The 72,089-nt window shown below is 36.0% G+C and overlaps 3 protein-coding genes across 3 annotated transcripts; 2 read left to right on the top strand and 1 right to left on the bottom strand.

Annotated features, from left to right (window-relative positions):
• Positions 1-5,439: 5,439 nt before the first annotated feature.
• On the top strand, positions 5,440-28,199 carry LOC131152218 (uncharacterized). Its single transcript, XM_058103951.1, has 8 exons — positions 5,440-5,595; positions 5,731-5,828; positions 11,942-12,147; positions 25,104-25,244; positions 26,473-26,581; positions 26,712-26,773; positions 27,332-27,435; positions 27,829-28,199. Exons 3-8 carry the CDS (start codon positions 12,055-12,057, stop codon positions 27,935-27,937), a joined length of 618 nt encoding a protein of 205 aa, XP_057959934.1. The 5' UTR covers positions 5,440-5,595; positions 5,731-5,828; positions 11,942-12,054; the 3' UTR covers positions 27,938-28,199.
• Positions 28,200-29,829: 1,630 nt separating this feature from the next.
• Positions 29,830-30,267, top strand: LOC131152217 (uncharacterized). Its single transcript, XM_058103950.1, has one exon. The coding sequence runs from the start codon at positions 29,897-29,899 to the stop codon at positions 30,164-30,166; it is 270 nt and encodes an 89-aa protein (XP_057959933.1). The 5' UTR covers positions 29,830-29,896; the 3' UTR covers positions 30,167-30,267.
• A 2,039-nt stretch (positions 30,268-32,306) lies between these two features.
• Positions 32,307-43,172, bottom strand: LOC131152216 (transmembrane 9 superfamily member 9-like). Its single transcript, XM_058103949.1, has 7 exons — positions 42,923-43,172; positions 37,884-38,048; positions 37,691-37,800; positions 37,479-37,590; positions 37,272-37,384; positions 37,029-37,179; positions 32,307-33,718 (listed from the first exon to the last, which is right to left on the bottom strand). The coding sequence occupies exons 1-7, from the start codon at positions 43,037-43,039 to the stop codon at positions 32,561-32,563; spliced, it is 1,926 nt and encodes a 641-aa protein (XP_057959932.1). The 5' UTR covers positions 43,040-43,172; the 3' UTR covers positions 32,307-32,560.
• Between the last annotated feature and the right edge of the window lie 28,917 nt (positions 43,173-72,089).

Below are 72,089 nucleotides of genomic sequence, written 5' to 3'. Positions count from 1 at the left end.
AAGCAATAATATTGCAATTATTTTGTAGGATAATTCACATTAATCACAATTTTGCTCACTTGCAATTGATGAAATTAAGCCATGAAGAGAAAAAAAAATGTATTTAAATCTAGTTCTTAAGAAATCACTATGTTTTCCCTTTATTAGCTGTGTTCTTAAGGTTTGAATTGGTTATAAAATGTTTGGAACTTGTGTAATCTTGAAACATAGTTTAATACTTAAATTGTCACTATATTTTATTTCCCAAAACACAATTTACTATTTGATTTTTCTAAGCCCAAATAGTAGGGGCTCTTGTAGCATTTCAGGAACTTGAGGGGCTCTTGCAGCATTTCAGGAACTTAAGGGCCCTTTGCAACATTTCAAGAAATTGGAGATGCAACCCCACGTCCACCACCACCCCCACACCCCCCACCACCCACCCCACCCCCCACCCCCCCCGGGGCGGGGCGCCGCGGGGGCGCATGAGCCAATCTGTTGGGGAAATTTGCAGCTGGAGGAGGAATTTGAGGGGAGGCAATGTGCAATCCGTTGGAGGGAGATTCGGCTGGGAGAAGGGAAGAAAAGGGAGAACATAGCAGCAATTTCAATTGGATTGGGCTGTGCCGAGCTCCAGCGCCCCCTTCTTCCTTCATTCTTCCAATTTTGCTTTTAATTTCTGGGTTGGATTTCACACGGCCAGCACACAGTAGCACCTCACGGCCAGCAGCAGCACCACACAGCAGCACGCAACACCTCACGGCCAGCAGTAACACCACACGGCAGCACACAACACCTCATGGCAGCACAAAGCAGCACCTCACGGCCAGCAGCAGCAGGACGCAGGAACAGGAGCACGCAGCAGCAGCAGCTCACGACCACACAACAGGAATTCCTCACAGCCACAGTAGAAAATTCATCAGCAACCCAAATTTTATTTTCTTGCATCTTGTCTTCTCGAATTTTGGTTTTTAATTTGGGTTCAGAATTAAGAACATGACTGGATCCGAACCCAATCTGTGCTTCATTTGATTTTGCAACTCTTAAATTGTTAATTTAATTTTCTACAATTTGTTTTTTAATTGTCCTTAGATTATGCTTGTGGGCTGAATTTTATTTTAAGCGTAGTATGTTTAATTTTCTGCATTTGTTTTTGTGTAATTTGCTGATTTGATAGTGTTTATGGGCTGTTTTACAACTCAGAACCTAGTTCAATTTCAAGGTGAACACAAGGTATTTGAAAAAATGCCCCTTAGAACATAAACATTATACTTTGTCATTTATTATTGGAAATATGTGGATTAAATGATGTTGATGATTATGGTTTAACTCTTTAAGCAAAGATAACCATAATTCATTCAACACACGTCCTCAAATTCTTCAATTTTAGAGGTAAGAGTAATGTTAGTATCAAGAGCATTAGAGCATAAATCCTAACTTGCTACGTAATTGTGTTCCGCTTTTGATTTGGGTTTAGAAACATGTTGTATTTAAAATTATTTTAGTTCATTGAGTACATATTTTATTAATCTCATACAAAAGAAGAACGAACTATCTTTGGGTTATGCCTAAAAACCTTGTTTCACTGTAAATAACATTTTAATTAATCGTAGTGCTTAATTCTACTACATTTTTTCTAGTAGTTAAATTTGGAATTTAAACAAACTATTTCCTGTGAAAATGACTTAGGCACTTCCCTATTACTGCTTGGTGACACTCTTTTACTTAGGAGTTATTCTTTGAGGTTTTTAGAGAGAGAGTCACCGACCTAATGCCTTATAAATAAAGGAGTTGTCTGTAGCATTTTAGAGCTTCCGTCATCCCCCGAGTGACAATTCCACATTCCGTAGATAGGTTTATGAGCTCCAAAAAAGCGAGCCAGCTGATGGAAGTGTGGTAACCCCGAGGCAAATGTTTGCCAGTTTCTTTCGCACTAGACCTCCATCATAAGTTAAAAAAGCATTTGAACCGAACTTTTGATCCTAAGAAAAAGGGAATATGTGACTCTTCTAGCTAACATTAAAGTAACCCAAAAAGAAGAGCTGGGTGTCCTGGATTCCCCACCCAATTCCATCAACATGTTGCTGCTTGCGGACAATTGAGAGGAATCCCTAGTTTGTTGTTTTTGTTTTCTTTTCACTAGTACATAAAAAGAAAAGAAAAAGGATGTTAATGGCTTGGAGCTCCATATCTCTAAGGAGAAGGAGGTGGCGCAAAAGCTAGTACTTGTAATCCAACCATGTCAATACCACCAAGAAAAGAAGAGCAGCCAATCCTTAAAGAGGAATTTAGAATTGCTCTTTAACAACCAATTAAAAAATCATACGCCTTTTAAGTGATGGTGTAGATTTAGATGGTTAGGAGGTTGATTAGTTGTGAATGAACTTATTTTGTCACCTTCCATGAAAAGTGTAAGGATAGAGATAATAAGAATTATAGAAATTGTAGAAGGGGGGAGAGGAGGGAGGTGAAAAGATTCATATTAGAAGAGGTAAGGAGAGATATAGAGGAAAAAAGACTAAGGGGAGAAGAAAGTGAGAGATGAAAAGATAAGATGGACAAAAGACACTCGTATTTATATCCTTTTAAGTAAAACATGCATTAATTCTACGGTTACAAGTATAAATTCAAAATATTAAATCCTAATAGCAGAGAGCGTTTCTAAAACACTCAAAACCAAATCATGAATTGGGATCATCATAAAATTAAATATCCAATTTATTATAGTTGATATGTTTGTCCAATGTTTATTTGCCTTGTCGCCTGAAGACTTGGGCGACTATCATCGCCTAATGTCTGCTAGGCTCTATCGTCTAAGTGGCTACTTATAACTTTTGTGTCACCTAGGTGATAAATGATTCCCATTTCTTAGGTGATCTTTGTCTAGCCTGCAATGTTTGTCTTATGCATTTTCAACGCAATTCTCCACTTAGCCACTTGAATGACTAGGTAACACATGATATCATCTTGTCCAGAAAACCTCTTTTTAAAGGTAACTATGTTGATTGGCAATGATCATCACATTTCAAAGAGGTGTACATAGATGGCATAATCACATTCAAATAGAAAAATGGTATATGACAAGCATTACTAGATTATTTAATAATTACTCTTGGATAAAATGTTGGAGTTTTCCAAGTCTAATTGATTCACATCTCATTCCTTGTAGAGTCGCTTGCATGCCTCATTTCTGGGGCCTTTTTAGCCTTTCAAAATGAATTTTATGGAAGATTAGAAACTTGGTAAATCATCTTTATTTTTGTATTGGTGTCTGTTGAGATAATGTATGAGCATATTTTGAGAAGAGCTGCAGATTATCATAACAGACGCTAACTCATGATGCTCATAAGCATGTGGGAAGGCTCCAACTCGAGCTCCACTCGGTCACCCTCATTAACGATGCCTGTGCAATTCACTAAGTAGTCACAATACTCTTAACTTGCCCCAGTGGCATGTGTGACATTGTCAGCTATCCTAACAACATGTCTAGAGCTCCTTCCTATCAAGGTGCCTTGATGGTGTGAATAACCCATGGCTCTACAAGATAACATGGTTGTGATTCTAACAAGCTCGCTAACTATAACCAAACCTTACTAATCATATAGGGCTTCTTTCACACTAATCCAAATTATGCGTGTATTTGTAAGCCTATCACCCATCAACTTTACTCAAGTTAATGGGGACTTTTTGGGTTATTAGCAATGCATGATGAACCAATGATTCAAAAAAATTAAAGTTTGTCTTTATTAAAATAATAAATTTACCTTTCACTTAATTTTGATAAGATAAATTAAGAAAATGACACTATTTTTTAAAAAAATAAAAATATAATCAATCAATAATAATAATTAAGAAAAAAAAATACTTAAATAATAATATTGTTACAAAATCTTTGTTATATATATATATATATATATATATATATTTCATGACTAAATATGTCTTTAAAATATAAAATATAGCGGCTCAAAAGGGGGTGGTTTGTTGACTTGCCGCTTACTTTTTGAGTCATGTTGAATATCACATTTAATAATATAGTAATTCAAATAAAATAAGGAAAAGTTAGTGAATTGTCTCAAATAATGGTCAACCAATTAATATAAATTTGGGTTTTATTTATTCATTTAGCATTCATATTTTTACATACGGAAAAACTAATATCTAATTTTATAATTTTAATTTATAAAGAATGAATTTTAAAATTTTAGTTTTATTTTTTTAACACTATATTTGATAAGTTACTTGAATTTAAAAAATATTAAACTATGTTTTATTGTTTTATGATGTGTTTGACCATTACATTTTTGTAGTATTATATATTAGGTTTTTTTAATTTATTTGTATTTTTATTTTCTTTTATATATTTTTAAAATTTGAAATAATAATATAATTTTTTTTGTTATGCATTGTTAATTAGTTGATCCAAAATAATTCGATTGAATAAACCTATTAATTTGAAAATCAATTAGATCTTTGAGTCAATTAGTTTCAAGAGATTGTACTAACCATTTTCTGAATTTAATTCATTAAATATGTATCATTTTAAAATATAATTTATTATGACTAAAATTATTATTATTATTATTACATAAAAACTCCAGCCACCAACAATCCCTTTGGACCCCCTGGTGCGGCAACAAACCTACAAATCAGCGTCCTCTTCCTAGGTCTCGCTGATCAGGTAAAGTCCGGAATGCGGACACGGCTTCCGTGCATCATTTGGATATTCGGCCAACCTGACCCCCGGGACACATCTCCATTACCATTCACGGTCCTCGCTGGCTCACAGAGAACTCTCACCATCCACTGTCCCCGCTGGCTCACAGAATTATTATTATTTTTCTACATATACTTAACGGTTGACTAACAATCAACTAACTAAAGATTTATTTTATCAATAAAATAAAATCCTAGGGTGTTATTTGGTAGTTTTTGAAAACACATGGAGTAGAGTGCTACTTTTAAAATACTCAACGGGTATTGCTTGATTTTATGCATTAAAATGTAGTGTTCAAAAATAAAGTTTGTCAATAAAAAATAAATATAGGTTGATTTTCACAATGACCAAGTTTGTAATTTATTAAAACTGAACTTGATTGTTTCCATATCATTCTTTTTATTTATTATCTAGCACTAGTCATAATTAATTAAAATTTAATTGAATTTTTATTTTTAACCTTTACTCTAGTTTATTCTTCCCTAAATTAAAATTAAAAGCAGATTAGTGAAAATCTTCCATAAATATCATAAAAATTTAGAAAATGTAAAAATATTTTTCATATAAATTCAGATATTATAAAATTTTCATAAAATCAAATTTAAGTTATTAATTTTTATTGATATTACAATAATTTCAAAAATTTTGCTAAAAAAATGCAATATACTTTTTTATTTTAAAAATAGTTTTTTAAAAAATTAATTAAATACGTTTTTAAGTGTAAATACATAATATAATTTCTTGTCTTGATTTCCACATAAAAAAAAAAAAAAAACAGAAACTCCTCTTTCATTTGAGCGCATCCAAGCTTCACAACCCCATCGCGTAGCAGCATCTCTGCTGAAGCCACCATTGAAGCTGCTCCCCCCTTCCAAAGACTACCTGTCTGCTGCGACCAGGTGCTTACCCCTCCCTTCTCTTACGCTCTTCTTCTTCTTCTTCTCTCTCTCTCTCTCTCTCTCTCTCTCAAACTTTAACGTGATTTCTTTTGTTCCCAATTTTTGGTTATGATCTGAATCTTCCTTTGTGCGCAGTGGGAGTCATCTTATACATCAAGCAACGCTCTCTGGCCACTATCTTCCGGATTGTTTTCTTCACGCCCATCTATCTTGATCAAGTTATTCGGCAACAGGTAAATCTCGATCCACACTAATTTTTGTGTTTTGGAATTTGAACGACATCAGTAAATATACCAAATGCACACTAGTTTTGTCTTTTGGGTTGAGATCTAGATCAATGATTGTTTTCGCCTAAATGGCAAAAACTAGATTCATTGTAGTTCAAATGTGACAACTTTCATAATTTCGATAGTACCCTTATAATATTTAAGTATTTCTTTAATTTATGTCTATATCCTTAGCGCTTTCATCTATTGCTAATTTTTTTTTGAAAAAATAGTACAATAATGTTTAGATGACAATGACAATAATACTTGTTTGCTAATATACAGATTTAGATATTTTATCTGATATAACAACAATTGAAGCAAAGAAAATGAAACAACCGCCCTTAGTATGATTACACCAGCTAGATTCTTGGAAACCACTTAATAATATGAGAGTAATGTCAGCACCTTCCATCCACAGACAGTTATATAGACCTCAATACTGCAAAAATGGAAACTTGACGTCCAAACTATCTACCGCATACATTGTTCAGATTAGTTCAAACACTAGAATGAGAATAATTTAAATTCCCTTGTCATAATGTCTTGGAATTTTGTAAGGAACTGTTTTAATTGTGTGTGTGTGTGTTTGTGAGAGAGAGAGAGAGAGAGAGCGAGGATCATAGATATGATAAGAATTGAGAAGACACAAATGTAGCATGTTCAGAAGTTTCGAGAATGAGAGATCAGATAGGAGATGAAAGCATTAGAGATATAGATGAAAATAAAACTAATACTTAGAAAATTATAAGGTCATTGACATTATGAAATTAGGCTAGAGATGAATGGGTTAGATATATATATATGTGTGTGTGTGACTAAAAGAATGGATTTAAATCCCAGTAGCAGGTAGCGTAACGTAATAGTAATGGGTATAATGGGAAGTATGCGTAACGACTGTGAATTTTTTTCAAGCATGCACAACCTTGTGCATATTAGTGTATTTGCATTTTTTAAGCTTTTAACCCTTCTTAGAAAGAGTTTTTAGTGTATTTTGGATCTTTTAGTTCAACTAAGTTGTTTGGTAAGGGCAAAAAGTTTACATTTGTTTTAAACCACCATTGATAGAAAAATTAGGTGTGTGCGTATTTATACTTCTCATTGTTTTTATATGTGATAAATTCTTATGTGCACTATCTTAACTAATAAAACAAAATGCATTATACACTATTAATCTATTAAACACATAAGACATGAATAATACAAAAATATAATAACTAGAAAAGAAAGAAGGTTGGATTTCGAAAAATATAGAACATAAATATAAAATTGCTAATATTATCAAAATAAAATATTTTCCTAACAAGTTAGTATTTTTCAAATTGTTAATTAATGCATCTTTTGTGAGTATTTGAAAAAAATAAAAAATAGTAAATTTTGTATCATTATCATCCTCTTTATAATCTCCCCCCCCCCCCCCCCTTTGCCACATAGTATATTGAAAATGATTTATGAAAATGGGGAAAAACATAAGTGAGAAGAAAAAGTAAAAAATAAAATAATTTTCTTGGCATAATAGTCTTATAATTTTCTCGGCATAATAGTCTTGTAGCGGTGGCTGTAGCGGCCTCAATGTAATGGTCACGGTCCTTAACAGCCGCAACGGCTGTGATTTTTCTTCCCACTAATTTTCTCAGTGTGTAACAGTATCGGGAATCCAAAAAACCATTACATAATGGCGTTACGTAACAAGTGCGGCCGTTATTTAAAACCATGACTAAAAGTAATACTTAAAAGATTATAAGGGTACTGACTACTGTCAATGTTATGAACATTGTTGCATGAGGACTACTAAAAATAGGTTTTTCCTTTTAGGGGTAGTTTAATTCAGGTTGAATTAGATTGAGTCCACTTTGCATGGTGAGTGTAGAAAAGGGACCTATTGTACCTAAACAAAGTTGTTGCTGCCAAAATCTGCAGGACCAAGGTACAGTAGATCCTCAAAAAAAAAGAAAGAGAGAGAGAGAGAGCTTGGGAAGACTTGAGTGGAGAGTGAGGGATCAATTGACTTCTCTCGCACAACTTCACTAGTACTCTTCTCAAACTGAAGGGTTGATGTATGTCTAGGAGAATTTTGCTGCATATGCTCCCCAATCTGAGTGGCAACCTGTACTGCATCCCTAACTGTAATGAGACGACCTGTTTCTAGCTTGGAGGCAATAATTGCCCTCAACACTTTCCTGTACAAAGCTAGCATCACGTCCTCTTTCCATTCTTTGTCAGCTCAAGTATTCAAATGATAGAACCTATTAGACTACTCTGTTACTGTCTTTTCTTCTTGCTTCAAAATAAAGAGTTGCAGATGAACACACGGGTGGTAATTAGGAGGTACAAATTGCTTATGTGTGGCTTCTTTCATCTGATCCCACATTGTAACCTCACCAAATCTCTTTCTTCTGAAAATTTTCTTTTTGTTTAATCCACCAAATTCGAGCAGTTCCTTTCAATTTTCATTCAGCCAAAGACAACTTTCTAGCCTCATTCATGTCATACCATTAGAAATAGTACTCTAAAGAATACACCCAGTCATCAAATTCATCAAGAGAACAATCACCATTAAAATTTGAAATTTCTAGTTTAATTCCTTACTCAAAGGATCATTTCAACCTTTATGCAACTCAAAAGTGTAAGGGGCAGCAGCGACACCTTGTTCTTGTTGTGTAGGAAAATCCATGGGCCTCTCACCTAGGGATGCAACTTCAGTTGTTAGCCTATTCAAAGCATTAGGAAGTCTCCAAGGCAGTCTCTGTGTTTTGTGCCCTACTGGACAATAGCTCCACCTTTGCAGACAACTCAACATCAATCATCATGCTTTTTAAATATATATATGCTGCAACTACCGATCTTACACAAGTGCCCATAATTCTCAGTCTATTTATGCAAAACCACTGATCTTATTCCCAATATCCCAAGAAATTTCGTCAATTCACCTTTAAGTATCATACAGAAATTAAATAAATTTTCTTATAAAATTCACAAATTGCAGCAATGAAATCTGATTCTTAATGCTTCCAGTTGAATTTCTAGTTTTTTGCATCAAATTATCACTCTTGCTCGCAAAATATTATGTTTTCAGTCAAAATATCACACTGCCAATTAAGTTATCATTGGAAAACCCAAAATCTCACGGCTGGCAGCAATTTCTCCTGAAACTAGAAAATGCAGGAGAATCTGGTTTACTCACATGCGTGTCCCCAGCACATAAGGCGTGTGAGCCACCAGCAGTAACCTTCTGGTGATGGATTTAGGAGAGAAGGTAGATCAGAGGATGCTAATTGCTGTGGTGGTGGTGGTTTGCAGAAATAATTCCAGGAACGTAAGGATTTTGAAGGGGCAATGGCTGGAAATTTTCTCTGACACATGGGGCCATACGGCTGGTTGAATGGTGATGAAGTTTTGGGCGTTAGATAAGCACTTAACCTAAAAGCTTAAGCTATTAGGTTGTGGGGCAACAATGTATATCAAGCTTGAACACTCCCATGCACATGCAGCGTGATAGAACGTGGGGAGATCAACACACGATAGATAACACCCTTTATAGGGAAGGGAACACATATTTTTTAAAAAACACCACATAATAAATGTGGGCAACGAGACTAGAACCCAGGACCTTCTGGTAACCAGCTTTAAAACCATGTTAGAGAACTAATTTACCTAAAATCTTAAGCTGTTAGGTTGTGGGCCAACAATGTATAGGGTTTCTGTTTTTTTTTGGAGAGGGTGGTGTTGTGAAATGACACTTGGAAATTGGTGCTTGTAATTTGAGGGGAGCAGCTGCAATTCCTTCTATTTTTTGGGCGATGAAATGTGCTGCAGTGATACAATTTATTTAATGCAGCAATGAGTATGGATAAACAGGGGTTAGGTATAGAATGAAGGAGAGAAAAGAAAAAAATAGAAGAAGGGAAAAAAGACAACAAAACAGAGTTACAGTACAAAGGAGGAAGTTCAAAAGGAAAATCAGAGATAGAGAAGAGAAGATGAAGAAGGAAGAATGAGAGTGGAAAATGGGGTATTGAAGTGGAAGAACAGAGATCAATTTTGGGCTTTGATATAAAATGATACAGGACAGCAAGGATCTTCTACCAAGGGAGAATTTAGAAGAAATTGAGGAGAGAACGAAGGGAAAGAAGAAGAAGAAGAAGAAGAAGAAGGGGAAGGGGGGGGGGGTGCGGGCGTTGAAGAACACACATCCACTTCAATTCATATTCATCAATAAACAACCTCGTACATGGCTTTCACACATTATTTTTAAGAAAGCCTATAATACAAGAAATTTCACACATATCCCTAAAGATGCATGAAATTACAAACACACTTCTAAAATGCACAAGTATTACTAACAAGCCCCCAAAACTCATAATCACAATCCGATTACAAGCAAACTAAATACACATAATAAACAACTAATTAACTAAGCACATTTGGGTTTAGGACCCAATAGTCCATTGATCATATTCGTTGACATAGGCCACCAAATTGGGTCAAAATTATTTATCCAAATACCCATGTCTTGTTCTACATCAGTCTCTTTTTTATCTACTTGTGAGCTTTTACTTGAAGGCTTTTAAAAGTACCAGCTCTTCATAATTTCCTTGGTATCTCCCAGATTGTGGATCCTTTCCAGAATACAGATCTTTACTTGTCTTGCTGCAAAATCTTTCGGAATTTTAGCTATATATGCTGTTATTTGTGAATTGGTGCTCTCCTTTTTAACGTGTATTGAATTTACATGATCATTCTGTCTCAATGTAGGCTTTACAATTACTTTTGTAATGCTAATTGTCCACGCAACTGGGCTTTTGCCAATTCTCTTGTTTTTGTGATAGTTGGATTGTGGGTTAATTCTTTCATGCAATTGAGAGGAGATCTGAGGACTTCATTTCTATTTTTAATTTGAGGAGCATTTTATCTCTGGTCTACATGGTGTGAGAGAGGAATTTGTTAGTTGGTTTAGATAGATGCTTACTGGGTTGCCACTGACATCATCCAAAAAGCCCGATGATTGAAATCTGTTGAGAAAAAAGGATAGAAAATTTGAAATAGGGACCTTGTGAAATGAGTAATGGTAATGTGACAATTTTTTATGACATTAGGATGTGAAGCAAAAATGATTTAGTTGCCAAAAAAACAAGCTTTCCTGTTCTGAATTTTGTATTTTGTGATGGATTCTGTCCTGAAACTTGTATATTGATTGATGGATTATGAGAGAAATGGTGATTTAAGAAGTCTTGAACATGAACAAATAAGGATAATGGGAGTGTCTTATTTGCCAAAAAGTGGAACTTTTTGAGGGGAAAGTTTTTTGGTGATAATGGCCTTTGTTTAATTTTTCCAGGCTGTGTATAAAAGTATTTTGGCAATAATGCACTTTGTCTTTTATCACCAGATTGTTTAATGCAGGCTTGTGGCTTGGCAAGGAAATTTGAGTTATTCTTATTCTAGTATTTGAACTGGTTTGAACATTGTATGAGGTGGATTTATTTTTGCAGTGTTGGGGTTTATGTAACTGTCTGTGGACATAAGGTGAACTTCACTCTTATATTCTTAAGTGGTTTCCAAGAATCTAGCTGGTGTATTCATGCTTAGGGCAGTTCTTTCATTTTTCCTTGCTACTATTGTTGTTCACTCTTATATTATTGAAAAATTATTGTATTATTCTTTCAAAAAAATTTGTGCAATCAATTGTTTAAAAAAATATCATGTGTATGTTGTAAATTTCAGATTTTAAATCTAGGTTTGATATACAGCAGCTTCGATGTTGAAGCATGGATATTACAGCAAAAAAAAAAAAAAACATATGATTCATGGATTTGTTATTTTGTTTTATTTGTATCATATGGTGGTTGCTGGGAATGTGTGTGGTAGTAGTCACTTGTGATGTTTCAGTGGATGTTTTGCATAGAATTATACTTCGAAAAAATGCTGAGAGGTGTAGGATCATATTTAAATGACCTGGCCTGTGCATGTACTAAATGGTAGAACCATATCTAGTAGTTTATGAACTTTATGTGTTCTTATATGTGCATGTGTGCTTCTCTTGGCCTTGAAATGTTGACAGTTCCTCTTCTTGCTTTCAGGATTTCTAAATTATGAACATGAGAACGAGAAAATTTGGCAGTGCAAAGTTATTTTGTCCATTCTCCTGAGGGCAAAAGGAAACAAACAGCGAACAAGAACAAACAATAAAAAGATGTTCTCATTGTTTTATGGACTTTGGAAGTATATTTTTAGCAAGACAGAATTTCACGTTCTTATACTTGGGATTGACAAAGCTGGAAAAACAGTAATATGCTATTTTCTTTTAAGCTACTTGCGGTCTTATAGTACTTTTGATTATAAGTCTTGTATATTTAGCATATGTACTAATTTATTGGGCAGCTTACCGAACTGAATTAAGACCTTGAATGCTACATATTTGTGTTGATGTCCGCTGACATTGTTGGCTGTGTGATTTTTTGTTCGGTGATTGATTATCATTCTTATATTTTTAGGCAGAAAACTGTATTTTTGTATGTTCCATTAGTTACACTAGGAAGAACATGGTTAAAAGGATGAACATTTAGTTGTCATTACAATTAACCCATACTTTCTCTCTCTTTTGCAATTACATCTGATCAAGTTGTGCCTTTTCCTCCCTGAAACCTGTTAAAAAACCCACCAGTTAAAGTGGATCAGTTGGAAATCAGATTTTCTTCATTTTCAGGTTAACTTAAGTTTGTCCATGATGATAAGCAAGGTTGCTTTAGCTGCAGAAACTTATTAAGGTAGCAATCTTTCTCATTAGAGTAACACCTGGCATGTGCATTCTAATGAGGCTGATGACCCAGGTTGACCTGTAAGAGAGGCAAGCTATGGGACATGACTAGGCTAACTATAGACCAAAGGCTTGACTAGGTAAAAGGGCAGACACTATTTAACCCAGCGTTTAGACTAAGAAGCTCTTAAAGAATTTTCCATCTTTCACTGATATGACATATCTAGGAATAGTAAAGTAATAATGACACATTATGTTCGAAGTTTAGCACCACACATGCCTAATAATGATCTTGAACAAATCCTGTTTTCAAAATTTTTTAGGTTGGAAAAACAATGTCTCCTGTTGGATAGTAGAAATGACACACTACATGTTAACTTACCATATTTGTTATGTAATCCCTCTCTTTCATGCCATAGATTTGGTTAAAATAATAAAGATTTGTCAAATGGATGAATGGTGCCACACGGCTTAAAATTTCTTCGTTTAGCTACTCATTTTAGGCTGGTGCTGGAGAAGGCCAAATCAAAAATTTTAAGATAATGTTTTTTCTACTAGCTGTTATAATCTAGAAATTGGGTTTTCATCCCAGAAACATGTGCCCAATGCTATAAGAGCATGGGAAAAAATCTGTAATAGCTATGAGGGCATGTCAACTTTGAGTTTTCTAGGGTGAGTGGGTGACAAAGTTGACAAGTACCAGAGGTGCTTGTAGCCTGCTGTCAGTCATAAATCCATTCATTTGGTGTACAGGTATGAAGAAAACTGAGAAGGAATGAAGCAGCAAATTTTTATTATTACAAAATATAATGACATGAATGTCTAAATTTTATGAAATTTATCTATTTAGGTAGGAAAATTAGTTTGGAAGAATTTGTGTGGCAAAAGATTGTTGGTTGTGGGAACATTAATATGTTCACATTGGTTGGGGTCTTAAATTGTCAAATACTTAAAATGTTAAGAGTTCTTCCGAATATATATATGTATGTATGTATGTATGTATATGTATATATATATATATAAGAGTTCGTCCAATTCCCATCTCGCAGAGCAATTATTACAGTTTCCTGATGATAATCTTTCTGTCAAAGAAATTCAACAATTTTTGGGCATCATTAATTACATCAGAGACTTCATCCCTCATGCAAGCCAGTTCACCAGCTCACTGTCACAGCTGTTGAAAAAGAAGCCACCCCCATGGGGCCCTGACCAGACAAAGGCTGTCAAATATCTCAAGAAAGCTGCAAAGGATCCATTGCCTCTGACTATTCCATCCACAGGAAATCTTATCCTCCAGTCAGACGCAAGTGACCATTATTGGGGTGCCCTATTACTTGAAGATAAGGATAACAAGAGGTCCTATTATGGACACGCTAGTGGAGAATTCAAAGATTCTCAAAAGCACTATCACACTGTGTTTAAAGAAATAATTGCAGTGAAAAATGGAATTCAGAAATTTGACTTCTACGTCAGATCAAAGCACTTTACAGTTGAAATGGACAACTCATCTTTCCCAAAGATGCTTGAATTCTGGAACAAGATTCTCTCTGATCCACAGATTCTCAGACTGAAAGACTGGTTTTTCAGATATGACTTCTCTGTGAAGCATATAAAAGGCGATCAAAATGTCCTCGCTGATATGTTATCTCGCCCTCGGAAAACATTCTTCCTCATAACCAGTCACCGAACCATTCCACTAATCCTCATGGCCTCATCCTCATCATCACCTCCAGACATCCTATACCTCAGTGCTTCAACTTAGATACATTCCTGCCAGAAATACCTCCAGAAACCACTGATGTCTCCAAAATCAAATTCTGTGCAAAACCCTTCTGTTACCACTATGCTCAGACTATTGGCCATCACCACACCTTCCCGACATATCCATTCCTTAATCCTTACATCATCAAGCCATCATCCTTCAATACTCATGTATTATGGTATCTATGGTATCTTTCTGTTTTGCAGGTACATGCTGTATTCCTCCCTCTCCAGGAGACGTACGCTCACCTTGATGATCCAGCAAACCAGAAATCCCTGTTCTGGACCTTCCTTCAGCTCTTTGATCCTCTCTTCACATGGAGAAAGAAACTGACTACCCTTATGGGTAACTACAATCTCTGGAAGATGGACCCAGCTGAAGCAGTCGCAGTGCACAACATCTTCATTCTACATAGACCGTGTTTCTACAATCCGACCAGGAACCTCCTCTGGTCCCAGAATCAAGTCTACGAATGGGATACGCTGTACAACTTTCCTAGTACATGGCCAAGATACAAGCCTTCACTGCTGAACCACCTCTGTGAAATGAATGACCTAAAGTTCTGTTCTGAACTCATCCAAGCCATTCCAGACGAGATTCTTGCTCCCAAGCCACCTGACAAGGACCCTCCTGATCCAGACCCTATGGATACAGATGATGAAGACAATCCTTGAAAGAAGAAGACCTACTACCATCCAATCCATGGATAAATCACGGATGAGGATTACGTCAACCTCAACCACTCGCCATCTCACCGAAGTCCATAATGGCAGGCCACGGCTACTTTATGTATTATTGTTACCAAAGTCCACAATGGTGGGCCGTTATTGTCTGCTTATATAATAAGTTTGCTTGTAAGTCAGAGTTGTTGGCATAAAAGTCAAGAAGTATTGCATAATTAAAGGTGGTGGGTCACTCCCGCACAAATGCAGCCGCCCATGTGCTGTCACCTTTTAATTATGTTTGTTGTCAGTAGTTAAGTCGTCTTTGTCAGTTGTCAGTCGACGCCACAAAAGTCTTCACCGACTTTGCTTTATGTCGTCGTCCGTCTTTATGTCTTTATCATGTTTGCTTTATGTCTTTCTCAATGTTTGCTTATTGTGTAAGCTTCGAGGTCTCAGACCTCTATATAAGGGATTGCCTTCCCTTCTGTAAGGCAGAGCTAGTTTGGGATAGAGCTCCACAGAGAGTAGAATAAAAATTCCTCTTTGTGTTCATATCTTCCATGGCTTTCTAAATTTCCTTCTTCCCCTAAAGGCTATTTGTCCGAAGGACTTCTATCTTCTACTTTTATGAGCTTGTAATGTCTTTATGATATTATGAGGGATATCTTTATAGGGGATACCCGTAACCTGCCGAGTCACTGTGCTGGCGCAAGGCAAACTTATGGTTTAACGAAACTGTAATGGGTTCCTTTGATGATCATAACATGGCACCGAGTATGCTCTGTGCTTGTCTCTAAGGAGGATCCTGCACATCAGAAAGGTTGTACGGTCCCCGAATACCTCCTCTGGTAAAGCATTTGGTTGAAGGACCCGAGTTCTCCGTTTGAGTGGCCATGGGAAGGCCTGTGTTAGAGATGTGGTCCTAGATTGGTTGCTTTCCTTTGGAGTAGGTGTAATTTCTGTACTCTAAGAATGAGAATCCATGGTTTGCAAGTTTCCCCTTTCGAACTATTTGTACCTCGTTCTTCTAAAATTTACTTCTATGATCTTAACTTCCCTGGACTGCAGGCAAGGACATGGCTCTGATACCACACGAGGGTTGGGAGCCCCAAGACCTTCCAAAGGAAAGCAACCAATCTAGGACCACATCTCCAACACAGGCCTTCCCATGGTCACTCAAACGGAGAACTCGTATCCTTCAACCAAATGCTTTACCAAAGGAGGTATTCGGGGACCGTACAACCTTTCTGATGTACAGAATCCTCCTTAGAGGCAAGCACAGAGCATACTCGGTGCCATGTTATGATCATCAAAGGAACCCATTGCAGTTTCGTTAAACCAGAAGTTTGCCTTGCGCCAGCACAGTGACTCGGCAAGTTACGGGTATCCCCTGTAAAGATATTCCTCATAATATCATAAAGACATTACAAACTCATAGAAGTAGAAGATAGAAATCCTTCGGACAAATAGCCTTTAAAGGAAGAAGGAAATTTAGAAAGCCATGGAAGATATGAACACAAAGAGGAATTTTTATTCTGCTCTCTGTGGAGCTCTATCCCAAACTAGCTCTGCCTTACAGAAGGGAAGGCAGTCCCTTATATAGAGGTCTGAGATCTCGAAGCTTACACAATAAGCAAACATCGAGAAAGATATAAAGCAAACATAATAAAGACGGACGATGACATAAAGCAAAGTCGGTGAAGACTTTTATGGCGTCGACTAACAAAGACGACTTAACTACTGACAACAGACATAATTAAAAGGTGACAGCACATGGGCGGCTGCATTTGTGCGGGAGTGACCCACCACCTTTAATTATGCAATATTTCTTGACTTTTATGCCAACAACTCTGACTTACAAACAAACTTATTATACAAGCAGACAATAACGGCCCACCATTGTGGACTTTGGTAACAATAATACATAAAGTAGTCGTGGCCTACCATTATGGACTTCGGTGAGATGGCGAGAGGTTGAGGTTGACGTAATCCTCATCCGTGATCTGTCCATGGATTGAATGGTAGTAGGTCTTCTGCTTCCAAGGATTGTCTTCATCATCTGTATTCATAGGGTCTGGATTGTACAGCGTATCCCATTCGTAGACTTGATTCTGCGACTAGAGGAGGTTCCTGGTCGGATTGTAGAAATACAGTTTATGTAGAATGAAGATGCTGTGTACTGTGGCTGTTTCAACTGGGTCCATCTTCCAGAGATTGTAGTTACCCATAAGGGTAGTCAGTTTCTTTCTCCATGTGAAGAGAGGATCAAAGAGCTGAAGGAAGGTCCAGAACAGGGATTTCTGGTTAGCTGGATCATCAAGGTGAGCGTACATTTCCTGGAGAGGGAGGAATACAGCATGTACCTGCAAAACAGAAAGATACCATAAATACCATAATACATGAGTATTGAAGGATGATGGCTTGATGATGTAAGGATTAAGGAATGGATATGCCGGGAAGGTGTGGTGATGGCCAATAGTCTGAGCATAGTGGTAACAGAAGGGTTTTGCACAGAATTTGATTTTGGAGACATCAGTGGTTTCTGGAGATATTTCTAGCGGGAAATGTATCTGAGTTGAAGCACTGAGATATAGGATGTCTGGAGGTGATGATGAGGATAAGGCCATGAGGATTAGTGGAATGGCTCGGTGACTGGTTATGAGGAAGGATGTTTTCCCAGGGCGAGATAACATATCAGCGAAGACATTGTGATCGTCTTTTATATGCTTCACAGAGAAGTCATATCTTGAAAACCAGTCTTTCAGTTTGAGAATCTGTGGATCAGGGAGAATCTTGTTCTGGAATTCAAGCATCTTTGGGAAAGATGAGTTGTCCATTTCAACTGTAAAGTGCTTTGATCTGACGTAGAAGTCAAATTTCTGAATTCCGTTTTTTACTGCAATTATTTCTTTAAACACAGTGTGATAGTGCTTTTGAGAATCTTTGAATTCTCCACTAACGTGTCCACAATAGGACCTCTTGTTATCCTTATCTTCAAGTAATAGGGCACCCCAATAATGGTCACTTGCGTCTGACTGGAGGATAAGATTTCCTGTGGATGGAATAGTCAGAGGCGGTGGATCCTTTGCAGCTTTCTTGAGATATTTGACAGCCTTTGTCTGGTCAGGGCCCATGGGGGTGGCTTCTTTTTCAACAGCTGTGATTGTGAGCTGGTGAATTGGCTTGCATGCGGGATGAAGTCTCTGGTGTAATTAATGATGCCCAGAAATTGTTGAATTTCTTTGACAGAAAGATTATCATCAGGAAACTGTAATAATTGCTCTGTGAGATGGGGACCTGGACAGATAGTTCCATGGGATATTTTCATCCTCAGAAAATCAATTTCTTTTTGTCCAATCATGCTTTTCTTCTCTGACAGCATTATCCCGTACTATGATGCCAGCTGGTGGAAATGATCAAGAAGGTGATGATGATCTGCAAGATTTTTTGAGAATAATAATATATCATCAATATAAATCAGGGTACTGTGCAGGATAGGATTAAAAATCCTAGTTATCGCCTTTTGAAATAGTGATGGCGCAATTTTTAAGCCGAAGGGCAAAACAATCCATTGGAACTGTTCATTCGGAATATAGAAAGCTGTCTTGAATCTGTCATCTGGATGAATCCCGAGTTGCCAAAAAGCATCTTTCAGATCAAACTTTGAAAATATTTGTGCTTCAGCAAGATGGATGAATTGTGTTTTGGCTTTTGGAATAGGGAATTTATCATCCCTGATGAACACGTTTAATGACTTGTAATCAATTACCAGTCTCTTTTTCCCTCTAATTTTCTCTGATATTTTTTCAACATAAAATGCTTGATATGCCCAAGAGGAGTTGGTAGGTTCAATGAGACCTTACTTTAATAAAGAATAACATTCTTCTCTGGCAAGCTTAAGGTCTGATGGAGTCATTCCCGGATGGGTAGCCTTAGTCGGACTGATATCTTCTTTGAGCTTGAAGGGAATGTGAATGAAAAAGTCTGGATTTTTCCAAAGTGGATGATCATGGATGAACTGGTCATGACTTTCTGCACACAATTTCAGAAGTTTATTTTGAATGGGCTGGAAATTTGAAGGAGAATACGAAAGAGAATAGATTTTGTTTGTCTGGGTAAAAGGCTTGAATTCTCTTTTGTTCTTAATTCCAGTGGGAAGAATCCTCAAGGATTTTGAAAGACAATAAACATCCCAACCTAATAAAACATCTTTTTGAGGAAGAGGACTACCGATAACATGACTCCAAATGATGCAATTAGGAAGGAGTTTAATCCCAATTTTCCTTTTGGAAATCAAAGTGGTAGTAAAAATTTGATCATTGGTAGTTCTAAAGAATTGAGTATAGGAAGACCAAAAAGTTGATGGTAAAACTTTTGGATTGATCATGGTCTTATGGGATCCCGTATCAATGAAAGCAACAGCAGGAATGGGTTTACCATATTTTTCTGGAAGGAGTTGGATTTGAACATGAGGACTTATCTGAGAATCGTGAGAAGAGAGAATAGGTTGAACTTGAAGAGTTTCATCCGAATGATAATTATCTTCTGAATCAGAATTTTCTGAGTCAATAAGGACGAGAATTGTCTCTTCAGTCATCTCTTCTTGTTATGAAAGAACAGATTCTGCATCTACATCAAGTTCTTCATTCTGTAATTGCTAGGCAAGCTTTGCAGATTTTGTCCTGTTCATTGGGCATTGCTTTGCATAGTGACCTTTCTTCTTGCAAATGAAACATCGAGGAGATTTGTTATGTCTTCGTCGGTTCTTCTTTTTGAAGAATCTGAATTTTTTCTTCTTTCTGTGATCTTTCTTGGAAAGTTTGTCAGAACCATAATCTTTGAAATGCTTCTTCTTTTTAGGACTACATATGCAATCCTTTTCTTTGCATTTGATCTGCAAGTAGGGCTTCTTGCATTGCTTTGTGAACTTATGATTCTGTTTCATCATCTTTGAGAACAACTGATGAGTATCACATAACTTTTCAAGAGCAGTGAGTGCCAGTTGATGAATTTCTCCTAAAGAGATATCTCTGAGTGGTCGTGAGAGAGATGCAATCTTTCTCTGTAAATCTGGTTGGATATCTTCTGGTAAAGAGTTAATGTAAACTTGTCTGAGATTGTCATCATGAAATCAACCAAGGAGATAATATCGTTTGGACATCCTTTGATAATGTAAATCAAGGTCTTTTCATTTTAAAGAACAACATCTCATTTCAAAATATTCTTGTCGAACTTCATTGGCATGAATATCTGGATCTCCAACGAATTCTCGATAAAGTGTACCCAAAGCAAAAGAGGGAGTCTGGGATTTAATGAATGTAACTTGTCTGTATTCACCAAGACTTTGAAACCAGTCTCTTAAAGTTCCAGTAAATCTGGATGTGAATTCAACGAGTACTGTTTCTAAATTATTCCCGTGCTTTGAAAGTTGGAGGTCAATCCATGCACCAAATTCACCAATGCAGTCTCTCCATTTTATTGGAGGTAATCCATCAAAAGAAAACCAAGAACCATTAGTTGAATGATGGGGAACCGATTGAGGAGTAGCCGAAGTAGCTTCAGAAGGTTCTTTCACAATGGGAACTGTGGTATCGGTTTCTTTATGAAATTCTTGGGTTCTGGATGATCCTGGATCAGTGGGAGATGCCATCATCATATTGGCGAGATCAGTAATCTCTTGGTCTGAGGAGGACGATGTTTCAATGGAAACATCACTGTTATCATCAGTGGGTACTTCAGGAACAGGGTCAGCAAGGAAAGATGGAGATTGATCAGGTGATACAAATGGGCTTTTGAGTTTATGATCAACGGGTTCAGGGGGCAAAGGTTTTTCCGGAATTGGAGATCTTGGAGTAATAGGGGTTGATGGAATCAGAGAATGTCTCTTAAAGATCTCAGCAGTGGATTTGAAATGTTTGGAATAATCTGGCTGTTGGTAGGATGGAGTCGGTGGTGACTGAGGAATGAAAGAGTACGGTGGAGTATACGGAAAGGCTTTAGGAATGTAGGTTGGTGAGGGAATTGGACGATGATCTCGTTCAATTTGTGATACTTGATATTTGAGCCTTCTGATTTCTGCTTCTTTATCATTGAACATGGATCCAAAATATCCTGCAGAAATGAATTGTTTGAGTCAGCATCAAGACAGTCAATTCTTCTTTTGAGATCAACATATAAAGTTTCAATTCTGGAATCAAGGTTGCCAAGTCATTGGTCCATCTGAGTGCCATGATGGATGAGTTTGTCAACTTTGTGATCAATGGCAGTCAACGTTGTATTTTGAGTTCTGGCATTCTGAGTTTGCCAGTTCAGAACTTGTTCAGCTTGTGATGAAAGTTTTCTAGAACCGTCTGGTTGGATTTCGGAAGGTTGGAGTCTACATATGATCTTGGTTCTAAGGGTGGAAACTATTTGTCATACGGAGAAGCCATGAAACAAGGAATTGGCTGAGATTGGGGTAATTTAGAAACTGGAGCTTGGTAAGGTTCTGGTTCAGGTTTTTCTGGAGGAAGGAGTCCTTCTTCACGAAGAATTTCAAGAGCTCTGTCATAGATCCATAAGGGCTTAGGTTTTGGATCTGGACGCCGGATTCCTATCCATGGGCTGCTTGGGTCATCAGGTTTTCTGTGTGGAGAAAAAGATTTACAAGATGGTTTGGTTTCTCTCTGGTATGATTGGCGACAAGTACAATCTGGATCGCACATAGAAGGATCAACATCTCAAATAAAATGTCCTTCAATTTTATCAGTGTAGATGGGGGATTCGTCTGCTTCAACGTGGCTGACAGGAATGTCATCTTCAAAAGTAACAGACTTTATCATCAAGGATTGGAGCACTGGAGGAGTGCTAGATGAAGCTGTATCTTTTGGATTGAACACCGCCTTGACCGTTCCATCTAGAAGTCTCTGAAACTTGGGATCTGAAAGATGGATGGGTGACGATTGCTGATGAAGTTGTTCATAGCTGGAAATCCATTCTAGAGGAATGAGTTGTTTTAACTCTTCCCTGGGAATCTGTCGTGGAATCTGGAGAATAGTGGGAACATCATCTTCTCGTTCAGCGGTAATCAGGATTGTGTCCTCAGACTGGCCCGGAAGGGGAAGATCAATAGCATGATCTTGAAGTCTGTAGATGAGCTGATGGTGAAGGGGAGCCATGTAGGCTGAAGAAATTTGTGGAGCACCAGTGATCTGCAGTTGAACTTTGATGCAGTTCCTCAAATTCTGGTCTCTCAGAGGAATATTGAAGTTGGGAAAGAACGTGAGACAGACACTACCAGCTTGGAGAGTGGTAAGCGAAGTGCCAATTGCTGCATGCTCATACTGAGTATATGTAGTGTTGAGAAGAGTGATTCTGGCTGTAACTGGAAGTCCTTTACGGCCATGAAGGGTGAGAAGGAGTCTGACGGCACCAAAGTGGAGATGAGTATAGCCTTCTCTGATCCATTGATTGATCAGATCTTGATCAAGCTCAAGATCGACATATTGTTCCTTAGAAGAGGCTGGAATGAGACACTTGTCAAGAGCTGTAGTCTGGACGAACTCCTTGACTTGTGGTCTGTTGTGAGATATGAGAAGAGTGCGAACTTGGTTGGCAAGAGATCTTTTTCTTCTAAAAATATTGTAAGGATTTACAAGTGGAAGGGAGGTTTCCTGGATCTGAGCAGAGTCAAGAATATAGGAGTATTCTACTAGGTTGGTGATTTTGGAAGAAGTAGTTTTCCTTATGGAAGGAGGAAGAGAGATGGAAGAAGAAAGTCGAGCAGGTGTAATTTCTGTACTCTGAGAATGAGAATCCATGGTTTGCAAGTTTACCCTTTTGATAACATTTCGTGACAACATTTTTATTCTTTAGCTCAAGTGCCTAATATTTACTTTGAAGAGTGAAATTTGGGAGAAGAGAAAACTTTATTTTTGTTCTCAGTTTACGAATGTCATGATCACTGTCATGCAGGATCATCCAGTGACTTACAATAGTCACTAATGCTGAAGAATGATTGTTCTTAATGAGAGTCAAAACTTGTGATTACAAAGGTGTGAGAAAGAACCTTGACCAAGTATTGGTCTTCGAGATCAACTGTTAAGCTAGAGTGGCCATTGCGATGGAAATTCAAGCATCATGGTCAATCCATTTTAGTGATTTTGGTTTAGGCTCTTGCTAGAAACCAGCTATTAGAGAAATATTTTTTATTTGTTAAAAAAGCTCATTTTTGTAATTTAGCTCGTCACCAATTTAACCAACCAACAACAGAATATTATGAGTCATACGATGAAATTATGGGAAAGGGTAATTGAACATAGAATAAGACTAGAAACGAAGATTTTAGAAAATAATTTTGGTTTTATGTTTGGGAGACCAACAATAGAAGCTATTTATCTTTTAAGAAGTTTAATGGAAAAGTTTAGGGAAAAAAAGAGGGACTTGCATATGGTTTTTATTGACTTGGAGAAAGCATATGATAGAGTACCTAGGAAAGTTCTTTGATGGGTCTTAAAAAAGAAGAGGATTTGCAGTAGATATATTGAGATCATTAAGGATATGTATGATAAAGTAGTGACTAGCGTTAGGACTGTAGGAGGGGAATTTAGAGATTTTCCAATATAATAGGTGTACATCAAGTTTCTAGTTTGAACCCTTATCTTTTTTCTTTAGTAATTGATGAACTTACTAGCAATATCCAAAATGAAATTTCTTGGTGTATGTTGTTTGTAGATGATATCGTGTTGATTGATGATAGTAGGAGCGGAGTGGAATCTAATCTAGAACTTTGGAGAGTTACGTTAGAATCTAAAGGGTTTAAGATAAGTAGGAATAAGACATAATATATGAAATGTAATTTTAGTAATGTAAGGAGTAACAATGGAAACAAGATTAAACTTGATAATCAAGAGATTAACAACACTAATAGATTTAGATATCTTGGATCTATTAAGCAAGTTGAACGTAAAATTGAAGATGTAGTTTATAGAATTAAAAAAGATTGGGTAAAATGGAATAGTGCGTTAGGTGTGTTGTGTGATTGTAGAATGCCCTTAAAATATAAGGCTAGCTATTCTTTATGATTCAGAATGTTGGGCAACTAAGAAACAACATATACAAAAAGTAAAAGTTGTTGAAATGTGAATGTTAAGGTGGATGAGTGGTTTAACATTAAAAGATATAGTAAGAATTGAACAAGTACGCAATAGTTTAGCCATGGCATCAGTTGAAAACAAGATAAGGGAGGGGCTGTTTAGATGGTTTGGGCATTTGAAATGCAGGCCTAGTAGAGCACTTGAGAAGAAGTGAGTTAGTTATTGTTTCTCTCAGGAAAAGGGGTATTGGTAGGCCTAAAATAACTTGGAATGAGGTAGTGAGGAAGGATTTAATAGCCCTTAATCTAATAGAGGAAAATGGTCTCGATTGGGTGAATTGGCAAAAAAGGATTCATGTAGCCAATCCCACCTAGTGGGACTTAAGGCTTCTTGTTGTTGTTGTTGTACCAATTTAACAAACCAAGCTCAATTGTTAGTTTCAAGCTTAATTGCTTAAATGCTGAACAACCCAAACTTGAGCAGCACTGAGCTTTGTTTATTTGGTCTCATGAACCATTGAGGAAGAAGATAACTAATCAAGGGAGACATCAACTAAACTTTGGGCCTTGGGGTTTGTCATTAGTATATTCATTTTCACTGTAAAGGTTTTTTCAATATAAATAAATACACACACACACACACAAACACACGAAGAAGCAACCACTGAAATTTTTGAATTCTTGCACAAAAGAGGGTGAGCCCTTGTTAGGATATCAAACAAGGTAGAGCTTGGCAAGCATAAACTAACCAAACAGAGCATGACCATAATGGGAGAAATTCTTTATGGTGGATTTTCATATTTTTATATTAGACTTTAATGTTATTAGTTGGTTCCCCCCCCCCCTCTCTCTCTCTCTCTCTCTCTCTCTCTCTCTCTCTTACACACACACACACACGAGCCTATTATTGGGGTGATGATAATGATGGTATTTAACATGCCTTATGCTAACTTCTGCTCATATTATCTTTGAATTTGAATGCTAGACTTTATTGGAGAAGTTGAAGACAGTATACTCAAACTTGGAAGGCCTCCCTCCTGATCGAATTGTTCCAACTGTTGGGCTTAACATTGGTCGTATTGAAGCATCAAATACCAAACTAGTGTTTTGGGATCTTGGGGGTCAGGTATGTGAAATGCACTGAAAGTGCATTGAGTAGAACAAAACAAGTAGATGAACCTTCTGCCACTCGGGCAAAGTTTAGAAGTATGCATCCTAACTGTGGAGCCTGCTGCCATTATATACAATTCTGATAATACAGCTGTTATAACATGCTAATATTTCACTTTTTAAATAATTTATTAATAAACTTATGTGTGTGTATATATATATATATATATATAGAGTTTTTGATAATGGAGGGTGTGGCTGTAAATTAACCAGCCACTTTGTGCGCTGCAGTACTCCCACTATGGCACCATGTAAAGGGAGCAACAAAGGCCCAAGGAGTCCTTTTTTCCAATGATACTCTTAAGCACCTATGCTTCTCAAGAATTGTGTCTTGGCTCTTGGTAGTTGGTACCACAGGGCCTCCCTTTGGTTGGATCTAGAAAAAGTTGATCTTTTGAAAATCTTCTTAATAACATTTGTGGTGATTAGTATTGAGCAGTCAATAACCTCCGTACTAAGGATTACTAGAAGAACGCATGTCTGTGATACTAGCAGCTGCTCGTCTGATTGTGATGCCACTGTTAACAATTTATTTGATTTTGCAAGATTAGCAAGTCTTTATTGATTGACTCGATCTTTTACTTATTCTTTTGCCACTATGAGTAGTGCTTATATGTAATAAGGAATTATTTACTAGAAATTAATGAAATTTTCCATGGAATTGATCTGGATTTTTGTGGCAACATAATTTTTTTTGTTGCGGATAAGCACACAAATAGAAGGAATATGCTTAGGGTTAAACATGTGGATGTTGTGTAAATTTCCTGGTATTTTGATTTCTATAGATCCCAATATCCCATCAAGCAATGTTTATGGGTGCAAATGGGCTTTCATGTACACTTGTTGGATGGATTTCGTCTTTCACTAACTCTTGTTGCTTATTATCTAAACATTTGTTTGACACACTATCTTAAGGTATTTAAGATGTCGAAAGTGGACAGCAGTCTCTCATTTGCTTTTAGAAATTTATTATTTCTATGAGAGACAACATATGAGAGACAACATTCTTTTTCTGCAAGACTCTAGGTGTCTTAATGGTTCTGAGGCACAACCCTTAATATGCAATGCAACCTCTATCAACAATTATAAGCAATATCTTTTTTACCTGTTTATTTATTTCTTTATCTTTTTGCAAAAGGAGGCGGGGCTAATTCTGTCCCTAATAGATGATATTTGTTCTGTAGCCTGGTCTCCGCTCAATTTGGGAGAAATATTATGAAGAAGCACATGCTGTGGTCTATGTAGTTGATGCTGCTTGCCCATCGCGTTTTGAAGATTCAAAATCTGCATTGGGTAAGGAGGTTCCACTTCTTAATTTTGTGAATAATGGCTCTGAGCAAATTACCAACCAATTTTAGTATGTAGAAGTGTTGAGTGGATACTACAGTTGTGGGGCTAATATATATTTTGATTTGAATTTTAGAGAAAGTTCTTCGGCATGAGGATTTGCAAGGAGCACCTCTTTTGATATTAGCAAACAAGCAGGTAAGAAAAAACTGTTGCCTTTTCATACCCCAAGGTATTGTATATAAAATACAACCCCAGGCTGTTAGTAACCTAACAAAAAAGTTCACCAAGAATTTGGATTATGTTAATCATTCTTTTTTCTGTTTAACAGATGCATTGTTGTTGTGCATGTAATCTTCTTGGTTGACAGTACTCTTTATTTCTCTTTTTCTTTGCCCTTAGGTTTATTATTACACTGTTTTATTTTTGAATATATTTTTGTTTCCCTTCTATTTGTGAAATCTTGTTAAAATTGTGTTGAACTGTTGAAATCTGGTTAGTTTTGTCTTAATTTAGTTGCCGAAGAGCGGAGCATCCACTTTCGTTCACTTTTTTTTTTTTGGCTAAAATTGCTTGAAAGAACATTTTGTAAAGGAATTGAGCATTTTCCTTTTTCTTTTTCCTCTCCTTTATGCGTAGAACTACAAAATTTCCCCTTTTTTATTTATTTTTTATTTTTTATTTCTTTTTATGTCTCTTCTCCTTTCTGCTTGACATGGTAGCAGCCACTTCATTGATATGTCATTTTATTGGCAGGACCTTGCTGAATCTGTATCTGCTGAAGAACTAGCTCGATATCTAGATCTGAAGAAATTAGATGAAAGGGTTTACATGTTTGAAGCAGTTTCAGCATATGATGGGTATGTAGATAGCTTATGAAATTCCATTTCTAGCCAATAACGGTTTCTTAAAAAACTTATATAAAATTTGTCAAGAAGTTTGTGCATACCTGGTTTCACAGGAGAATATCATGCTTTGTTTGGGACCATATATTTAGGTCTTGGATTTGGACAAGACTCAATACTGTTTTGTTCTATGTTTTTAGGTCTTGGGTTTGGATTTGTGTTGATATAGAAAAAATTCACCACAATCTTGTAAATTTAGATCCAAGATTCAAACTCCAACCTCCCAAACATAGGTTTAGAATCATTTGGGATCTAGTACCAGTTTAAAATTTCCAGTTTATTTATTTTGAAGTAATTCTCCCAGCACCGTAAGTCATGATTCTACTGTCATTATGAATTGGATTGCAGGATGGGGATTAAAGAGAGTGTAGAATGGCTTGTTGAAGTTATGGAGAGAAGCAAGAGAACTGAAATGTTGAGAGTCCGTGGAGGTGTGGCCGGTTCTACCCCTGCTTAAAAGAAATATCAAATTAAATTAAAAACTGTTTTCCCTGCTCTGTAACTTTTCTGTAAATAAATTAAGGTTCATAGTGGATCCTATAAATTATTATGGCATGATCATGATCAATCTTTCATAAAGTTGAGCTAAGTTGTTTCTTATTTGTTTCAAGTGTTGCCCGACTCGTTCATGCTGTTAATCATAGAGGCTCTTTCGGGATCAAGAGAATTCTGTACGTTAAAACTCAATGCTTCAAATGCAATGTTGTCATTTTTATAAAGCTGAGTTGAATTTCCTGATCAGGCTTGTGCCTGCCCATTTTTAATTTGCTATGGTATACATTTTTTGCTACATTGGATTGAGTGAAGTGTTTTGAAGCCTGTCAAAGATAGGTGAACAAAAGAATGACACTTCTAGGAGGATTGCTAGCTTCTTATTTCCTTGCTGAAAGGCTACAGGAACGTTTGCAATCTTCCAATTTTTCTCAACTTTGCACTTAGAAAGAAAATAACACTTTCTCCGATGTGTTATTTTGCCCCAGCACAAGCACTGGAAAGCCAAGCTAAAAGAAGCTAACCAGCACCCAGAGAACTTAAAAACAATTAGGCCTAATTCAAGAGAGAACCATACAGATATATTAAACATTAGTTCAGAGAAGCAAGGAAAAAGGTCAAACTACAAATTGATTTCTATGTGGAAGGAAAGGGGTACGAAATTTGAGAAGAATTATTATTTTATTTATTTTTATATAACTTTATAAAATTTTTGTATTAGTTATTTATGTTATAATCTCCTTAACATTAAATTTTTTTTATTATAACTATTCTACTCTTAGGAATAGATGAAGTGCAATTTAAACAGAATGGTTAAGCTTATTTCTTGAACTCAACTGGCTTGGTCATATAATTTTGGTGTTATTTTCAAGATGGGTACAAGTTTTGGTTAGTAATGAAAAATGAAACTAAGTGTTTAGAGTAGTTATGCTTGCAAATTTATCTCTATCTTCTAAGAATTTAATTAATTAATTTATTTCTACTGAGGCTTAAGAATTCTATTTTAATTATTTAGTTATTTATTCAATTTGAAATGCGTTTTTATTTTAACATTTATGAAATTAAAAAGAAAAAATTGTATGCAGTGAAAAGAAGAAACCCAAGCTTGCTCATTTTCTTTCACTATTTTGTGTTGTGAGCTTGCAAACAAATTTCTTTAAGTTTATTTTCTTGTAATTCATAATTTGAATCTTGAATTAAATCTTTTTGTTCACAATTTAGTGTGTGATCAATTGTTTTAGGACAAGAGAATCAGCGGGAAGTCGTCCTTATGATTGCAAGAATAAAATGCTTATAAGAGTGATATTATTGTTGATTTGTAAAGAATCCACTTTTAAATTTGTGTTTAGGAATATGAATTATAAATTTAAACAAGATGTAGACTATATTGTATTGTATTTAAGTTTGAATGAATTTAAATATTGTAATTCACCTTTTCTGAGCAAGTATTATTTGATCTTTCAGAATAAAAAAAGGCTGCACTTTATTATAATTTAAAAGTACCTCGAGGAGTTTCTCTTAATTTCTTGCACTATTCTTGTCTAAGTCATAATTGACTAAAATTGATTTGAATTATTTTTTAGTTATGAATCCAATTCCTTAGAAGTCTCCCACTGCAATTCACAATACGATTAAGGCAGGACGCAAGCTACTGTGCTATATAAATTTTACCCGTTTCGTTTAAAAAAATTATAACTAATAGAAATTAATAATTTTACGAGAAGCAGTGCATGGGTTTTTGCGTGCTCTGCCACATGGAGGTAGTAGCAGCAGACACGTATCATCACCATGAACAACATGTCACCACGCCATGCAGCAGCCAAAGCCACACCTGTCACCAAACAAGCTTGCCCCCATAACGTGTCCCTTTTTTTTTCTTCCTTCAAAACAAGCAGACAGCGGAAGAGAGAGAGCAGAGAGGGAGATGCGGTCGGAGGAGATGAAAGTGGCAGGTGGAGGAGCGGAGGCGAAGAAGGCGGCGGGAGGGCAGAACCACCCGGCGGGGGAGATACTGCACCAGCGGCGTAACTCACCTTTCAGCCCTTACACCATGGCATTGGGCGGTTTCGCCATTGCGGCCGCCATCGGCTACTTTGCTTTGTACGTCAATAAAAAGCCCGAAGCCTCCGCCCGCGACGTTGCCAAAGTCGCCACCGGCGCCGCCAAGCCGGCGGACACTCACCCTCGCAAATAGTACCTTTTCGATCACTTTGTGTATATATATCTATGTAAGATTTATAAATAGTCACTGAGGCTTAATATATATGGGTAGCAGATTTTAAATTGGATATCAAACTTCAGATATTACCTTAATATTGTGATTCAATATGCGAGAGATTGTGTCCCTCCTTCGGCTTTCACCTCTGAATTTGATACCATAGACGCAATGGTGTGGTTAGAGTCCCGAATTATATTAAAAAAAATTATATGAAAAATTGTCGAATCTCAATTACAGTCATCGTTGAGTTTTTTATTTTTTTCCCAAAGATTTTATAGAGATGATCAGAAAATTTTTCAAACCACAGTTCTAATTAGTCTTGTATTGAAACACGCACGAATGATGAAGAAAAAACGAAAGAACCTCTCTATCAGACTTTGGCGACAAAGGGAGGGAATGATCAAACTAGGAATGCGAGTGAGTCGCAGCTCGCAAGCTATTCAGGTTTGTCTTTTGTAATTCAACTTGATTTGGTGTTGTTTTGGAGTCGAGTTCAAGTTATTCAAATGAGTTGATTTCGAATTTTACAATATTATTCATGAATTTATCAAGGTTAATTAGATTTTTATAATTTTATTAATTTTTAAATGATATAAGTCATATAGTATATAATTTACATATTAATTTTATTAATTATTTTTATATTTAATTATTAAGAAAAGTGAGAAAAAAAAATAAAATTTATTTAAATTAATAAATAAACTTTGGATTTCGTACATGATTATATAATATTTATTTTTCTTAATTTCAATTATATTATAATAAATTTTTTTTTTTAATATAGTTAGTGTAAAAAGAAAGTATAATAAAAAAAATGTATATTTTTCTTTTATATTTTAAATTTAATTTTTTGATTTAAACTGGTTGTTAATAGTATTGAAATAAATCTTGAAAAAAAAATTATGTTTCCCTCCAATATGTATATTTTTTCAAGTTACAGAGGAAAATATTCTCATTAAAATTTAAACTAATTTGAATTTGAATTTAATTTTTTTAAAAATAAGACTCCTTTAATGTCTTATTCCTTAAGCATTTATAGCGCTTTTTTTTTTTTTTGAAAAAATTATGAATCGATTATGCATCATGTACATGATTATATAGAGTTATTACTTACAAGTCCAAGCATCTTATGAGCGTTTATTTGATTCACTTTAGGTAAGCTCCTCGTTAAAAAATAAAAAAAAATGAAAATCAAGAAAGAAGCAATCATTCATCATCCTTTTTACATATCATGTATCTATTATTATCTCAGTTGCCCAAAATTTATTGTTTCCATCTTTGGTCAAAGGCTAGGACGACTTATAAATTATTCACTCCTAAGTTGGGGTAGTTTTGCTTTTTGCAAGAGATGGCTGTAAACCTAAGAAATAGCATTTTATTGGGCTGAGAATAAGTAGGACCAATCCTATACAATTCATACTGGCTACTGTCATTTCCTTGCGTAACACACAGCCTCTTCCTTTAAGAAATTAAACAACGGTGGTTTGAAATGCTTGGGAAGTCGAAGGGCAGTGAAGAAAAGGATATCAACCACCGAACCTTGCAAGGAAAATGCCAAAGCAGGTCTATCAACCACCGAACCTTCACTTTGTTATTTGATCAATATATCCAAGTTATAACCAATGCATAACAACTAATCTATTCTTATTCTGTGAACCAAAAGTAACTTAAGATCCAACTACTGTTCATCTTCTCTATAAATGGGCATCACCATTCAGCAGTAACAATTCAGAAAGAAGCATAGATTCCAGACAGTCTGGCAGGATTAAGTAAATTCGGCTACCAAAAAACAAAATATTCAACTATGCAATAAACCTACCCTGCAAATAAATAACATTTTCTCCCTTTCAAAGCCCCCCAAATCAGGGGAAAAAAAATTCAAGTCTCAAGCCCTATTAGGTTTGTAGATGGCTACATAAATCTTCTGTCAAGTTGGCATGATTTATTACATTACAAGCTATTCTAGATCTATCACTTCTCCAATTATTATTACTAACATTAACAAACTCACTCTGTGCCACAGAATTCCTTCTCGTCGTTTCTAAAAATAGGCTGGCAGTCCAAAAAATACACCTGATGTAATCATCCTATAAGAATTCTCATAACAAAAACCAAATTACCAAAAGGAAATAATAATGAATATAAATTGAAAGCAACTAGCTGAGTCTCTATCAAATGGGTTACAAGAAAGAAATAACGAAACAAAATACTATAACAACATAAGTATATGGCCCTGTCACCAATGGATACTGACCAAACCAAGCTACATCTGAAAGGGTGCATGAATACCTTAATTTTGAAGCTTGAGCTAAGATGATTCTTTGCTTCTTTGAAGAGAATAAAGCCACCCCGCATGCCTGATTGCATAAACTAATCAATCTTCACTGATGAGTAGATGAGTCTCGTAAACCAAAAGCAGGCATAAAACCCAATGGCACCGGTGAGGACAAAGAATGCATATGAAACAATCAGCATGTAGCCAAAATACAACATTCCAGAAACTGGCTTTGTGATTTCGAGCTTTGTGAAGAAGTAAAAGGTGGCATACAGGAAGAGGTACAGTGCGGAGGAACCCGATGTCAGGTACGATCTCCACCACCACAGGTAGTCCTCACTGCACAACTGGAAGTAGCAAAGCACAATGGTAATTTCAGCACAGGTGACCATGAGTATGATGAAGACTATGAAAAGGAAGCCGAAGATGTAGTAAAACTGATTCAGCCAGATTGAGGTGAGTATAAAGAAGAGTTCGATAAAAACAGCTCCAAATGGGAGTATGCCTCCAATTAAGATTGAGAAGATTGGGTTCATGTACCAAGCCTGTTCTGGGATCTGTCTAGGTATTTTGTTTGTTTTCACAGGGTCCTCAATTGCTGGCTTCTTGAAACCGACATAACTACCAACAAACACAAGTGGGACTGAAATACCAAACCATAATAAAACCAGTGCAAACATTGTTCCAAATGGCACAGCTCCAGAGGATTTCTGGCCCCAGATAAGAGCATTCAAGACGAAGAAAATGGCAGAGACAACTGCTGGGAACATGAATGCAGTCTTGATTGCGATTTTCTTCCATTCTGTTCCTTTAAACATTTTGTATAAACGCGCAGAAGAGTAACCAGCAAAAAGACCCATGAAGACCCAGAGTAAAAGCATGGCTGTCATGAGGCCACCTCGGTTAGAAGGCGAGAGAAATCCTAGAACAGCAAAGATCATGGTAATGAGTATCATCCCAAAGAACTGGACTCCAGTTCCAACATAGACACACAATAACTCTGAGTTTGTTGGTGGTCTGAAGACATCCCCATGGACCAGTTTCCATCCTGTCTCCTCTTGGGCTTCTTCCTGGGTCTCAAGCTCATTGTACTTGGAGATGTCACGATAAAGCGTCCGTAGCATTATCATTGCCACCATGCCAGAAAGGAATAGAACAATCATCAAAGAATTGACAATCGAGAACCAGTGAATTTGGTCATCACTCATCAAAAGATAGGCGTCCCATCTAGATGCCCACTTTACATCACTCTCCTGTGGGGCATCCATGAATGAAACAAAATATTAGAAACTAAATTACCTTGGTCATGGTATAATCAGTTCACTATTCACCCACTACATATTTAATTTTACAGAGATCTTAAAAAAAAAAAAAAAAAACTAAATCAATGCTAAATCATAGTAATTATTTACCTGCATGATCCAATCAAATTATTCAAGGGATTTTTTTATAATTGGATAAGAAAATGTCCAAGTTTCAATTTTTTACAATGTGAATGAACCTTTTTCCAAAAAAAAAAACAATGTAGAGGAGAAGGTATAGACAAAACAAATTTTAGTCTGTGTACCCACATTTATAATATCAATGTCTTGGTTGAGAAAAAAATACTTGTAATATCAATTCAAATACAGATGCATACATGTTAATATCAAAAAAGAATTTGCAATGGAAGTTGAAGAAATGTTAAAAGACAAAATAGTAAATCATTTGGACTTTGTAAGGTGAATAAAATGCAGAAAACAAGGTATGCAAGACAGAAAATGGGTCACTTGGATGATACAGTGTTAAGGAAGCATCACACATCTACCATCAAATACAATGCCTTCATGCAGTATAAATATCCATGAGCATTAAAAGACAAAATTGGGTGGATCAATCTTTTTAAAAAGAAGAGTTAGCACACTCTAAAAATATGAAAAGGTGTAAAAGCTCGAACCATACTTCTCCATGGTTTCTATCCTACTTGTTTGTAGTGATAAAGAGGAGTTCTTGAATTTCTTGCAAGTATTCTCCGGAAAGGGGGCTGCTTCTATAAAATTCTTAATTACATTCACTGCACTCATCCCACATAAAGGAGGGGCTAAAGATATGCTATTGGAGACTTTTTACTAAAAAGGACAGCTTGGTGGTGTATACAAATTGCTTACAATAGTACTTGCAACAAGGTAGAGAAAGATGGTTGAGAAGGCAGTCTCTTGCTCTCAAAATGCATTTTTTGTTAGCATAGCCATTTTTTATATGCCTTCCGTTGCTAGAGTTGTGTGGAAGGGTGAAAAATGGTTGATTAGGGATGCAGCACAAATAGGACTTTAAAAATAGCGCAGTCATGTTTTGCAGGAATTTCTTAAGTGGACGGGATTTGGTGAAAAGTGGAAGGAGCAGAGCCTTGCATATCATCCGCCTCTTAATTTTCACAATTCTCCTCGATGGTTTCCTATATTCATACTTCAACAATGAGACTTGCTATTGCCTGTCAAACACACAGATTTATCATCATTCTCTTCATTTCAACAAATAAGCTTGTATGTTACATAGAACAAACTAAAAAAGACCCAGTTAAGGAAGATAAGATTGATTGATGGAATAAAAATTTTAATATTTAATTAATACATTACTTGACTTGTTTTTACCAGTAAATGTATGAAAGGTACTGAGGACTATAAAGCATAATTTAAATATAAGTTCTAAAATGTCTTATTGAACAACGGTTTACTCTGCCACGCTGTCAAAGTAACCCTGTGTATTTACACAAAACCAAAATAAATATGCACACTTGTTCAATGTCCTATTATGTTTTTAAACTAGTTCAACAAGTGATGCTGTTGGAAAATAAACAAAAGAAAAAGCAAAGAGGATAAAGCATCCTCCTAGGAGAGAGAGAGACGCAAAGAAAAAGATGCATCAAAATTAACAAAGTCAGCTGATTCGGGTAAAATCTGGAAAACAAACTCCCTTGAAGCAACTAGACGAGAAGGCCCACAAAGAAGCAAGAAAGACAGTTCTCTCCCAAAGCAACTGAAGTCTCATATGAGTACATAAGTTGACATTTTTGTGGATAATATCCACATCATAGTTGTTAAGCTGAGATACAAATTGTGAATTGAAAATCCCATTTTGAGGAATTAGAATCAACATAAATCTTAAGATTCTGTCAAATTTCCAAAATCAATTCATGGTATATGTACAAGAAACAAAATAGTGAAACACATTGAAAATTTAACAAGAAAAAATCTCATTACATGTTTATGCTTTCTCTAAACAATTAAAAATTAGGGAAGAAATCTAAAGAAAAATTAACAAAAAGACTGAAATTCATAGGGTTCAAGGGAAGGTGACGAAAGATAATAAAAAATTGAACTTTCGGTGTTTAACAACCCCAAAAAAAAAAAAAGAGAATAAAAAATCATTTTTCCATGAATATGCTTTCTCTAATAACTAAAAAAGAAAGAAAAAAAAAAAAAAAACTGAAATGAAAATGATATATAATTCAAAAAAACTATAAAAACCAACCTTTGAATCTTGAAAACATAGCCAAACGTCAATAGCATCTTAACCAACCAGTGTCCTGCCCCTTCTGCTCGAAGGCAGAAGACAAATATCCTACTCCAGAGGAGTGAAGAATGGTTCTGCGAAGGCAACAGAAGGCCTAACATTCTATTTTCCCCAGTTTTTAAAGATAGAACAGACACAGAGGCAATAAAAGGCAATAATGTTTTAGAAAAAGCAGGAAAAAATGGTTATTTTCTGGTTTTAATCAGTAGGGGTCCAACTAGATCTGACAAGTTCAAAACATGTGAATCAATCAATTCAGATAACAACAACAAAACCAAGCCTTAAGTCCCACTAGGTGGGGTCGGCTATATGAATCTATCAATTCAGATTGACTCATTCAAATCAGGGTGAAAATTGATCGATACTTGGCTATGAGTAAGTCGTTTTTTGATTCGCCAGTAGATTCAAATTGATTGGATGTGAAATTGATATGAACTGTACAATTCAAAACACAAAGATATGATTCTCTAACCGTTCAACATTAGCTCAAATTTTTTAGTAAAATAAGAACTTCATAACATGGCTTTAGTACTTATCAGTACTCCAATACAGAACCAGTTATAGAAGTAGAGAGTCAACAGAAGTAAATATTGTTAAAAAAAAAAATTAAAAAAGATTTTTTTAGGTTTTAACCAGTCGGGCCCAACTAGATCTGACCAGTTAAGAGTCGTGTGAGATCAACTAAGATCAATTGGTTCGACTCATGTGATCAGCTTGGAGCAACAATTAAGTTGTTTTTTGATCTCCACTAGATTCGAATCAATTGGGTGCAGAACTGATATGAATCAGTACGATTCAAATAGAAAATAATACAATTCTAACTATTCAACATTGTCCAAAAATTTTCGAAAAAAAGAACTTGACAATACAGTTTTAATATTTATTAGTACTGCAATACATGAACAAATTACATTTGATTTTAAAATCCTATTCACATGCTGCCAATAGATAATATAATTGATGTTCAAATCATTAATCAAACTACTAAAGAGTTGAAGCACAGAAGCTAACCTGGAACTCAACATCATAAGTGAAGATAATTTCCTTATTCTCTTCAACCTCTTGAGGGGAGTTTGAGCTGATGACTGTGTGTTTTGCACCAGGATCACAGGTTTTCAAACGATTCTTCCCATTCCATTTCCCATCATATTCATGTTTCACACTGAGTAAATCCAGAAATTCAGATCTTGTATCATCACACAATATTCAACAAAACAGATCAGGACAAAACAAACACTAAATAATAGAACCAACCTGAATGGTTGAACTTCAAAGCCCACAATTCTTGCTGAGTCAGTTTGTTGATCATTATGATACTTGACAGTAAATGTAAGATGGTTGTGGATAAAAAACTTCTCATCCTTGCTCTGTATATGTTTAAGTTTAAAATATTGAGAAACGGAAAAATATTTACTTTCACAAAAAATAGGGTGTAGGATGCTGGTAACCCTAGGTACTTACTCCAGTATACTGCCCTTTGAGCCCAACATGAAAGCCGAGCTGATAAACAGTTGGAGATTGCTGCTGATCTACCCTTCGTATGGGAACAACTAGAGGAAGGTTATCTAGGATCCTGTCACAAACATATTAGATTCATTAAAGCTACTGTTTCAAAGAAATTTGCATGACAACTAGCACATTTAGTTATAATCCCAAATAGAAGAAGACCCCACATGTTGACCCGATACTCATCATTAATCTTCTCTTTGAACTTCTTTGCAGCTTTGGCATCAAGTTTTGTCTGGCAGATAATGTTGCACATCTGTGGTTCCCACATTTTAAACTGCAACAAAGACACTCCACTAAAAGTCAGGAACTGCTAAATAGTCAAGCATATCAAGACTCCTGAAATGTATTAAAACTCACCACATAAGCAGAATTCTCAATACGATCACCACGAAGTACTTCTCCAAGATTCTCTGCACTGTCAACTATGTTTTTTGGACGACAATATGGAAGCGAATAGTATGTGTAAGGAAGCTGTGTCTTTGTAGAGGTCAATTTGTTCACTTTTACCATCAAATGATCTCCCTGTAGCCGATGCAAACTTTATAAGACTATATTATTACTAATGTTTCACACATTTTTTGAAAAAACATTAAGGAAACAATGTCTCCAGTAATTAACATTTCTGGAATGATCAATTCATGTATGCTAGATTCATAGCTTAGAAAAAAAGTATTTCAAGTGTTTCCAAGCTCAGAATCTTTTTTTAGAACTTCCAGATTTAGTACAACAACTGAGCCTTAAGTCTAACTAGGTGGGAACTACATGAATCCTCTTTCCGCCATTACAGAGTCCACACAATCTAGAGCAATATCCTCTGAAAGTTGGAAACGCAAAACTTCCAATTTTAGTACTAGATTTTTTTTTTTTTTCCAGATCAACACAAAAATATATTAAGACAACAAAGAAAGGTATGATGACAAGAATAAGGTACCTGCTCTCATGCAAACAAAGAATACCAAAAATATATGAAGAAAATACAATAAAACAAGAAAATACTTTTAGGTCCCACTTGGAACTAGGTAGGGGTGTACAAAAATTACCGGAAAACCGAAAACCGGACCAAAATCGCAAGCAGTTCTGTTTTTTGGTATTCGGTTTTGGTTTCGGCTTCTGAAAATTTATATTTTCGGTTACAGAATATAACCGAACGGAAAAAACTGAAAAAATCAATTTAAATTAAAAATATATATATAATTAATATAATAACTTAATATATAATTACTAGGGTTTCATACTTTCATAGTTTCATTTCACAATTCACACTGATCTCTCCTCTCTGCAACTAAGACTCTCTCTGACTCTCAGTCTCTCTCCGTCTCTCAACTCTCACTCTCTGTCTTAGACACTTGAAGTTGACGGTCAGTCGACTCAGCCCCCTCGCCAGTCGCCAGTCCCCTCACGGTTTCCATTTCACTCTCTGTCATCGCTAGTCGCCTTCTCGCCTCTTCCCTCTGCACAGGCAGTGCAGCTGTGCTGCACCACTACCATCGACGGACGGCGGCCCTACCTCTGCAGCTCTGCCTTCCTCCCCTATCCTCTCAGCTCTCAAGCAGCTGAGGACATAAGGTACAGTTCACCTCGACCCTCGCAGATTCCCCTCGCTTATTTTAAAATCATAAGCAAATCTTCACCCGTGTTTTCTCAATTGTGACATTGCCAAGCTCCTGCAGAGTAATTTGTTTGGGGTTTTTGGCTTGGTGTTTAGAAAATCGGTTAAAAACCGAAAAAACTATAACCGAACCGCCGAATGTTCGGTTCTCCATGGGACAATACATTTGGTTCGGTTTCAGTTTGTGAATTTAAAAAACCGCAAGGTTCAGTTTGGTTTTTGGTTTGGCCCATAACCAAACCGAACCGAACCGATTACACCCCTAGAACTAGGAAAACATTAGAGAAAAGAGAGGAAAACATGAAGGGATAATTTTTTTCAAGATTGGTTATCAAGGAAAGTGAAAAAGAAAATAAAATACTTACTAAATCAACTATCAAAAAATGAATTTTACACATCCTTAACCTTTAATTTTTCTCAATGTTTAAACATATTAGAACAAATTTTCTTTCTTTAAAGCATTAAATATAGCAAGAAAATACAATGAAAAATAGATTTCCTTTTTATATTCTTTTCCTTTCTTCTTCTCAAACAAATTTAATCCAAACAGCACCTTCAGATTTACTTCCTTAGTTCCTCTACAAAGCCACCTCTTAAAATAAAACTTAGTGCAAACGTAGAAGACAAATAGACATAGGCCAAAATTCCAAACTTTTTCCTAACTGGAAAATAGTGTAGAGCCCTCATAAATGATAAGCATAACAAAGATGATTTCTTTTTTACAATTTTATGGCAGACTATATCATAATTAAAACCATTCTGTGGCATTTCACTATTTCCTAACTGAATGAGGAAGTTGAATATTTACTAAATAGCCAGAGATAGCCACAGGGTAATTGAAATTTCTTTATGGAACCTTAACTGCCAGGTTTCTCATCATATACATAATAGTACAATACGTTTGCACCCACTGTACATTAAGTTTGTACCAGGTGCAGTCATAATTCCTCAGTTTAAAAGAAATGTCCCTCTCAAGTGCTTGCTGGACTTAAGAAAGCATGAGGATGAAAGGAATACTTTAATATATTCACATTCCGCAGGCAGAAAAGTATTTATCAAGGCTATAAATTACCACCACCAACATTTTAAAAGGCTCAATCAAGGCTCACCTCAAGGCAGGGAATACCTATAACGCCTTGCGGCTCAATCTAAAATACCAAATCCCGAAAAGTCTAGTGCATTACATGCTGAGACTTCCACATTTGTACAAAAGGCACGCCTTTTTGCACTTTTCGATTGAGGCTTACGCATTTTGGGTGTGTGATTCTCAAGTTGGATTTGGCTAGAAAATTTTGACTCCATGTTTGCATAAAAGGAATGTCACAATATTTGTTGATATCTAAAACTGTTGAACCTCAACCTTACCAAAATAATTGAGAGTTGTATATTAGATCTTGAAAATAATTTGAACTTCCTAATTTTATAGCTATCTTTTGTCATGATTTGCATATTAAATTCAAGTTAGTAATTTTTGAATGGCCAACAAGTAGTTTGAAAATTATATTTAATTTATTTTACACTATATCAGTGATTTTATTATTTTTATTTATTTTTAAAATATATGTAATTTATCTACATCATTTTATATAATAATAAACTCTCAAAAGGCTTACGCCTCAACAGCTTAAGGCTTACTCCTCGCCTCCTAAGGGTTAAAACACCTCACTGTATTAGCTGTAGTAATATATTGTTAAAATAAGATGGGGTCCATCTGTTATCTCTCTGTAGCCTCCTTTTAAAATTTTAAAGGTCACAATGCACCCCACTTTCAATTCTCTGTGACTTCTTTATAAGTTGACTCCCTCTCACTGTCTTATTTGTGAGGCCATGTCACAAATGCATGCACAAGAGAATCAAGAAGCAGTAACTCAGTACAAGTCAATTTGTTCACTTTTACCATCAATTGATCTCCTTGCAGCCCAAGCAAATTTATCAGAGTGAGCCTTGATTTACATCCGTATCATCCACTACAGTCCAACACAGTATCAGGATGTTGCACAGTATTACGGTCCACAACGAACCAATATCATTATGCCTACAGACTCAATATGAATCGCTTAAACAATTGTTCTACAGTTCTGTACTTTCTGCAAACATTTCAAGCTTCTAAAACTTGGAAACAGAATTTATAAACTATATTCAACATATTTTCTGTTGAATAGTCAAGAATTAGAATGAAATGTAGTCTAAACCAATTGACAGTAGATAAACTTCTGTCATATGGGGGAGTAAAAATCATATTTTGGACGATTTCACTTTTTTACTATTTAGAGTTTATATTTGTAACATACATCTTTACCCTTCATTGCTAAAAAATTCAACTTAGAACTTAAATTGAAGGCCAGTTGTCTCTACTTTTTGCTCCATGCCGACTATCCCTTTAAGATATAAAGGTCAAAATAGGTTGATCTTGTGAATCTAAATGGTGGAATAGCACACCAATATGCATATTAAGTTAGTAACTCCTGAAATAATAATAATAATAAACCCTACATCCCATATTCCCATATACTTAAAAGAGTTCTCATTTCAATGTCACAATTTCAGAATAACACATGATAACAAGATAAATTAAAAAGAAAGGTGATTCTCATTATAGGCAATGTTTCTCCAAATCTAATTAACTGGGAACTGGCCTCTTATTTATGTCCAAAAAGACAATAACATTAACTATAGAGCCCTCAAAAGTGATTTCCAGCAGTAAAAACTTGCGATGAATTGCCAACAATGTCACCCTTGCCCGCTTCAGTCATACCTCAAGAAATGGAAATTTGGTTGATCAAATTATTAAACAAGCAAACATTTATAGGAAAAGGCTCAAATACGTTTAAAATTATAGCATGAGGAATTATCCTAAAATTTTATTAGAACAGAAATATTTCTTGTTTTGATAAGTTGAATTGCCTCGTCTAACAAAGCTTGTATAATGCAGTCACATGACAATACGCCTGAAACCAAGGTCTACTTTTTCACTGCATAAAGGCAGACCAGCAACATTAACAATCCTTTAGGGTAATATTTCTTCTCTGCTTCTACAGTCTTCAACTTCAAATAAGAATGTTCAAATCTTCCCATTTTTTATAGCAGATAAAATGTCTAGTTATACAAAACTATATGACAAGTGTTTCTACTCAAAACCATAGATCAAACTAATGAGAGCACAAAAAGAATTAAAGCTACAAAATTGGACATAAAAGATAACGAAACAAAGTATCATTGAAGAACTTTGTGATGCAAAACCAAATTTATGTCAGAGTCACCGTGATCCATTTTATTGTTTGTACTTTTCTTTGTTATTGTTCTCCTCAAACCTAACAGATTACGTAACCAAACCAGTTTCCAATTCAAATAACTAGAAGTGGGCTGCCACAGCAAAGAATATGTTCAATAATTAATTTGAAAAATTTTCCAGGTCATGTTCTAAAAACTTATCCAGAACATTGGATTTCAGAATGTGTTCTGCGTCTCTCTCTCTCATAAGCGCGTACGCAGACACATTGAATCGATTTTTTTGACAGTTAAACTTCGTGGATCATGCAATGTACCACCTACTCACCACAAATTACGTCCATGAGCTATATACAACCCTAAACTTCGAGAACTCTAAGAAAGCCACCTATAGCAAAGAATATATGCAACATCTAGCGCAAAGAGACCAAAACTTTCACAATTACGCATACTACATCAAACATAGATCCAACGAAAATTAAAACAACGGAGATCTGAGCAATGCACACAGATCTAACCCAGAATCACAAACAGCACAGGAGAGAGCGAGAGAAATGACCTTTTGGAAGTCCTCGGGCGCCACACCGGGAAGGTAGAAGCAGTGTCCCACATGGATCGAGAGAAGAAACGCCAGAGGGATGAACATCAGCAATGCCAGCGGTCGCCGACACTCCATGGCCGTCTATGGCGAGAGAGAGAGAGAGAGAGGGTAAGAACAGAACCAGATCGAGCGAGAGACAGAGAGAGTAGCGATTTATATATAAAAGAGGGAAGAAAATGCGAAGCGAAGCGAAGCTACGCCGGGTTTGGGAATGAGTTGGTCTCCAGTGACGGTGGGTTAGTGGGACCCAGGGGACCGTGCCACGTCAGCAACAGATGAATCAGACCAACCATCTAATGGGTCACACCTTGATGTTAATGCAGCACCGTCAAGTGTGGGAATATGTATAAGGTACTTTTTTGTGTGTTAAAATGTGCCACATGATTTAATTTTGGTCCGGTGGAGGCTCATAGGTGTTAGTGGTTGAAGTTTCCATGTAATTAAAAAAAAAAAAGTCATATTATTATACTTTAGACTGCTGTTTAATATTAAAAATAAGCACTCGATTACATTTTAATAGTAAATTTTGAGAAAAAAAATAATAATATTTGATAAAAAAACATATAACAGTTCATTTATATGATTGTAATTTAATTATCAATAATTATTTATAGAAGTATTTTACACTACTATTAAAACATACGTTATCACGGTGTAATTATTTCCAAATAGTTTATTGCATTTTTTTTTTTACAATGAGGGACGTTTAAAGTTAACAAGGAAGACATTTATTTATATTGATCTATGTATAGAAAGAATGAGCTTTTTGTTTTTCCTTGATTATTAATTTTTGTGCTATTTAACTAAAATATACTTGCAATATCTGCATACAATTGAATTGTTTATTGCTTAAAAGTTGTGTATATAGTTGATATAAAATTTAGTCGATCACATAAAAGGTACGGACTATAAGCTCTCTTAAAAAGGTGATAGTCTTTCTTAATAGAGTGATTCATGCATGAAAAAATGTATAGAGTGTAACGACCTGTTTAATCAATTGGTTTTTTTTTTTTTTTTTATACTATGATAGTCTATATGCTCTGATACCATACTGGGGTAAACCCAATCATTAACCTAAGCAGCGAGAAGCAGAAATCATATAAACATAATCATAAATCGTTACATACAATACTAGAGTTCTGAAATGTTTTCCAAAATATACAAATATAATTGTATTTCCCAAAGTACTTTCAGCTAGCTAGGGCTATACAAAAATACTCTCACAATACTCACTTCACTGACAGGGCACTACTGAAACCCCTCTATCTGCGAGCCTGGTCTGCTCGCCTACTTGAATCACCTGAAAAATGATTCAACACTAGGATGAGCCAACGCTCAATAAGACGAAATATGCTATTACTAGTGTGTGCCAAATGAGCTACAATATCATGAAAATCTGTTTCATATAATCATGTATAACTGAATACGTAAATACAATATAAGTGATAAGATACACCACCCTTTCCATGTTACTTAACAAATCAGTATTGTAGGTTACTATTCAAAATACTTCTAGAGTACATAAGTATGTTCACTGTTCTGTAAATATGTATGTACGTAATAGTAACTGAAAACTTTCCCTGTGGATAACTGTGTGTCATGATTTAACCCCTCATGACAGGGTTGTACGGCCCGTAAGCGGGATTTACCCTGACTGGTAAATCAGGAATAAATTACTATACTCCATCGGTCTAATCTGCCCACCTCAACCCATATCTGATGGGGAGCCTGTCCACGTCAAGAGCCTAGGTGATCGACCTACTACCACGTATTATTTAAATAGGTGGTTGCACTCATAACATAACGTAATATCTATAACAACGGTACCGTACTTTGTAACTGCATAATTCAACAGGGTCTGATACTATATAATATATTTCTATATACAACTATCTGATTTACTATGATTCTGAAATAATCGTAATAACCATGATATTGCATAAACTGTACTGTAATTCATATATCATAATACTGAGAACTGCATAATCATAATATTGAAGACTGCATAATCATAATACTGAAGTTCGTATAATCATGGTATTAGAATTCGTATAATCATGGTACTGAAATACGTAAAATCATGATACTGAAATTTGTAAACATAACTCCATACTATATTCATATTCTCAAGTCACACCATACTTTAATACATAATTTTCATAATTAAGTAAACTGTATAATATTTTAAAATAACCTAGCATAACATATTTATCTTACCTGACTACTGGAAGACCCCTATGATACACTAGCCTAACACCCGCAGGGTCTTCTACATAACACCCTGAAAACAACATTTTTCATAACAGAATATCAGTATTTTTTCGTCTGCATCATTTTCTATAACTGTCATAAGGCCAAAAATAAACTAAAAGACCTTACCCTGAATTTGAGATGAATTCCAACTCAATCCCACAGACGATCCGTCCTAACAAACTTGAAGAGAACTCCGCCAGGAACGTCGTGGTGGCTTCAGATCTTCGATCCGGTAAGGAATAGGCCCAGAAACAAAAAGAGAAGTGAGAGAGGGATGTAGAGAGAGAGAGGAGAGAGAGAGAGCGGCGTTGATAATGGATAAAAATTCGATTTTTAGCTATTTATAGGGGCAGATTTGTCGACGAGACACGTCACCTCGTCAACGAGTCCTTCATTAAATTCGTCGACGAAACCCTGTATTTGTCGACGAAACTCAGAGCAGCCCATCCGCCTCTCAGTATTTTCTCATCGACGAACCCTTGTATTCGTCGATGAATTTCCCTATGCATTCGTTGACGAACACCTGTATTCGTCGACGAATTCTAGAAATTTCTTAAAATTATTATATTCTCCAAAATGCAATGTCGTCGACGAACACGATCTATTGCCTCCTTCTGTTCCTATTTCCATTTTCCTCCCTCTTTATTATTAAAATAATATTATTCTTCAGGTCACTACATAGAGTAACTAGAGTAGGATTTTAAAAAGAAGACTTCAAAAAAAAAAAAAAAAAACATTCCAATGCTTAAGTTATTGGGTATTCAATAGAGAAGTGCGAAGAGAATCACAACATCTCTAACATTATAAAGAAGATTCATCTTTGGTGTCTTCTTTAAAAAATATCAAATTTATCCAGTTAACTACTAATAATTATCCCAAAATATCCTTTTAACTATTTCAAAATATCCTTATAATTATGTCAAATTTATCTCTCAAATACCCTAGTAATTATTTCCAATTATCCTAAAATGCTCTTATATTTTTAATTCTTTGTTCTTTTTTATAATTTTTAATTTTTGTTTATAAAAGAGAGTGTCGCAGAGCATGCAAGTAGTGCATGCTCATGGCTAATAAGGATTTAATAGTGTACTTATCTTGCCCAACTTCTTCTTTTTTTTTCATCCCTATACATAGCGCCCATTAATTACAGAGACATAATATTTGGGATCCACCCTTGAACACGACCGACAAGTCATTACAATGAAATTGTAGGAGCCCATGATGGCCACTTTGATGGTACTTCAAGGGACTATCTATAGCAATAAGATAAGAAAATACTGCAGATTAGAAAATATTTCAAGACATGTTACAATGTCGTTTTTCTTAAAACGTTATTTGCCCCCACCAGACAATATGTATTGAGTCAGAAAATACATTTTCAAGATACATTGAAGCCTATAATATAATCTGATATCAGTTTGTGTTATACACAAACAAAAACTAATCACAAACGCCTTTAGAATAATTTGAACAAATTTTTTAGAATTCTATTCCTGCAGAAAATAGAATCCAGATTTGAAAAAGATATAATTTATGGAAGCTTAATGTAAGAAAGAGGAGGAGAGAATGATGAATTTTCTGTTTATATTGTTGATTCAATTTCTTTATGACATTATTGTTTATGACATATTAATATTACAAAATTGCATGATATGGCTAATATGGAATTAATTCCTAGATATGTAAATGACATGGATGATAAGTGCAGTGTATGTATTAAAACCAAAATAACCATAAAACTTTTTCTTAACAAAACTGCTAGAATTTCTTCTTTACTTCAATTAGTGCATAGTGATGCATGTGATTTGCATGGTACACCTACCATAGGAGGCAAAAAATATTCTATTCTGCAGCATTTTCTCTACTTATTAATTCTACAATCTTAAAACATTATTTTGTTATGGTTGGTTCTTCAACCTTGAGGGAATTCATTGCGGATTCTGTCAAACTTGAACAATTCGATGGAAGCAATTTTAGGCATTGGCAGAAAAAGATGCACTTTCTTCTTGCGGGTCTCAAAGTGGTGTATGTACTAACCAACCCCCAAACCTACTGTGAATGAGAATGTGACTTTGGGTCAAGGACGTGCAAGGCTTAAATAGGAGCAAGATGATTATATGTGCAAATGCCACATTAGCAATTCAATGTTAGACAATCTATTTGATCTGTATCAGAATATGGCTACTGCAAAAGAGTTGTGGGATGCACTTGAGGCTAAGTATTTCATAAATGATGCGACTAATAAGAAATTTTTGACTGGAAAATTTTTCAATTATACCATGGTTGATAATAGGTCTGTTGTAGAGCAGTTTCATGAAATTATGTATATCCTTAACCAATTTAATTAACATAATATGAAAATGGATGAATGCATTTATGTTTCGTCTATTATTGATAAGTTACCTCCATCTTGGAAAGATGTTAGAATATCATTGAAGCACTGGAAGGATGATATGTCTCTTAGGCCAACATTTCCAAGTTAAAGAAGTGTTTAGGCAAAACCAAAAAGGTGTAGAAGAGCATGCTTCCAAAGTGCATATGATGGAAAAAGGAGGCAATTCTAAACAACCCCAGCATCCCAAAAAAGGGAATTTGAAGAGGAAGTACAGTTCTATCAAGAATCAAAATAAGAAAAAGAAAGGTTTATGCTTCCATTGTGGAAAACCTAGACACTACAAAAGTGAATGTCATCTTCTCACGAAAAAGTAAAATGAAACAAACTCTAACAAGTTTGTGGTTATAATTTCTGAAATCAATGTTGTTGAAGATGACTATGCATGGTGGATTGACTCAAGTGCAACAAGATATGTTAGCAAAGACAAGAGTCCATTCTCAAAGTATGAACCGATGGAAGATGACAATGTTCTCTACATGGGAAATTCATTTACTGCTGTAGTCAAAGGCAAAAGAGATGTCACTTTTGAATTTATTTCTAGAAAAAGTTTGACTCTCACTCATGTATACCATGTACTAGAAATTAGAAGCCTACTTAATAAGTTTGGCTTTAAGTTAGTGTTTGAATTTGACAAATTTTTTGTAACACCCCGAACCCTAAAACCCGGTCTGGTGTGTTATACCTAAATAATTCGTGCTTCGTGGTGCCTTGAACCCGCCTAGTGGGACCCAGGTGCCACATAATCCATTTTCCTATATCTTTTATTCCATTAACAATTACAAAGCGAAAAACATAAGTACAATCCTCAATCAATATAATACCAGAGTTTCTACATCTATCAACAATCCATACAAACCATTTATCCACCTGTATCCACATATATACATATCTCCAAAAAACATAACCACAACTTCCAATATTCACAACTCAGAAGACTTACAACATAAAACATGAAACATAAATTTATACATCCTAAAAGTATCATCAAGTTTATACCTTTTTTTCTTCTATAACCCAAAAATGCTATAATAATCCCGAGCTCTCTAAGCTCGATCCCATAGAGGTCCTGAAAAAGATAAATTTGTATTCGGGTGAGACACATATCAGTAAGGGAAAAAATAATATATTAAATCAGCATGTGGCTAACATGAGATTTGTAAAATAACATATGTATATGTATTCATCATTTGCATATCATTATTATAATTTCTAAAATTATTTTTTGAATTTGATCAAACACATGCAAAGTATTTTACCCACAAGAATACCTAAGGATTGGGTCACAACTGAAGCATATCAGGACACTTACCTTACTCAGTAAGCCCTCAGGTGAAAAAGTAATCTTGCACTCACACAGTTCATATAAAGGTTTACCAGCAAAGGCTCCCGAGAGTAAGGAACTTTACCCACCCATACAAGTAATTTCCCTCTGCCCTAATACTTTTTTGCAGCCTACTGTTACATCGGATACCTACTAGGGCACTCGCCTTTCTCACCAAGCTCTCAAGCGAAGAGTTTGCCCCACCCATAACACATACCATGTTATACTAGCATACATACTGAGACTACTGTAATACATAATTTTGTCTGTCATTATTCTGTATCTCTCATCTGTTTATGTTCTTAACTTTGACATTTCGTAGCATTTGACATTTCGTAGCTCTTTCCTATTTTACATTGTTCACATTTCACATTTCATTTCATTCTTTTCATTTCATTTCATACATTCATACTATAGCTCATTTTAGTTGTACATCAGTTAGTCCACATAGATATGCACTAAATCTGCTACTACAGCTCCTTTTAGCTATCATCAGTTAGTCTACAGCTCCTTTCAGCTGTTCATAACTTACATGGTTGCATTAACAATCACATGCAGTATAATCCATATAACATTTTCATTTTCATTGCATTCCTTATATAACCTGCATCTCATACATATAACATAATTCAACATAGAATTTCCATTTTATTTATGCCTCACAATTTAGCAGTAAAATTCATACATTTCCTGTAAAATAAGCCAACCTACATTTATCATTTAAATACTGAAAATATACTTTTCATTTCTTACACAATTACGCTGGAAATTATTTCACTTTCATCAGTCCATTTCCACATATACATAACTAATAAAACAACCCTAAGCTCAGAAATCATAATTTAAACGATTGACATTTTTAACCCATAAGAAAACATATATATATATATATATATCTATACACACATAAAATAATCCATTTTTATCCGATTAATTTCATAAAAACCTGGTTTAATATACTTCCCCCTTACCTACTTTCTTGAACTACGCCAACAAGAACCCCAGCAGATGCCTGTGGCGCTAACCCGAACCCTGAATCAAAAGCCCATGTTTAATCAGATAAACCCCAAATAATCCACTATTTCTACATTTTCTCAACCTATAAACCTCAAATAAGCATTTAAAACCCCAAAACTAAGAACCCTAACCCTTACATAAACTTTGGAGCATTTCCCAAAAAGCCTAGTTTAGAAATCTGCTTCGTTAGATGTGTAGAGAATCTTCCCTAGAACACCGTAGATGTCTCCATTTTTTTATTCACGCTGAATTCGGGTTGGATTTGAAGAGAGGACATTTTAGAGAGAGAAAATCGGAAGAAAACTGATTTCTTCCCCAATAAGCTTCCCCAAATTCTTTTATACGCGATGTTGCCACGTGGCCTCGTCAACAAGATGACAGGATTCGTCGACGAGTCACAGAAGGAACTTCGTTGGCGAGATATTGCGTTCCTCGATGAAACTTCAAATCTAAAATTCACTCACTCGGGATCTCTTCGTCGACAAGGGAATGAACTTCGTCAACGATCTCTAGAAGAACACTCGTCGACAAAGACAGTATATTCGTTAATGAGGTCTGCTGTTCTTTGTTCCAAAATTTTCCTTTTTTCCCTTTATCCTTTGTTTATCCATTCCATTTATTATTTTTCCTATTTATTTAATCATTATAATTTTTTAAGTCGTTACATTCTCCCCTCCTTTAGAAATTTCATCCTCGAAATTTCTTTACTATTCAATCATTCTACATTCCACTATGTCACATACATTTCAGTATTATTATCAGATAAAATTTTACATCATCTATAATTAAGTAAAATCATCATGTAAATTTCCAAATCATCCATAATTGAATTAAATCATAATTATCTTAATCATAAACCCATACCTGCACCCCTGACATTATCTGGCTTAGGCTGAATTAATGAGTAAACTCATGCTGGACCACCTCTTCCTAGTGGTACTTGCTGCTTTCCCTAGTTATGATTCTGTATAGGTACAATAGGCAATGGTTCTTGACAATTTTTCTTGATATGCCCCGATTTACCATACCTAAAACAATTAGGAGTCCCAAACCAGCATTCATCCCTATGCCTCTTGTTACATTTCTGGCATACGGGGTAAAATTGATTACCATGATAACCAAGATAACCCCAATCTTCTTTCTCCTGCCTCGAGCCCACTGCATCTTTCCCTTTCTTCCCTGATCCCTGACTGACCTCAGTCTGAAAACTAGATGGTGCAGGCCTTTTCTTCTGGTCTATAGGCTCTATACTGCCCTGAATGCTCTTTTCTAGCACCGAAGCCTTATCAACCAACTCTGAGAAATTCTAGACCCAAAATCCCACTACCAGCTCGTAAATTTTGTGTCTCAAGCCTTTTTAAAATTTCCTAACCTTTTTTGGCTCATTTGGGATCAAGAACGGTACGAAGTGAGATAGCTCCACAAATTTTGCTACATACTCCCCAACGGTCATATTTCCCTGGGTCAGGTTAGCAAACTCTTCAATCTTTTCCTCTCTGATAGATAAGGGGAAATACCTATCAAAGAATAGCTCTTTAAATCGCTCCCAGGTCAGTGCTATCTTTACTAGCCTTTGCTCCTCTAGTTGCTTCACAGAAAGCCACCAATGTTTTGCATCTCCGGTCATCTTAAATGCGGCATAACAGACCTTCTGCTCGTCTGTGCAATCGAGTACAGCCATGATCTCCTCTATCTCCTGTACCCAATTCTCTACAATCACTGGATCAGGTCCTCCTATGAAGGACGGAGGGTTCATTCTCATGACTCCTTGATGTTGCAACCTTGACCTACAGGTGGACAGTTTTGCTCTGTCGGATTCTTCCTCATTTCGGCTCTAACTTGCCGGGCTATACCCCGCAGCATTGTAGAGGTATCAATGTCCTCTTCACTGGAAGTCTCTAAATCATCCATTCCTTCAGCCTCTACATCCTCATCTCTAGGATCCATCCTAAAAATAGGACAAGAAAAAGATAAGTATCCCATATCATAACTCTAACAACACAATCATTAAATTTAAATCCAATATACATCCAAGTTCTTTATATAAGGACCAATCTCAGAACTCAAAAACGAAATCATCTAAGGTTTACCGTGGCTTTTCTAAGGCCGTCGATTGTTTCAGAAAAATCACAGGAAATTGTCGACGTATTTTCGCCTCTGAACTACAAAAAAAATCCTATACTTCTCAACACCTAACCAATCCATCTAGTATCCTCATCCTAACTGATTCCTATACTCTGGTATAAATCATCCCTAAGTTTGTAGAACCTAAAACTTATTGCTCTGATACCAAATTGTAACGCCCCGAACCCTAAAACCTGGTCCGGTGCGTTATACCTGAATAATCCGTGCTTTATGGCGCCCTGAGCCCGTCTAGTGGGACCCAGTTGCCACATAATCCATTTTCCTGTACCTGTTATTCCATTAACAATTATGCAGCAGAAAACGTAACTACAATCCTCAATCAATATAATACCAGATTTTTCTATATCTATCAACAATCCATATAAACCATTTATCCAACTGTATCCACATATATACATATCTCCAAAAAAACATGACCACAACTTCTAGTATTCACAACTCAGAAGACTTACAACATAAAATATAAAACATAAATTTATACATCCCAAAAGTATCATCAATTTATACCATTTTTCCTTCTATAACCCAAAAATTCTACAATAATCCCGAGCTCTCTAAGCTCGATCCCGTGGGGGTCCTAAAAAAGATAAATTTGTATTCGAGTGAGACACATCTTAGTAAGAGAAGAAATAATATATTAAATTAGTGTGTGGCTAACATGAGGTTTGTAAAATAACATTTGTATATGTATTTATCATTTGTATATCATTATCATAATTTCTAAAATCATTTTATAAACCTGATCAAACACATGCAAAGTATTTTACCCACGAGAATACCTAAGGATTTGAGTGATTACCTGCTTATACAAATAGCACCCCTTTGCTTTGATACTTTATGCAACCCATGGTCACAATTGAAACATATCAGGGCACTTACCTTACTCAGTAAGCTCTTAGGTGAAAAAGTAATCTTGCACTCACACAATTCATACAAAAGTTTACCAGCAAAGGCTCCTAAGAATAAGGAAATTTACCCACCCATACAAGTAATTTTCCTCTGCTCTAATACATTATGCAGTCTACTGCTACATCTGGTACCTACTAGGGCACTCGCTTTTCTTAGCAAGCTCTCAGGTGAAGAGTTTGCCCCGCCCATAACACGTACCATATTATACTAGCATACATACTGATACTACTGTAATATATTATTTTTTCTGTCATTACTCTATATCTCTCATCTGTTCATGTTCTTAACTTTGACATTTCGTAGCATTTCACTTTACGTGGCTCTTTCCCATTTTATATTTTTCACATTTCATATTTCATTTTCATTTCATTTCATTCTTTTCATTTTATTTCATGCATTTGTACTACAGCTCCTTTTAGTTGTACATCAGTTAGTCCACATATATATGCACTAAATATGCTACTATAGCTCTTTTTAACTGTCATCAGTTTGTCTACAACTCGTTTCAGTTGTTCATCATTCACATGGTTGCATTAACAATCGCATGTAGCATAATCCATATAACATTTTCATTCTCATTGCATTCCTTGTATAACCTGCATCTCATATATATAACATAATTCAACATAGAATTTCCATTTTATTCATGCCTCGCAATTTAGCAGTAAAATTCATACATTTCCTATAAAATAAGTTAACCTACATTTATCATTTAAATACTAAAAATATACTTTTCATTTCTTACACAATTACCCTGGAAATTATTTCACTTTCATCAGTCCATTTCCACATATACATAACTAATAAAACAACCCTAAGCTCAGAAATCATAATTTAAACGGTTGGCATTTTTAACCCATAAGAAAACATATATATATTTATACACACACACACACACACACATAAAATGATCCATTTTTATCCGATTAATTTCATAAAAACCTAGTTTAATATACTTCCCCCTTACTTGCTTTCTTGAACTATGCCAACAGGAACCCAGTAGATGCCTATGGCACTTACCCGAACCCTGAATCAAAAACCCTAGTTTAATTAGATAAACCCAAAAGAATATACTATTTCTACATTTTCTCAACCTATAAATCTCAAAAAAGCATTTAAAACCCCAAAACTGAGAACCCTAACCCTTACCTCAACTTTGGAGCATTTCCCAAAAAGCCTAATTTAGAAATCTGCTCCGCTAGATGTGTAGAGAATCTTCCTTAGAACACCATAGTAGTCTCCGTTTGTCATTCAGACAGAATCCAGGCCGGATTTGAAGAGGGAAGGGAGAGAGGACATTTTAGAGAGAGAAAATCAGAAAAAAACTGATTTCTTCACCAAGAAGCTTCCCCAAATCCTTTTATATGTGATGTTGTGACGTGGCCTCATCGATGAGATGACAGGATTCGTCGATGAGTCATAGAAGGAACTTCGTCGATGAGATATTGCGTTCGTCAACGAAACTTCAAATCCGAAATTTGCTCACTTGGGATCTCTTTGTCGACGAGGGACTGGACTTCTTCGACGATCTCTAGAAGAACACTCGTCGACGAAGACAGTATATTCGTCGATGAGGTCTACTATTCTTCTTTCCAAAATTTTCCCTTTTTCCCTTTATCCTATATTTATCTATTCCATTTATTATTTTCCCTATTTATTTAATCATTATAATTTCCTGGGTCATTACATTTGTACTCTCCAAGGGTGGAGTCTTTGTGGGAAAAGGCTATATGTATGAGGGTAGGTTTAAGCTTAATATAAAGAAAGTGAATGTTTCTATTTATATTGTTGATTCACTTTTTTTATGGCGTAATCGTTAAGGACATATTAATACTACAAAATTGCATGATATGACTAATATGGAATTAATTCCTAGATATGTAAAAGACATAGATGATAAGTGCAGTGTATGTATTAAAACCAAAATAATCAGAAAACCTTTCCCTAACAAAACTGCTAGAATTTCTTCTTTACTTCAATTAGTGCATAGTGATGTATGTGAATTGCATGGTACACCTATCATAGGAGGCAAAAAATTTTCTGTTCTACAGCATTTTCTCTACTTATCAATTCTACACTATCGAGGTCAATCTCTTTTATGAGTGCACATGTGCCTACTTTTACCTTTCATACTTTTTATTGGAATTGGTGTGATCCCAAGAGGGGGGGGGGTGAATTGGGTTTTAAAACATTTTGGCTAAATTAAACATTTACGCCGATTCACCATATATCATATCCCATTTTCACGTGTGTATGTAAATTAATAAAGTGATAAATGCAAACATACACGTGGAACATATCTCATTTAAAATAGAGGTGTGCATGCAAATAATTATAACGATAAATGAAAGCATACACATGCAGAAATTTAAGTGCAGCAATATAAATGAGATAGAGAGAGAACGATACAAGATTTGTTATCAAGGTTGGGCCAAACCAGCCTACGTCCCCGCCTTGGGCATACCCCTCAAAGATTACACTACTTGCTTACTTTAACCGGGGGGAGCGACACCACTTACAAACCTCTCCTTACGGGGCAAGGAATACCCCAAGTCACATTACATGGTTGACCCCAACCTACACACCTCTCCTTACAGGGCGAGGAATACCCCAACTCAATTACCAAGTGTTAGCCTAACAAGGCTTTCACTTCTTGTTTTGATGGTAACAAATGAAGGAAAGGTTTAATATCGTTGTGTGTTCAAGTAATGATGTTTTCAGGAAACTTAAAAAGACAAAACCAACAAAGTTTTGAAAGATCACCAACAAGCTCAAAGGTGTATGATGTATTATGAAGTATCAAAAAGGGAAGCTCAAATACAGTTGAAGAGGGAATGAACTCAAAGCTCAAAGATAACCATAAAGTTTTCAAAGAACAAGAAGTGTTTATATTTCTAGGAAATCGTCATGTAAGTACTTCAAATGTCATTGTGAATGAAATGAAGCTCATTAGGGGATATAAATGGACTTAGAGACTCTATTTTAAAACCCCGAAAAATATTTTTCAAAATTAAGAAAGTAAGGAAGCCAAACATCTTTGAAAAAGAGAGAAGAAAACATATTTTTTACTATTCAGGCGAGTGAGGTTTTACCCTCAGGCGACTGGGGATTTATTGACAGAAATCAGAATAGGCAGTGTTGCTTCAGGCGCCTGACCCTATATCATCCGGCTCCCAAACCTACTTCAGGCGACTGAGGTTGCACTTCACGCAATCGAAGTTCGGCAACGGCTAGATTTTTCAAATTTCTTAATTTCAAATTTAATTTACTTGCGCCCTAATCTTTTTAGAAACTTGGAGGGGCACTCCAAGTAAACTTGGGCAGGACGAATGAGAGTGTTTCTAAAGCTTATAAATACATGGTTTATGAAAATCAAACCTAACAAGCACTGAACAATCTTTCAAAAGCTCTCTCACTCAAAGCTATCTTGCTATATGCTCTAAGCTCTGAATTGCTGTGAATTTCTTGAGAAATCTCTGAAACTTTTTACATCTTCTCTGAAGCATATGATTTAAGTTCTTGATCCTTATTAAGAGAAGTAAACCATTGATATTTATATTGAGCTTCTTACTTCATTCATTTGGTATTTTTGAATTAAAGTATATTAGTTTTTCAATTGTACTAATCAGCTCTTTGTGTTATCATTCTTTGTACACATCTATTTGATTTATATCTTGTAGATATTGATGGCTCAAGGTTATTTGGATCGTTGGCTAAGTGTGGGGATATCACTTAGAAAGGCGGGCTCTAGCCTAATTAAAGGAGTGACCGAACGAGGGTACATCATTTGGAGAGGTGGGCTCTAGCCTACTGATGGAGTTTGTAATCAGTGTTGTTCCGCTCGGTAAAGGAACTAATTTTAGTGAATCCTTTGGTGGTTTGCCAAAGGCAAAGACATAGGCTGGGTATAAGCCAAACCTCGTAAAAATCCCGATCTCACTCTCTCTTTCCCTTACTCTTTATTTTCAACATATATAAATTGCGTGAATGGTTTAATTGGTAATCATATATACTACGAAATCAAGTAAACTTAAAGTCTAATTTTGATTTGGGTTGCTGAAACCAAAAGAGAGTACGTTGGTTAAACCATACTTTGCGGAAACCATATAGGAGTATTGTAAAGACCCGAAATTTTAAAAAATTAAAATAATTTTAAAAAAAATAAATAAAATAAGAAATAAATAAATAAAAGGAATGACGTGAGAAAAAGAAAAAAAATTAAAAAATAAAGAAATTAAATTAAATTAAGATAAATTAAATAATTAAATAACTAGTTGTTAAATTAAATATTATTGTATTGGATTTATAAAAAAAATAATTAAAATAAGATATATATATAAAGTTACTGACAGAAAGAAGAGATAAGAAGAAAGAAGAAAGAAGAAAGAAGAAGAAGGAAGAAGAACAAACACTGCCCCCCCCCCTTCTTTGAAAAATTTCCTGCGTGTTCGTCTCTGTCTCTCTCCTTTTCTCAATTTCTTGGCGAGTTTGCGACAGATCGGGAAACGGAAAGTGCCGTTGGATTCCTGGTTCGCTGCCGACATTTCTACTGTAACAGATTTTTTGTGGGAACGGCTTAGGCACTGCTCCTGGGGAAAGGTAATTTTTTCCCATTTTCTCAATTTCGCCGTTAATATGTAGTTAAATCGATGAACGGACACCACCACGGGGTCCTAGTTGTCGTCATCGTCATTTTGACGTAGGTAATTTTCCAATTTGGGTTTTCTAGGCCTTACTCCAAAGTGAGAGTGGGATTTGGGAAATTTGGCAATTTGGCTAAATTTAAGGGTATATTTATTTATTTAGGAATTATGACCCTAAGAAATATTTAAATAATATTTTATTCAAGAATAATTTATTGGAATTAGGAATTTAATTTCAGGGTCCGGGTGAGCGCCGCAGGTATTTTTCGGAGTCCTTATTGGCGTAATTCAAGAAACCAGGTAAAGGGAAAAATATATATTCAATCAGAATTTTTATGAATTTAATGGAAAAATAAATTGTGTTATATGTAAGTGTATATGTTTTGATATGGGTAAAATGCCAACTGTTTAAATTATATTTTTTTCCAAGTTTAGGGTTGTTTATTAGATATGTATATGCGAAAATGAACTGATGAATGTGGGAAATATTTTCAGGATAATTAAGTAAGAAATGAAAGGTATTTTTAGTATATAAACATTAAATGTTGGTTGGCTTATTTTACAGGTAATGTATGAATTTTACTGTTAAATTGTGTGGTATGAGATTCTGTGCAAATATATGTTAAATGTATGAGATGCAGGCTAAGTAAGTAAAGCAATGAAAATAAAATATGATATGGACAATGTTGCCTGTGTATGTTAAATGCAACCATATAAATGTAAGACAGCTGAAAGAGAGCCATGTTAGCAGATCTAGCACACTTTTGTGTAGACTAACTGATGACAGCTAAAAGGAGCTGTGTTAGCAGATTTAGCACGTTTCTACATAGACTAACTGATGATGGCTAAAGACCAGCTGTAGTACGAAGTAATGAAATGAAATGTTATGCAATGAAATGACTGATGAAATGAAATGACAAAGGCAAATGATGTAAATGGGAAAAAGTCACTTAAAGTGAAACAAAATGCAAAGTTAAGTTATGAACAGGAATGAATGTGCATGAATGTATAATGACAGAACAGAATGATGTATTATGATATTAGAAGTACGTATGTACGTAGAACATGTTACGATTGGGCGAGGCGTACCTTTCGCCTGAGGGCTTGTTGAGTAAGGCAAGTGCACTATTAGCTACAGATGTGGCAGTAGCCACATAACGTATTAGGGCAGAGGGAACCTACTTGTATGGGCGGGTAGAATTCCCTATCCTTAGGGCCTTTGCCAATAAACTATTGTTGAATGCGTGAGTACGAGATTAATTTATCACTTGAGGGCTTAGTGAGTAAGGTGAGTGCCCTGGTATGCTTAAATTGTGACCTTCGGGTTGCCAAATATATCAGAGCAGAGGGGTGCTACTTGTATGGGCGGGTAATCACCCCTATCCTTGGGAAATCTCGTGGGTTAAATATTCGCATGTGTTTGTTTAGGATCAGAAAATGACTTTCAATATTATATTAATGATTTGCAAATATTATAAAATGATATGTATAAACTCATGTTGGCCACACACTACTTTAATATATGGTTTCTTCCCTTACTGAGATGTGTCTCACCCGAATATGAATGTATCTTTTTTTTTTTTTTTTTCAGGATTTCCTCGAGATCGAGCTTTGAGAGCTCGAGGTTTTTATAGCGTTATTGGGGAATATAAAAAGTAAAGGGTATATTTCTATGTTAATTTCGAGATGTACAAAATTTATGTTTTACGTCCTTATATTTTAAGTCCGTGGAGAAAAGAAAGTTTGTGAACATACTGAAATGTTTTGGAGATATATGTAATTATGGAAATGCAGGTGTTGGATGATTTAATATGGATTATAGTTAGAATTAGTAAACTCTGGTATATTGTTATATGGAGATTATGATCATGTTTTTCTACTGCGTATGTTTTGGAATATGATTTATGAGGATATAATCAGGTATAACAAGTCGGACCCGGGATTAAGGGTTCGGGGCGTTTCAAGTACGTTACTTGGTTAACATCCCAAAGATAAATTAACTAAGAGTTTATTTGAATTCTGAATTTTGGTAAGAGTGTGAATGATTTATTGAAAAATAAATTGAGAAACAAAATACATTCTCTACAGGGCTTACAAATTTGTAGACGTAGGGTTGCAAACAAAATAACCATCTTGATTAAATATTGTGATTGATTGGAAAAATTGATTGGATTTGTTGATTGATTGATTACTTGATTGTTTAAATACTTTATTGGTATATGGTGTTGGATTGGATATTATTTTAAGTATTGGTTGTGTATTTGATAAATCAACAAGAAATCAAGAATACATTAAAAAGAAGTAAAAAAAATTTTTAAATCCAATTCACCCCCCTCTTAGGACTACACCTTACTTTTCACCAGGGTGAGTTGAATCGATCTCCCTTACGGAGCGAAAACTCCCCAGTTCAATTTCCGGGCTGAACCCAACCGGTCTCCCTTATGGGGCAGAGACTCCCAGTTCAATTAACGGGCTAAACCCAACTGGTACATGAAAAACATTTTTGTACGTATTACAAGCTTCAAACAATAAGTTAGGATGTACACATTTAAGCTCATAAAATGCACACTCTAATATGATATGAATATGCTCAGTAGAGTAAGGGTGCTTATCAAATAATTTTTGCACAACAAGTATGTGTGTGTATAAAAGATATAATCTTCAACAAAGATTTTTTGCAGATAAAAATATTTAGAGAATTTGGAGTTTAAGCTTAAGAAAAATATTTGTACAATAAATAATTTCTCCCAAAAATATTTATCATGAAAATAACCGAGAGATACTCAAGTAATACTCTCAAAAATGATTTTCAAAAGATAAATAATAAGTGAGAGTATATGCATGAGGATACAAATAACATGCCAAAAATAAAATACTCTCTTCAAAAATGATTTGGAAATAAACAAGTAAAAGGGAGTTGAGAGAGATTTGTTAAAAAAATTTTGCCCCAAAAGAATAATTTTAGCAATAAAAATTGATTTGGGAGAACTTTGATTAACAAAGGTTTAGAGAGAATTTTGGAATTAATCAAAGTTACTAATCTAAGGTTATGTGGGAGTATTTATAGATTTTCCTAAAATTATGACCGTTAGGGACACGACCGGTATTTTCAAATTCATTTAATTAAAAGTTAATGACGTTTTAGCGCTGGAAATTTGAAATAACTAAGAGGTTCAGTCGATCCAGGCGAGGTTTGGTCAATCGTCCTAGGCAAGCGTGGTTGACCAAGCACAGGACTGGTCGGCTGTCCTCTCACAACTGATTCAAATTTTTGAACCGATTCAGTTGATTAGTGGGAAGGCCGGTCAATTGGCCAAGAAGCGATTCGAGCCCTTCGTGGGTTTGGTCGACCTAAAGATAAGAATGGTTGGCCGTTCAACAGGTTCAGTCGACCATCGATGTTTTGAACAAAAGATGTCGGTCGGTTGTGGGCGTTGGAAAGCAAAGATATACGCATCGGTCGGTTAGGGAAGATACGTTCAAAAGAGCATCGGTCAGTCGAGCCAAGTCAACTATTGACTCCGGGTTGGTTTGGTCAACTGAGCTGATTAAAGCTCGAACTGGTCGGTCGACTGAGGGCGTTAACCAATTAATATTTTGCCCTAATTTTGACTTTAAATTATTTCTAAACCTTTTATATGATTTTAACTTTTATAAAAAAAGTTTTTCTAAAAAATGTTTGGTGCCCTAAGGTCATTTGGTTCCCAATGGTCAATCTATGGTCTTGTCTGAGTATATAACCATATTATGTAGCTGCATGCATTATTACAGACCATATAATAAAAATTAAATGCATATACAACATAAATTAAGTGTCTTCTTCTTTTACTCTTCTAGTGTCATGGAATGCCCTTGAGTGTGTGGTCTTTACGTCCCTTCTAGCTTTCATGTCCTTTACCTCATGTGTGTGTTGAATTATGAACCTGTTCAAAAACGCTAAATACACATATGAGATACAAGTACTTTGTCAGTATCAAAATAGGGATCAGACTCAAAAAGTCAACAATCTCCTCCTTTTTTATGATGAAAAATGCACCGGAGCAAAATGGGTATAGTCTGAAAAGGCTCCCCCTCAAAATACGAACAATATAAAATATAAGCAGTAAAGCATAAGCATGTCAACAAAGAAGACATTACAAACTATATGCATTTAGTTTTAACATTAAAGCACATGCTCAAAATTGCCTTAAATTCGTCCCTCATAAAAGATTTTGCATTTTGCTCTTATGTTTCTCCCCCTTTTGGCATCAGCAAAAAAATGTTACATTAAGTAGAAAATAATTTAAGCATTTAAAAGAAATCCTTAGCTAAAAGAAACTCCCCATTTTAAAAAAGTCTCCCCTTTTTTATGTAAAAGCTGGGAAAAAAAATTATAATTGGTTGAAAAATATGGCAATTAAGCATGCAACAATTTTTATAATTGGTCATTAAAAGATTAAACATACATGATAAACATTATCAGACCAGGATTATCCACAAACCATGGAAATTTAAACATATCATAAGACCCATGAAAGATTTGACTTCAATACACACGACATATGATAGCAAATGTAGGTTTGAGTATAAGAATGGTCTAACTAATTCACATATATTTCAAATGAGATCAATGAATCAGTTATGCAACACCATTAAAACAATTATTAAAAAATCATGACCTAAAATATTTTATCACATAGATAGCACAAGTCACGAAAGCATTCAGCACACAAGAAAAAAATAAAGTATGTTTCATTTAAAAAGCATTTCTTGCTATAATATATATATATATATATATATATATGTATATGTAAAATACATGTAACGACTCCCACCCTTCATGTGTGCCCGGGGTGCTACTTTAGTGACGTCTGTGTACCTGATACCTTATTCATCATATATGGATACACATACGCAGCGGAAATAAAATACAAAATTCTTAAATTACATTAGCAAAGTTCTAACTATCTTTATACACAAATATCTCCATTTTCACATAATTGCATCCCATAAAACTATACAAAAATAAAATCTCTGTCCATGCACACCACCTACATAAATTTACACCCCTAGCTCGACTCATTTAGCCCGCTAGACCCGATCTCTAGGATTTCTTGAAAAGACAGTTTGTAAAGTAGGGGTGAGGCACAACTCAGTAAGGGAAATACTAAGTTAATGTCAGTGTGTGGCCAGCATGCATTTAGTGTATAGAAAATAACCAGTTCACTAAATAGATAAACACATTTATGAAATCATTCTTATTTTACACTCACACATACAATTAGTCGAGGATAGGGAAGATTACTCGACCATACAAGTAGCTTCCCTCTACTATAATACCACTGCTACTAGGGCACTCACCCTTCTCAGCAAGCTTTCGAAGTTATCTTATTAATTATCCATATTCATATAAATTAACAAATATACATATAAGACACTCTCTATGACAAACATTCCATTTATTTCCCCCATGGCACGGGTTGTGCGGCTCGAAGGCTGGACTATTGTCCTGGGGGTTCCACCCAAACAATAGTCATCTATACTCTCCGCTAACATACTCTGTGGGTCTATGCAGCTCCAACTTCTGGTCCAATTGCCCTCACCCAGGGGGTACATTCACCTCACGTAGGCAAATCGGACAAGGCCACCCTACACCTCTCATCACAGGTGTGGGCGCACACGGCCACATAACAAATCCCTAGCAACGGTATCATGCTCACAATACACTAGTCCCCAAGGTTCCTAAAGTATATCATGCAATTTAGATAACAAAAATCATCATTTAAAACATTAATTCACATATATTCCTTGTTATTCAAAAAACCCAGCCCCCATCCATATATACATTCCGGATCACAAACATTTAAACAAAACCCCGACCCTCGGCCGTAATATCAAATCCCTGCATTGTTCACAAGCATTTTCAGTATTTCGCAAACAATTTCAGTATTTCAAAATCCCAAATCTAGATATACAATAATCCATACCAATGAAATCATCTACCACACAAGTTCCACATTTTAATATAACCATACAAATAAACAAGCTTTCCATCATTCATTTTATTCAAAAATACCATACCATATATCATAAGTTTGTAAAATCCATTTCGAACGGTTGGTTTTCAAAATAACCTTTAAATTATTAAATAAATAAATAAATATATGTATATATATATATATTTAAACATAATAATTAAATTGATTTAATTTTCATAAAATTACTTACTTAACTTAATCCCCTTACTTGATTACTAAAAAGCCTGATAAAACGCCAACCTACACCCCAGGCGTTCAAAACTCCTAAAACCCTGAAATTCAAACTTTACCACATTATTCATCACAATCTCTAGAGTAACTTTCCCTAAAATGCTCCTAAGTTCTGAATACCCTAAATAGCCTATAAAAACCTAAATTATTAAACGTACCCCGATTTAGGGTTGGTGCCCCGAAGCTCTAACTTGAAAACCCACTCCGGCTAGATTGTAAAGAATCTCCTGGTAATTTTCATTCGTTAATTGGGCTTAAAATTTAAGAAAAATTGATGTAAGAGTGAAAATTGGGCTTACCCCAGGAGATATGTATATGCTACTCCCACGACAATTTCGCTTCAGTAGGATTATTGGTGGCAATGATAGGAACCCAACGATATCTTCAGATTTCCAATCGGCTGAATATTGGAGAAGAGATTGAGAAAAGAGGGAGAGAGAGACAGAGGAGATGAAAGGGGGGGGGGCATCGGGTCTTCTTCTTCTACAATCTCAATTCAGAGATTTCAATCTCGGGATTGAAATCTTCCCTTATCTATATAATATATATATTATTATAATATTATATTATTTATTTAATTAATAATAATTATTTTAAAATTTAAAATTAATTAATTTTAATTATTATTATTATAATATTTTTTTTAGGGTCACTACATTCTCCCCTCCTTACAAAAATTTCGTCCTTGAAATTTGTTAACTATTACCAATCACATTCTTAACTAACTATCCCTGTTTACAGAAGAGTCGGTAGTCACCCACATAGCGGCCCCGTTCCAAGTATATTAACTACCCTCACTTATGGAGGAGGAATACCGTGGTTACAATACTGCCTTTGGGAAATTACAATAACTATAACAAATTTTTCCCAAAGACTATCCATAGTTAAAACTACACATAACTAACTACACAACCCACTCTAATTCATCCATATACAACCATACCCTTACCTATCTAACACTAGCCCTCGCTGAACAGCTGTGGGTACTTCTGGCGTATTTACGTTTCTAACTCCCAAGAAACTTCCTCAACTGTATGATTACGCCACAATACCTTCACTAATGGTATATCTTTAGTACGCAGTTCCTATATTTTTCGATCCAGAATCTGAACTAGTACCTCCTTGTATGCCAACGCATCCCCAATCTCCAACAAATCATAACTGATCACATATGAGGGTCTGGAATGTACCTCCTCAATAGGGATACATGGAACACGTCGTGTATCCTAGATAGCGTTGGGGTTAATGCTATCTTGTACGCCGCCGAACCAATCCTCTCCAGAATCTCAAACGAACCAATGTATCTAAGGCTCAACTTGCCCTTCTTTCCATACCTCATCACCCCTTCATTGGAGCAATCCTCAAGAACATCATATCACCTATCTCAAATTCTAGCTCCCGTCGGTGAGTATCTGCATAACTCTTCTGCCGATTATGGACTACTTTAATCCTTTCCCTGATAAGTTCAACCTTTGTATAGGCCTGCTGAACAAGTTCTAGCCCCAAAATCTGCCGCTCGCCAACTTCATCTCAGTACAATGGAGATTGGCATCGGTGACCATACAAAGCCTCATATGGTGCCATTTCAATGCTGGCTTGGTGACTATTATTGTATACAAACTCAACCAATGACAAATATCGAATCCAACTACCCCCAAAATCTAACACACATGCCCGTAGCATATCCTTGAGAATCTGAATGGTTCGTTGGGACTGTCCATCCGTCTGAGGGTGAAATGTAGTACTGAAAGAAAGTTGAGAACCCAACGCTCCCTACAAACTCTTCTAGAACCAGGAAGTGAACCGTGGATCCCGATCTGAAATGATGGACACAGGCACGCCATGCATTCTAACTATTTCCTGAATATGGAGTTCTGCTAGCTTATCCATGGAGTAACTAGTTCTAACCGGAATAAAATGAGTAGTCTTCGTCAATCTGTCAACAACTACCCATATGGCATTCTGCCTATGCAACGTTGAAGGCAATCCTGATACAAAATCTGTCAAGATATGCTTCTACTTCCACGTAGGGATGTCAAGTGGTTGAAGTGTCCCGCTGGCCTCTGGTGTTCTGCCTTCACCTGCTGACATGTTAGGCATTGTCCCACAAATTTGGCAATCTCCCTCTTCATGTTACTCCACCAAAACGATTCTTGCAAGTCTCTATACATCTTCGTGCTACCCAGGTGAACAGTATAGAGAGAGCGGTGAGCTTCCCCTAGAATTGTCCTCTTTATCTCTGCATTATTTGGCACACACAATTGAGTGTGAAATCTAAGAACTCCATCCTCAGTAACATTAAAGTTTGTGTGCTACTCATCATGTATCTTCTCTACAATCTCCATCAATTTCGCATCATTCAGCTGTGCTGTTCTGATTCTCTCCCGTAAAGTTGGTTGAACCACTAGACTAGAAATGAATGCCTAATGATTCCCTTCTACCAATTCTACACCCAACCTCTCCAAGTCCATCATGATCTGGTGCGAAGCCATAACTACTGAGGCTGACGTACCCCCAGATTTCCGACTCAACGCATCGGCTACCATGGTCGCCTTCCCTGAGCGATAGCTAATGGTGCAATCGTAATCCTTTATCAACTCAAGCCATCTGCGCTGCCTCATATTCAACTCCTTCTGGGTGAAGAAGTACTTGAGACTCTTATGGTCAGTAAAGATCTCGCACCTTACACCATAAAGGTAATGCCGCCAGATCTTTAACGCAAACACAACTGCTGCCAACTCCAAATCGTGCGTAAGATAGTTCTTTTCGTACTCTTTCAATTGGCGAGACGCATACGCAATGACTTTCCCTTACTGAATTGAAACACAACCAAGTCTCTTCTGCAATGCATCGCTGTAAATTACAAATCCACCCTACCTGATGGAAGGGTCAACACTGGGGCAGTGACTAGACGCTGCTTCAACCCCAGGAAGTTTGCTCGCATTTGCCAGTCCAGTCAAACTTCACATTATTTCTCGTGATTCAAGTCAAAGACCTTGATAATCTAAAGAACCCCTTGACAAGCCGGTGGTAGTATTCGGTAAGACCTAGAAAACTTCTGACTTCCTACACGTTCTTTGGCCTTACCCAATCAACTACAGTCTCTACTTTGCTTGGATCCACTGAAATCCCTTCCTTGGATACCACATGACTTAGAAATGCAACCTATTCTAACCAGAATTCACATTTCTTAAGTTTAGTAAATAAATTCTTTTCCTTGAGCACTTGAAGTACTAGTCTCAGATGAGCTTCATGCTCCTCAGGGCTCCTCGAGTAGACCAGATATCATCTATGAACACAATAACAAACTAGTCTAAGTACTAATGGAATACCCTGTTCATTAGATCCATGAATACTGTTGGAGCATTTGTCAACCCGAACGGCATAATCAAGAACTCGTAATGGTCGTACCAAGTTCGAAAAATAGTCTTCGATACATCATCTGATCTAACCTTTACCTAATGATATCCAGATTGTAGATCGATTTTAGAGAAAATCTGCATACCCTGAAGCTAATCAAATAGATCATCAATTCAGGGTACAAGAAACTTGTTCTTCACCATTAATTTATTAATCTCTCGGTAATCGATGCACATCCTCATTGACCTGTCCTTCTTCTTCACAAACAACACCGGTGCACCCCAGGGTGATACACTCGATCTAATAAATCCCATGTCTAGAAGCTCCTATAGTTGCTCCTTTAACTCCTTTAATTCAGCTGGAGCCATTCTGTATGAGGCTTTGGAGATTGGTGCTATCCTTGAGATAAGATCAATTGCAAACTCCACCTCAAGATCAAAAGGCAACCCCGATAAATTCTCTGGAAAAACATCAGAGAACTCCCTTATCACTGGAATATCTTCCAACTTGAGCTCCTCCTTCGGTGTTTCCTTTACAATTGCAAGGTAACCCTGGCATCCCCCCAAAAGTAACCTCTTCTCCTGGATAGCAGAAAGCATCCATGGTGCCAAACGCACACACGACCCAACAAATACAAATTCCTACTCCCCAGGAGGTCTAAATACCACCTCCTTCCCGCGACAGTCAATGCTCGCATAGATGAATGCTAGCCAGTTCACACCCAAAATAATATCAACACCATGCATATCAAGGACTATCAAACTAGCAGGCAACACTCCCCCCTGAATCTTTACCAGATAATCCTGAATCACTTTGCTACATATTAACACTGACCCTATCAATGTGCCCACTACTAACTCAGTCTCTAACAGTTGAGCTTCTAACCCACATAGTTTAACAAATCCCTGAGACACAAACGAGTGGGTTGCACCTGAATCAAATAATACAATGGCACTATCTACTAGTATGGAAATAGTACTTGTCACCACATCGTCGGCGTTCTTCGCATCACCTGGCGTAAGGGAGTATACTACGCTTGAACCATACCCCGCTGGTGACCACCTCGGGGTGCCTGGTTAACTCCTCGATACTGTGGCTACGACGGCGCTTATTTCAACACCGTGTAGCAATCTCACATCCAATGTCCTGCCTCTCCACATCGGTAGCAAACAACTGATCCTCCCCTGCACTCGCCCCAATGCTTTTGATGGCATTTGGAATAGAGTGGACGCTGAGGACCCCCTCTAATGGCCTAGGTACCCCATCTCTTGTCACTGGCTCAAGAAATTACCAGGCTGCTTCCATAAGCCCTGGCTAGTGCCAGTCTGAAATCTCTGAAGCAAAGGCCTCTTCTTCTGGTTCACCACGTTCTCCCACTCCTGAATGCTGGCCTCAACTACCATAGCCTGGTCCACCAGCTTAGAAAAGCTCCAAGTCAATAACGCCATCACCTATGCATGTATTCCCTGTCTTAGTCCCCTATTAAACATCCGGGCCTTCAGTGGCTCGTTCGGAACCATGTGCGAAGCGAAACGAGATAACTCCACAAACTTGGCCGCATACTGCTGCACAGTCGTGGGCCCCTAAGTCAGCTACAGGAATTCCTCTACCTTAGCTATGTGGGTAACAACGGGAAAATACCTACCGAAGAAAACTTCCTTGAACCGGCTCCAAGTGATAGCCGCCGACCCTGGGCGCTGTTCCTCCACCAGTTTCGCCGATCACCACCATCTCTTTGCTTCCCCCACTAGTTTGTAAGTGACATACTTCATCTTTCGCTCCTCAATGCACTCTAAAACCCCCAGCAGCTCCTCTATTTCCTGAACCCAATCTTCAGTTGTGATCGGGTTTGGTCCTCCTGCAAATGTAGGTGGGTTCGCTCGGGCGAACTGTTGAAATGTGCAACCCCTATCAGCCACTGGCTGATCTCGCTCTCTAGAATCCATCCTATTCTCCTTCCACCTAGCTGCGCTATATTTTGCAGCACTGCTGAAGTATCAGCATCATCCTCACTAGAGGTATCCCCTCCGACCACAATATCTTTTCCCCTAGAATCCATCTTGTAAATAGGATATAACCCAACTTAGAAATTTCACATTTAACATAATTAATGCAAATATTGAATAATGAAATTAATATAATATACGAGTTCTAATTTAATAATTCATACTCTAATTCTATCACAAAACCAGTGAGGTAAAAATCTCCATCCTAACATTAACTTCACACGTATACCCACTTATCCTAACATTCCAACCTAAATTTTTTGAATTTCAGTCCCTCAACCCAGAAATGAAACATTCGATGGATTTACCATGATTTTCTAAAACTCACGACTAATTTAGAAAATCACAAAAGTTCGTAAAAAAATTTCTACCTCCAAGCTTCTAGACCAAAACCCATCTTAACCTATTCACTCTTATCCCTATCCTATCTCAACCTATACTCTAGTAATTATCATTCCTCAAAGTCTGCAGAACCTAGCAAACCTAGGCTGTGATACCACCTGTAACGACCTCGACCCTTTACGTGGGCCTAGGTTGCTACTTTAGGAACCTCTGTGTACCCGATACCTTATTCATCATATATGGACACACATACGCAGCGGAAATAAAATACAAAATCCTCAAATTACATTACCAAAGTTCTAACTATCTTTATACACAAATATCTCCATTTTCACATAATTACATCCCATAAAACTATACAAAAATAAAATCTCTATCCATACACACCACCTATATAAATTTACACCCCTAACCCGGCTCCTCTAGCTTGTTAGACCCGATCTCTAGGATTTCCTGAAAAGACAGTTTGTAAAGTAGGGGTGAGGCATAACTCAGTAAGAGAAAGATTAAGTTAATGTTAGTGTGTGGCCAACATGCATTTAGTGTACAGAAAATAACCAATTCACTAAATAGATAAACAAATTTATGAAATCATTCTTATTTTACACTCACACACACAATTAGTTGAGGATAGGGAAGATTACCCACCTATACAAGTAGCTTCCCTCTACTCTAATACCATTACTGCTACTAGGGCACTCACCTTTCTCAAAAAGCTCTCGAAGTTATCTTATTAATTATCCGTATTCACATAAATTAACAGATATGCATATAAGACACTCTCTGTGACAAACACATCATTTACTTCCCCCATTGGACGGGTTGTGCGGCCCGAAGGCTAGACTATTGTCCTGGGGATCCACCCAGACAATAGTCATTTGTACTCTCCACTAACATACTCCACGGGTCTATACAACTCCAACTGCTGGTCCAATTGCCCTCGCCCAAGGGGTACATTCACCTCACGTAGGCAAATCGGACAAGACCACCTTACACCTCTCATCACAAGTGTGGGCGCACACGGCCACATAACAAATCCCTAGCAACAGTATCGTGCTCACAATACACTGGTCCCTACGGTTCTTAAAGCATATCATGCAATTTAGATAATAGAAATCACCAGTTAAAACATCAATTCACATATATTCCCTATTATTCCAAAAACCCGGCCCCCAGCCACAAATACAATTTGGCTCACAACCATTTAAGAAAAACCTCGGCCCTAGCCCATAATATCAAATCCCTGCATTATTCATAAGCATTTCCAGTATTTTGCAAACAATTTCAATATTTCACAAACAGTTCAGTATTTCAAAATCCCAAATCCAAATATACAATAATCTATACCAATTAAATCATCTGCCACACGATTTCCACATTTTAACATAACCATATAAACAAATAAGGTTTCCACCATTCATTTTATTCAAAAATACCATACCATCTATCCTAGGTTTGTAAAATCCATTTTGAATGGTTGGTTTTCAAAATAACCTTTAAATTCTTCAATAAATAAATATATGTGAATATATATATATATATATTTAAACATAACAATTAAATTGATTCATTTTTCATAAAATTACCAACTTAACTTAATTCCCTCACCTAATTCCTGAAAAGCCTGATAAAACCCCAACCTAAACCCCAGGCGTTCAAAACCCCTGAAACCTTAAAATTCAAACTTTACCACATTATTTATCACAACCTACAGAGTAACTTTCCCTAAAATTTCCCTAGGTTCTGAATACCCTAAATAGCCTATAAAAGCCTAAATTATTAAACTTACCCCGATTTAGGGTTGGTGTCCCGGAGCTCTAACTCGAAAACCCGCTTTTGTTAGATTGTAGAGAATCTCCCCCATGAATCTCCTGACAATTTTCGTTCGTCAATTAGGCTTAAAGTTTAAGAAAAACGGAGGTAAGAGTGAAAATTGGCCTTACCCCAGGAGATATGCCTATGCTGGTCCCATGAAAATTCCACTCTAGTAGGATTGTCGGTGGCGGTGATAGGAACCTAACGATATCTTTAGATTTCTGATCAACCGAATATTGGAGAAGAGATTGAGGAGAGTGGGAGAGAGAGACGGAGGAGACGAGGGGGGGCTGCTCTTCTTCTTTTGCAATCTCAATCCTGAGATTTCAATCTCAAGATTGAAATCTTCCCTTATCTATATAATATATATTATTATAATATTATATTATAATTATATTATTTTTTAATTAATAATAATTATTATTTTAAAATTAAAAATTAATAATAATAATAATAATAATTATTATTATTATTATTAGGATCACTACAATATAGGTATTAAACTCCACCTGTGATGCACTTAATGTCCTAATTTTTTTACACACAACCGATCCCAAGCTCGGGTTAAGGAGGAGGGTTGTGTTAGGTAGCTAATAGCCAGCGTAAAATTTTTCAGATCACTATGATATGAATCCTTACCGAATATTTGCCTGGGCATCCCCTACGAGCGA

This window comes from Malania oleifera, chromosome 3, assembly GCF_029873635.1.
Source record: "Malania oleifera isolate guangnan ecotype guangnan chromosome 3, ASM2987363v1, whole genome shotgun sequence".
Classification (NCBI taxonomy): domain Eukaryota; kingdom Viridiplantae; phylum Streptophyta; class Magnoliopsida; order Santalales; family Ximeniaceae; genus Malania; species Malania oleifera.
Note: the sequence above shows the minus strand (reverse complement) of the source record. Positions and strands in the feature narration are given on the sequence as shown.

Excerpts from the sequence above, each read along its gene's own strand:
- LOC131152217 (XM_058103950.1), top strand. The coding sequence starts at position 29,897 with ATGCGGTCGGAGGAGATGAAAGTGGCAGGTGGAGGAGCGGAGGCGAAG.
- LOC131152218 (XM_058103951.1), top strand. The coding sequence starts at position 12,055 with ATGTTCTCATTGTTTTATGGACTTTGGAAGTATATTTTTAGCAAGACA. Across the intron at positions 26,582-26,711 it reads AGATTCAAAATCTGCATTGG|AGAAAGTTCTTCGGCATGAG; the intron begins GTAAGGAGGTTC and ends TTTGAATTTTAG. Across the intron at positions 26,774-27,331 it reads TGATATTAGCAAACAAGCAG|GACCTTGCTGAATCTGTATC; the intron begins GTAAGAAAAAAC and ends TTTTATTGGCAG.
- LOC131152216 (XM_058103949.1), bottom strand. The coding sequence starts at position 43,039 with ATGGAGTGTCGGCGACCGCTGGCATTGCTGATGTTCATCCCTCTGGCG. Across the intron at positions 37,801-37,883 it reads TTGAGAATTCTGCTTATGTG|TTTAAAATGTGGGAACCACA; the intron begins GTGAGTTTTAAT and ends TCTTTGTTGCAG. Across the intron at positions 33,719-37,028 it reads CTTATGATGTTGAGTTCCAG|GAGAGTGATGTAAAGTGGGC; the intron begins GTTAGCTTCTGT and ends GATGCCCCACAG.